The sequence below is a fragment of the Palaemon carinicauda genome, chromosome 39, assembly GCF_036898095.1.
Source record: "Palaemon carinicauda isolate YSFRI2023 chromosome 39, ASM3689809v2, whole genome shotgun sequence".
In the NCBI taxonomy this organism is placed as follows: domain Eukaryota; kingdom Metazoa; phylum Arthropoda; class Malacostraca; order Decapoda; family Palaemonidae; genus Palaemon; species Palaemon carinicauda.
This window is the reverse complement of record NC_090763.1, coordinates 52761352-52833440: the sequence shown is the minus strand read 5'-3', so window position 1 is coordinate 52833440 and position 72089 is coordinate 52761352. Positions and strand designations below refer to the sequence as shown.

General features: G+C 41.4%; 1 protein-coding gene across 1 annotated transcript; it reads left to right on the top strand.

Moving 5' to 3' along the window:
- The first annotated feature begins 13777 nt into the window (after positions 1-13777).
- LOC137631185 (uncharacterized) lies at positions 13778-55889 on the top strand. Its single transcript, XM_068362916.1, has 3 exons — positions 13778-13930; positions 31717-34492; positions 55034-55889. The coding sequence occupies exons 2-3, from the start codon at positions 31746-31748 to the stop codon at positions 55218-55220; spliced, it is 2934 nt and encodes a 977-aa protein (XP_068219017.1). The 5' UTR covers positions 13778-13930; positions 31717-31745; the 3' UTR covers positions 55221-55889.
- The last annotated feature ends 16200 nt before the right edge of the window (positions 55890-72089 follow it).

The window sequence follows — 72089 nt, the reverse complement described above, 5'->3', positions numbered from 1 at the left end:
ACGGAAGCGGACATGAGTCTTTTTATAGTTTATATATAACATATTTGTATTTAACGTTGTTAATAGTTTATATAGGACATATCTGTTTTGACGTTGTTGCCTTTTTTTTAGAATGATTTATTGTTAATTTGTTCTCTTCATTTATTTATTTCCTTTCCTCACTGGGCTATTTTTCCCTATTGGGGCCCTTGGGCTTATAGCATCTTGCTTTTCCAACTAGGGTTGTAGCTTTGATTGTAATAATAATAATAATAATAATAATAATAATAGCTGCGTTTATTTGGAATATTTTTTTTTCAACTGGGTGTTCCGCGTTTTACCGCAATTGATATAACCATGAAATGTAAATTTAAAAGACTTGATTGGTGTTATAATATTGTTTTGTCCTTTTTCTCTTTCATACCTCACTCTGAACCGTTTGTCTGGTGATCTTTTCATACTTTGTTTACTTACCTGATGGAGGGACAGTCAAAGCAACTTATCAAGTAATTCTCTGTTTCTTTTGTATTTTCTTTTGTTTATTCCATTTGTATCTATTTGGTTTAATTAGATTTACTTTGAGGATCTAACATAGTTTGTATTACATTTATTATGGGGTCTGCTAATTATGTTCATGGTTGTTTCAGGGAAAAATCTACTGAAGTTTAAGTTGAATAAAGCTTGGGTAGCAGCAGCCAAGTCTTTTAATGTCATAACATTTGGATTTAGTACTTTCGTCCCATTAAAGACATCGACGAACTTACAATGAAAATACATTCACAAAGAAAGGATATTTATACAGGAGAATGGCATCTGACAGCTGATGAATCCCATTTTCCTGTTTAAGAACGAACTCTGTATACTTAGTCTCATTGTGAATCCGTCGAGGTCACTAATAGGACGAAAGTACTAAATCCAATCAAATCTTTTCATTTTTTCCTTTCGCGGCTACAATACATATATTATGCTCATTGCGTGTCAGCTTTTATGATTTCTACGCACACACACGCACACACACACACACACACATATATATATATATATATATATATATATATATAAATATATATATATATATATATATATATATATATATATGTGTGTGTATATATATATATAAATATATATATATATATATATATATATATATATATATATATATATATATATATATATATATATATTTATATATAAATGTGTGTGTGTATTGAATCACGTTTAGTGAATCATGGGAGGAAGTGCAAAAGGTGATAGGTTTGAAGAGGGAAAGAAGAAATTTTGGACTGAAAATGAATATGAGTAAAACTAAGATACAGTTAGATGAAATTGCATAGAAAGAACAACTAAAGGTCATGAACGAAATTAAAAGAAGAATAAGCGTGAGATGGAGAATTTTTGGTAAATAAAATGAACCATGATATATAAAATGTAATGCAAGTGTGCGTGTTTATGAGAGAGAGAGAGAGAGAGAGAGAGAGAGAGAGAGAGAGAGAGAGAGAGAGAGAGAGATGGTATATCCCAAGGAGGTATATACTGGCATATAAAGACCATATAAACAAACGCGAGTGGGAGGACATGTCTAAGGAATTTGGCTGATGACGGTGAGGACAATGATGGATGATAATAATATATCTTTATATGTACACTGTGTATATCAATGTATGTATGTATATATACATGCATGTGTGTATGTATATATACCTTCCACCTTGAAGATAAAGAAGTGTAATTCATAATTGAGAGAGAGAGAGAGAGAGAGAGAGAGAGAGAGAGAGAGAGAGAGAGAGAGAGAAGTTTTTCCTAAATTGAAAAAGCAAATATAAGGAGTTTTTTTAGATAAGACGATGAGAGAGAGAGAGAGAGAGAGAGAGAGAGAGAGAGAGAGAGAGAGAGAGAGAGAGAGAGAGTTGTTGGGCGGTGGAAGAAGAATCGTCTGTTTCTTAATCCGACTGAGATTCAGAAGGCTCAGAAAGGGGGGGATTCTCCAAGAATCGATAATGATCCAATGGGCAATTACTATTCCTTGACTGGAGGGAAGGAGGAAAAAGGTCACAAAAGAACGAAGATGTCACCCCCACACTGCAACGACCAATCAAAATCATTCCCTGGACTCAACGACCAATCAAAATCATTCCCTGGACTCAACGACCAATCAAAATCATTCCCTGGACTCAACGACCAATCAAAATCATTCCCTGGACTCAACGACCAATCAAAATCATTCCCTGGACTCAACGACCAATCAAAATCATTCCCTGGACTCAACGACCAATCAAAATCATTCCTTAGACTCAACGACCAATCAAAATCATTCCCTGGACTCAACGACCAATCAAAATCATTCCCTGGACTCAACGACCAATCAAAATCATTCCCTGGACTCAACGACCAATCAAAATCATTCCTTGGACTCAACGACCAATCAAAATCATTCCCTGGACTCAACGACCAATCAAAATCATTCCCTGGACTCAACGACCAATCAAAATCATTCCCTGGACTCAACGACCAATCAAAATCATTCCCTGGACTCAACGACCAATCAAAATCATTCCCTGGACTCAACGACCAATCAAAATCATTCCCTGGACTCAACGACCAATCAAAATCATTCCCTGGACTCAACGACCAATCAAAATCATTCCCTGGACTCAACGACCAATCAAAATCATTCCTTGGACTCAACGACCAATCAAAATCATTCCCTGGACTCAACGACCAGTCAAAATCATTCCCTGGACTCAACGACCAATGGAAAGGAGTTGCTCTGGTGGCAATAGCGAGTTCTCTGACGTATCGAAAAACTTATCGACGATATATACAGTAGATTTGTGACTCGAGGGAAGGAGTATTAATTTAAACGAATTGAGTCATACAAAAAAAATACATACATATATATATATATATATATATATATATATATATATATACATATATATATATATATATATATATATATATATATATATATATTTATATATATATATATATATATATATATATATATATATATATATCTATATATACATATATATATATATATATATATATATATATATATAATGCTTCGTGATTTGATAAAAAAAAAAACATGGACATGTAAAGATGAAGTTCATGGAGATTGTTACTACTGGAGTAACGAAAATGCTATCTTATCAGTATAATTGTAATGATAATGGCGATAACTGTGGTGATTTAGCAAACTTAAAACAATGGAAGGAGGGTGATTGGCGGACAATCTAACATGGAAACAAAAAAGAGAGGAGCTTCGACACTCCTGAATTGACAGAGGAAAGGGACAGGGACAATGCCCTAGCTAGCAGGACAATGCAATATGGTCAGCGCCCAAGCCCCTCTCCACCCAAGCTAGGGCCGGGTAATACCTGCTGGCGACTCAGCAATAGGACCTAAAGTCTCCCCCAAACCCCCCAAAGCTAGCACCAAGAAGGGCCAGGCAATGCCTGCTGACGACTCAGCAATAGGACCTAAAGGCTCCCCCAAACCCCCCAAAGCTAGGACCAAGAAGGGCCATGCAATGCCTGCTGACGACTCAGCAATAGGACCTAAAGGCTCCCCCAAACCCCCCAAAGCTAGGACCAAGAAGGGCCGGGTAATACCTGCTGACGACTCAGCAGTAGGACCTAAAGTCTCCCCCAAACCCCCCAAAGCTAGCACCAAGAAGGGCCAGGCAATGCCTGCTGACGACTCAGCAATAGGACCTAAAGGCTCCCCAAAACCCCCCAAAGCTAGGACCAAGAAGGGCCAGGCAATGCCTGCTGACGACTCAGCAATAGGACCTAAAGGCTCCCCCAAACCCCCAAAAGCTAGGACCAAGAAGGGCCAGGCAATGCCTGCTGGCGACTCAGCAATAGGACCTAAAGGCTCCCCCCAAACCCCCAAAAGCTAGGACCAAGAAGGGCCAGGCAATGCCTGCTAACGACTCAGCAGTAGGACCTAAAGGCTCCCCCAAACCCCCCAAAGCTAGGACCAAGAAGGGCCAGGCAATGCCTGCTGACGACTCAGCAATAGGACCTACATGCTCCCCTCAAACCCCCCATCTAAAGCTCACAAGAATAGCAAGATTGCAGACACTACAAGAAACTATTGAGCTTGAGAGGGTCTCGAACCCCAGTCCAGCAAATTGCAAGGTAGGGACGTTTCCAATAGCCCACCACAACCATAAATGTCTATAGAATTCTGTAGACCTTGGATTCGACAATAAAATGGCTCGAACTTGAGCCACTTAATAAATTAAGACTTGGCGAACTTCCAGGGAAAATCTTTTCGAACTTCCAGGAAAAAAAGATGAAAATTTGATGCTGTAATAACTTACATATAACATTATTGTCGACACAATAGACAATTACTGTAGATTCTCGGTGAACAGCGTTTAACGATATGAAAATTTTTGATCATATAGAACCGTATTATAAAAGATTTAAAGATATTTCGGTATAGGAAAAACACTAATGGTAAGAGAATGAACATCCAATTTGAAATGCTGTAGTTCATTTGTATAAAAGTTTTTCTTATAAGGGAGAAACTAAAACTATTGGAAAAGAAATATGATACCAATAAAAAAGGAGCATAGAATAATAATAAGGGAGTATATAAGTAATAAAAAAGGAGCATAGAGGTAATAGAAAAAGAGCATAGAAGTAATAAAAAAGTGCATAGAAGTAATAGAAAATGAGCATAGAAGTAAGAAAAATGAGCATAAAGGTAATAGAAAAGGAGCATAGAAGTAATAAAAAAGTGCATAGAAGTAATAGAAAATGAGCATAGAAGTAAGAAAAATGAGCATAAAGGTAATAGAAAAGGAGCATAGAAGTAATAAAAAAGTGCATAGAAGTAATAGAAAACGAACATAGAAGTAATAGAAAGGGAGCATAGAAGTAATAAAAATGCAGCATAAAGGTAATAGAAAAAGACCATAGAAGTAATAAAAAGGTACATAGAAGTAATAGAAAAGGAGCATAGAGTTAATAGAAAAGGTGCATAGAAGTAATAGAAATGCAGCATAGAGGTAATAGAAAAGGAGCATAGAGGTAATAGAAAAGGAGTATAGAAGTAATAAAAAAGTGCATAGAGGTAATAGAAAAGGAGCATAGAAGTAATAGAAAAGGAGCATAAAAGTAATAGAAAGGGAGCATAGAAGTAATAAGAAAAGGAGCCTGGAGACTACAAAAAAAAGAAGCATAAAACTGATAAAAAAAGGAACACGAGATGATTAAAAAGGAATATAACATAAAACAAAAAAGAAAGATCCATTAAACCATTAAAAAGGAACATGAAACAAACAAAAAATAACATGAAACCAATAATAGAAATAAAAAAAATAATAAAACATGAATCAAATAAAAAAAGAACAATTGCAACAAAAAAGTAATAAAAACAATATGGATTCAATGAAAGATTAACATAAAACCAATAAAAGGGAACAAGAATTCAATGGAAATGAAACATCAGACGAATGAAAAAGAAACAATAAACAAATTAAAAGGAACATGAAACCAACAATAAAGAAACATGAAGCCAATATAGAAAGGAAATCTAAACTGATAAATAAGGAACACAAAACTAATAAAGAAAAAACACGAAACTTATAATAAACTGGGAGACCCCCATCTCCTAAATTATTCACAGCATGACTAGAAGAAGTTTTTTTTTCTATTTAGGTTGGTGAAACGTTGGAATTAACCCATCCATATACCAAGGCACTTCCCCCAATTTTGGGGGGTAGCCGACATCAACAAGAAACAAAACAAAAAAGGGGACCTCTACTCTCTACGTTCCTCCAGCCTAACCAGGGACTCAGCCGAGTTCAGCTGGTACTGCTAGGGTGCCACAGCCCAACCTCCCACATTTTCCACCACAGATGAAGCTTCATACTGCTGAGTCCCCTACTGCTGCTACCTCCGCGGTCATCTAAGGCACCGGAGGAAGCAGCAGGGCCTACTAGAACTGCGTCACAATCGCTCGCCATTCATTCCTATTTCTAGCACCCTCTCTTGCCTCTCTCACATCTATTAGATTGGGGAAACGTTGGAATTAACATTGATGGGAAATACCTTAGCAGCTTAAGATTTACAGATGGAATAGTTCTATTTAGAGAATCATGGGAGGAATTGAAAAAGCTAATAGAAGATTATAAAAGAGAAAGCAGAAATGTAGTACTTAAAATGAATATAAGTAAAACTAAAATGGTATTCATTGAAAATGCAGACAACAAAGTGAGGGTTATAAACGAACCTCTAGAAATTGTTAATGAATATGCGTATTTAGGAGTCACAGACAGGGTTTCCATAGAACACGAGACCGAAATGAAAAAGATAAGCATGGGATGGAGAACGTTTGGTAAACAAAATGATATTATGCAAAGTAAAATGCCACTTTCTCTAAAAAGAATAGTACTTAATCAGATAATTCTACCAGTATTAACTTATGCATCAGAAACTTGGAACCTTATTTAAGTCTTAAAAACTCAAGCTAGTGACAACTGAAATATGTGTGGAAAGAATAATAATGGGAATAACAATAAGAGACAGAAAAAGAGCAAAGTGGATACGAGAGCAAACTAAAGTAGAGGATATTCTAACAACATGTCAGAAAAAGAAATAGATATGGGCAGGGCATATAATGAGAATGACAGATAATAGATCATAGATGGATAAGAAGAATAACAGAATGGGTCCCTAGAGATTGAAAATGAAGAAGGGGAAGGAAGAGAAGACGATGAATTGACGAGCTAAGAAAATTTGCTGTTATAGACTGGCATAGAAAGACCATAAACAGATGGGAGTAGGAAGACATGTATAAGGCCTTTGTCCTGCAGTGGACTAGCAACGGCTGATGATGAATACTATATGTGCACACACACACACACGCATATATATATATATATATACACACACACACACACACACACATATATATATATATATATATATATATATATATATATATTGTAGGCTATATGTGCGCGTCGGTGCATAACAAGAGCACTCACCAAGGTCTATCTCTGTCAGGTAGCTTATCGTCAACAAAGATTACCGTATTTATGAAACTAGACCGAGGTAAGGTTTTTACTTTTAAATGAACTTTATGCAGTAGTTTCCATGGAAACAGATAATAAAGTTTTCATTACCATCCACCCAAATTTCTTCACATGACTCTAGTTGCCAGAAGAATGCATTATGAAACCTTTATAAAAATTCATATCATTTGTTGAATGCGGCAGACACACAATTATGGTCGAACACATCATATCCTCCTAATTTTTTTAATGATGGTGATTATTGTTGGTAATACATACATATACCAAAGGCACTTCCCCCAATTTTGGGGGGTAGCCGACATCAACAAAGAAACAAAACAAAAAAAGGGGACCTCTACTCTCTACGTTCCTTCAGCCTAACCAGGGACTCAACCGAGTTCAGCTGGTACTGCTAGGGTGCCACAGCCCAACCTCCCACATTATCCACCACAGATGAAGCTTCATAATGCTGAATCCCCTACTACTGCTACCTCCGCTGTCATCTAAGGCACCGGAGGAAGCAGCAGGGCCTACCGGAACTGCGTCACAATCGCTCGCCATTCATTCCTCTTTCTAGCACGCTCTCTTGCCTCTCTCACATCTATCCTCCTATCACCCAGAGCTTTCTTCACACCATCCATCCACCCAAACCTTGGCCTTCCTCTTGTACTTCTCCCATCAACTCTTGCATTCATCACCTTCTTTAGCAGACAACCATTGTTGATAATATCTGGTATAAAGATGATTGTATGCAAAGGTTTTTATTCGTTTCGTTTCCATTGTCCAGACACTCCTCAAAGAAAGAAAGAAAGAACGAGCTTCTTCTTCGCTAAAAAAAAGGAAGGCTTCTAAAAACCAAACAGAGATCACACCTTGTCTTTTCTCCCGCTCCTCATCAAGGTAAAGCTTCTTCTGATAGGAAAGGAATTCGAACATAGTAGTCGATAGTCATTCGGTACAGAGGGAAACTAGGTGAGCCGAGTTCATCAAAGGGTGTCTCAGCTTTAACCAAATGCACGGCGTCAGCCTTTCGCTTCCTCCCCTGCCATTGCTCCGGACTCAAAGTACTAAACTGGGTGAAAGGGTTGGCGAAAAAAAGCAGGAAGAGAGACGGGAGTTCCTCCTTATTCGTGGCGTTATTTTTTCGTTAATACGATTTAGAGCACAGTTAGCATATTAAGGGGATATAAAATAAATGGTATAGATTAACGTCATAAGCAATAAGTTGAATTTTAGGGAGACTTTCAACATCATAATCATACAATTCTCTCTCTCTCTCTCTCTCTCTCTCTCTCTCTCTCTCTCTCTCTCTCTCTCTCTCTCTCTCTAACGCACGCACACACACACACACACACTTTTAGGGAAGACGGGAAGGTAACTAATTTATTTTGCAAGTAGAACAAAAAGGACTGATGAATTAGAGGTTATATCATTAGGAACACCTCCCAACATCACTGTTCCAAATACAATCAAATAAAAAAAAAATCTATTCAAAATATTCCTCCAAGCAACAGTATCTCTACGTCGCTTCCGTGTTTGTTCACAATGGTTCCTTAGATAAATGGATTGACGAACAATTTGCTTGTATATACCAAGGTATATACCTTAGGCTGGAGGAACGTAGAGAGTAGAGGTCCCCTTTTCTGTTTTGTTTCATTTGTTGATGTCGGCTACCCCCCAAAATTGGGGGAAGTGCCATTGGTATATGTATGTATGTATATTCCAAGGAGGTATATACTGGCATAGAAAGACCATATAAACAAACGTGAGTGGGAGGACATGTCTGAGGAATTTGGCTGATGACGGTGAGGACAATGATGGATGATGATAATATATCTTTATATGTACACTGTGTATATCAATGTATGTATGTATATATACATGCATGTATGTATGTATATATACCTTACACCTTGAAAATAAAGAAATGATATTCATAATTGAGAGAGAGAGAGAGAGAGAGAGAGAGAGAGAGAGAGAGAGAGAGAGAGAGAGAGAGAGAGAGAGAGAGAGAGAGAACAACTTGTGTCATCACACATTTATCTAATAGAATAAATCCGTTGGATGATGATAATATATCTTTATATTTACACTGTGTATATCAATGTATGTATGTATATATACATGCATGTATGTATGTATATATACCTTACACCTTGAAGATAATGAAATGTAATTCATAATTGAGAGAGAGAGAGAGAGAGAGAGAGAGAGAGAGAGAGAGAGAGAGAGAGAGAGAGAGAGAGAGAGAACAATTTGTGTCATCACACATTTATCTAATAGAATAAATGTTTTGTTGAAGTATTTCATATTCATATTGTTCTTAATTTGTAACAATTCATAGGCCTATCCGGTGTCGCGTAAGATAGTAAAGCTAACATTAACTGTTAGGTTGTACGGAATACAGAATTAGACATTAATAAAAAAGATGAGACTGCATGCAATAGAGAGGCAAAGGATCAGCATGCAATAGAAAGACAAAGGATCAGCATGCAATAGAAAGACAAAGGATCAGCATGCAATAGAGAGGCAAAGGATCAGCATGCAATAGAAAGACAAAGGATCAGCATGCAATAGAAAGACAAAGGATCAGCATGCAATAGAGAGGCAAAGGATCAGCATGCAATAGAAAGACAAAGGATCAGCATGCAATAGAGAGGCAAAGGATCAGCATGCAATAGAAAGACAAAGGATCAGCATGCAATAGAGAGGCAAAGGATCAGCATGCAATAGAAAGACAAAGGATCAGCATGCAACTAGAAAGACAAAGGATCAGCATGCGATAGAAAGGCAAAGGATCAGCATGCAATAGAAAGACAAAGGATCAGCATGCAATAGAAAGGCATAGGATCAGTATGCAATAGAAAGACAAAGGATCAGCATGCAATAGAAAGACAAAGGATCGGCATGCAATAGAAAGACAAAAGATCAGCATGCAATAGAAAGACAAAGGATCAGCATGCAATAGAAAGGCATAGGATCAGTATGCAATAGAAAGACAAAGGATCAGCATGCAATAGAAAGACAAAGGATCAGCATGCAATAGAAAGGCATAGGATCAGTATGCAATAGAAAGACAAAGGATCAGCATGCAATAGAAAGACAAAGGATCGGCATGCAATAGAAAGACAAAAGATCAGCATGCAATAGAAAGACAAAGGATCAGCATGCAATAGAAAGGCATAGGATCAGTATGCAATAGAAAGACAAAGGATCAGCATGCAATAGAAAGACAAAGGATCAGCATGCAATAGAAAGGCATAGGATCAGTATGCAATAGAAAGACAAAGGATCAGCATGCAATAGAAAGACAAAGGATCAGCATGCAATAGAAAGGCATAGGATCAGTATGCAATAGAAAGACAAAGGATCAGCATGCAATAGAAAGACAAAGGATCAGCATGCAATAGAAAGGCATAGGATCAGTATGCAATAGAAAGACAAAGGATCAGCATGCAATAGAAAGACAAAGGATCAGCATGCAATAGAAAGGCATAGGATCAGTATGCAATAGAAAGACAAAGGATCAGCATGCAATAGAAAGACAAAGGATCAGCATGCAATAGAAAGGCATAGGATCAGTATGCAATAGAAAGACAAAAGATCAGCATGCAATAGAAAGACAAAGGATCAGCATGCAATAGAAAGGCATAGGATCAGTATGCAATAGAAAGACAAAGGATCAGCATGCAATAGAAAGACAAAGGATCAGCATGCAATAGAAAGGCATAGGATCAGTATGCAATAGAAAGACAAAGGATCAGCATGCAATAGAAAGACAAAGGATCGGCATGCAATAGAAAGACAAAAGATCAGCATGCAATAGAAAGACAAAGGATCAGCATGCAATAGAAAGACAAAGGATCAGCATGCAATAGAAAGGCAAAGGATCAGCATGCAACTAGAAATAATAATGGATTGAAGTTTTGTACACCTATAAGCTTCGATACAAGGTTATACATAGGATTCAGCCGTTGAAATTTGAAATTTGATCTATACTGATCAAATTTACTGTAATTTATCTTTTCCTTTGTCAATACCGTTGTCCTATTTGTCTATTACCGTAGACTTTTTTTAAGACACATGAAAAGAGTCCAAAATTGGATAATGTACTTTCTTCTTCAACCATATTAGAGTTCTCTTGCTTGAGGGTACACTCGGGCACGCTGTTCTGTCTTGTTTCTCTTCCTCTTTGTTTTCACGTTTTTATAGTTCGTATAGGAGATATTTATTTTAATGCTACTCTTCTTAAAAAAATTATTTTTCCTTGTTTCCTTTCCTCACTGGGCTATTTTCCCTGTTGGAGCCCTTGGGCTTATAGCCTTCTGCTTTTCCAACTAGGATTGTAGCTTAGCAAGCAATAATAATAATAATAATAATAATAATAATAATAATAAAGGTCCTAGAAGTTAGAAGTCAAAGTATGGAAGCTATGCTGCTGGTGTAGGAGGTAACTAATAATAAGGAATTTCCTGCAGATTGAAGCACTTTTCACCTACTACGCTTCTTCTTCTAGTAGTGCGCCCACAATCACAAGGGTTTTGGAGAGAACAACGAGGAACCTGAAACCTAGAAAAATTCAATCCTTGTAATTCAAAATAGACAAGGTTAAATATGACCGAGCTAAAAGCAAAATGCACGGGAAAATACTCAGATGATGTGTGTGACCCATGCAAAGAAAAAGTAAAATGATTTTCATGTCCAATATTAGGACACTTAATGGAACAAAATGTGAGAGTAGTTATATTGCAGAATCCTAGCAAGGATCTGGTTGTATACATACTGTATGTAGGGCAATGCAGCTGAAAGAAGAGTTTAAAAATACCAAAAATTACCACAAAGGTTGCCAAAACTAGGTTAAATATGACCAAGCTAAAAGAAAAATGCACGGGAAAATACTCAGATGATGTGTGTGACCCATGCAAAGGAAAATAAAAATAATTTTCATGTCTATTATTAGGACACTTAATGGAACAAAATGTAAGAGTAGTTATATTGCAGAATCCTAGCAAGGATTTGGTTGTATACATACTGTATGTAGGGCAATGCAGCTGAAAGAAGAATTTAAAAGTACCAAAAATTACCACAAAGGTTGCCAAAACTAGGTTAAATATGACCAAGCTAAAAGCAAAATGCACGGGAAAATACTCAGATGATGTGTGTGACCCATGCAAAGAAAAATAAAAATTATTTTCATGTCTATTATTAGGACACTTAATGGAACAAAATGTAAGAGTAGTTATATTGCAGAATCCTAGCAAGGATTTGGTTGTATACATACTGTATACAATGCAGCTGAAAGAAGAATTTAAAAGTACCAAATATTACCACAGTAGGTTGCCAAAACTAATATCAATGAATTATCCTAATTGGTTTCAAGGTAGAATGTGATAAGATTAAAAATTAAGATTTTCATAAATGGTACGGGAAAAGGTTCGATTACAGATAATGAATAAATCTAAGTCTAGCAAACTGCTGTTGTACTTAGGTCTGGCCATGGATTCTCTGAAAGAAGAGTTTAGACATACTAAATTTTAGGCAATAGTGTGCCAAGGTATTATCCCAACTGATTTCAATGTAGAATGGCTTAGACATACTAAATTTTAGGCAATAGTGTGCCAAGGTATTATCCCAACTGATTTCAATGTAGAATGGCATGGGAGAAAAGTGAAACCTAAGATTTTCATTATGAGTCAGCTCAATTATTAAGCATAAGCATAAAAACTGTGCATCCATCTAAGTCAATTTAAAAGCTAATTTCAGGGGAAAATAGTAAAATATGCTCAATTTATAAGCGAATTTCAGGGGAAATATGAAGATAATTTGTGTGACCTCTGCAAAGATGAAGAGGATACTACCGAAAAATTATTTTTATGCCCAAAATTAGGACAGATAATGAATGTAGACATAAGTCTAAGTCCAGCAGGGAACTGACTGCATTTATAGGTAGGGCAATGTGCATGAAAGAAGAATTCAAGAAAGAAGGAATAGAGAAAAGAAAAGAATATATCTATCAAATGTGGAAAAAAAAAGAGAGAAGAAAATAAAAGAATTAGAATAAAGAAAGGCGAATCCCTCCACCCAACAACAAGAACAAGAACAAGACAAGAAGTCCAAACTGACCAAAACTGGTGATAACAATGTGTTATCTTATCTAATTTCAAGTAGAATGGAATAAAATTAAAGATTAAGAATCTCATGACTGTATTCATTTATTTAAAGCACAGGTAATATAAGCTTAATGTTTTTGATGTTAATAGTTTATATATGACATGTCTGTTTTGACGTTGTTACTTATTTTAGAATGATTTATTGTTAATTTGTTCTCTTCATTCATTTATTTCCTTATTTCCTTTCCTCACTGGGCTATTTTTCCCTGTTGGAGCCCCTGGGCTTATAGCATCTTGCTTTTCCAACTAGGGTTGTAGCTTGGATAGTAATAATAATAATAATAATAATAACAATAATAACAATAATTTGTTCTCTTCATTTATTCATTTCCTTATTTCCTTTCCTCACTGGGCTATTTTTCCCTGTTGGAGCCCCTGGGCTTATAGCATCTTGCTTTTCCAACTAGGGTTGTAGCTTGGATAGTAATAATAATAATAATAATAATAATAATAATAATAATAATAATAGTAATAATAATAATAATAAGCTAAGAAGCTTTGCATCTATCTAATAATTCATAGAGTGCCCGCAAATTTAATTTGCGGAGTGAGCGATCCTTTGACGTTTGCTTCAACTTTTTTTAATCTTCAAGTCCAATAATCCACTTTTTAACATAAATGATAAAAACAAGATAAAAAAAATTCTTTTGGGATTATATATACACCTATAGTGCGATCGAAGAGCTTTACCAGCTATTGAAAAAACAAGGAACTGAAAAATTGTCAACAATCGTGTTAAGAAAAGGTATGTTTTTGGTAGATAATCGAGTAAGACAATGTTATGTTACTTTATTATATCATTATTTAAACGAACTGTAAAATTATTCAACCGTTTTGGTCTTTTTCATACTATGCTGACTATTATTTCTGGTGCAAATCACTTGTTTTATTGTATTCTCCACTGTATATAAAACACACCGGTATAAAAAATAGTTTTATTATAGTTTTGGTCTTGGAAACATTTTCTAATAAAAAAATGGTTTTATTATAGTTACGGACGGGGAAAACTATCCTACTAAAAAAACTTTCACCTATAGATAAAGGGGTGGTATTATTGTAGTGTATTACAGGGCAATGTAACCTAGGAAAACAACTACCTTTTCTTATTGAAAAAATTACGCTCTCTTCGAAAATGACACTCGTTCCCGTTGCAAATGAATAGTGTCAGATTTAACCGAATTTGACCTTCATTTCAATCGCAAACAAACAGAACAACCAGTTCGACTAACTTCATGTAGCCAAACTGGTTGTTGTTGTTGCGGTTGAAATGAAGGTGAAAACCGGTTAAATCACGTTATTTATTAGAGGAAAACATGTATTTTCTGTTAAAATGTTTAAATATAATGGCTCTTGTTTCGCTGTGGGCTCGCTTCGCTCGCCAGAAAACAAAAACATCAAGCTCGTATGTACTGGCAAGTGGTAATGTTGAGCTGCGCACGCTAACATTAGCAACGCTAAATATAATGATTCTTGTTCCGCAACTGGCTCGCTTCGCTAACATTAGCAATGTTACAATAATATAGTATATCTATTTCTGAAACTATTTATTTCCGACAGGAACTAGTGTCATTTTCGAAGAGATCAGACTTTTTTCTAGAGGAAAAAGGTTTTTTCTTTAGGTTACATTACCCTGTAATACAGTACAATAATACCAAAAAAAATTTTCCCATAGAAAAATGCCGATTTCCTTCGAAAATTACCTTTATTTCCCTTACAATAGTAAGATATACAGTATCCTATTATATTCCTATGGTAATAGGAATAGAGAGTTATGTGGTCCTTTGACTGGCCAGACAGTATTGCATTGGATCCTTCTCTCTAGTTACGGTTCACTTTCCCTTTACCTACACATACACTGAATAGTCTGGCCTATTCTTTACAGATTCTCCTCTGTCCTCATTCACCTGACAACACTGAGATTACCAAACAATTCTTCTTCACCCAAGGGGTTAACTACTGCCCTGTAATAGTCCAATGGCTACTCTCCTCTTGGTAAGGGTAGAAAGGACTCTTTAACTATGGTAAGCAGCTCTGCTAGGAGAAAAGTACACTCCAAAATCAAACCTTTGTTCTCTAGGCTTGGGTAGTGCCATATCCTCTGTACCATGGTCTTCCACTGTCTTGGGTTAGAGTGCTCTTGCTTGAGGGTACACTCGGGCACAGTATTCTATCTCGTTTCTCTTCCTCTTGTTTTGTGAAAGTTTTCATAGTTTAGCCTATATAGGAAATGTTTGTTTAAATGTCATTGTTCTTAAAATATATTATTTTTCCTTGTTTCCTTTCCTCACTGGGCTATTTTCCCTGTTGGGGCCCCTGGGCTTATAGCAACCTGCTTTTCCAACTAGGGTTATAGCTTAGCAAGTAATAATAATAATAATAATAATAATAATAATAATAATAATGGGCGCTACTCAGTGGGAACTAGCAAATCGATAAATAATGGTAAATCTAACCTTTTCTTCTCTATACATTATTCTCTGGAACACTTAATAATGGAACCCAATAAACAGTAATTCCATTTCTATGAATTTGTTATCTGAGAAGAGAACTGGTGTCAATGATACATTGGTATTTTAGGGAAGTTAAGGTGATCTGTACTAACCTAAGGTACCCTCCACCTAGCCTTACTTCAATTACTGTATCCTTAAGTACTGTTGAGTGGAAAAAGCAAGATTGTGTAAACAAAAGAAACAGGTAATATATACTTTAACCCTTTTACCCCCAAAGGACATAGGCCTACTGGTACGTTTCACAAAAGCCATCCCTTTACCCCCATGGATGTACGGGTACGTCCTTGCAGAAAAAGGCTAAAAAATTTTTTTTTTTTCATATTTTTGATAATTTTTTTTAGAAAATTCAGGCATTTTCCAAGAGAATGAGACCAACCTGACCTCTCTATGACAAAAATTAAGCCTGTTAGAGCAATTTAAAAAAAATATACTGCAAAATGTGCTGGGAAAAAAATAACCCCCGGGGGGTTAAGGGGTGGAAATTTCCAAATAGCCTGGGGGTAAAAGGGTTAATTTTTAGCGAAACTGGAATGCTCTATACGGATTGGACGAGTGTTGGCTATTTTGGTATTTTACTCTGTGACACTTATGGTGATGGGGCATAATAACTTGTATATCAATCGACAAAATGTGAACACCATTTCATGTTCAAGTTTATTGTTTACTTTTGGATACTCGGCACGCATAGTTTGCATTCGCTTTTGCCAGATGTTCTACTTATTGTATGGCTTAATCAATAGCTGGGTTTTTTAATCAATTAAGAGCTTTAAAGCATTTATGTGATAGTTCTTTGGTGTTGTTTTTTCTGTGCCTCCGCTCAAGTTCCAGTCGTAGGTTGGCCAAGGCACCAGCCACCCGTTGAGAAACTACCGTAAGGGAGTTATGGGGTCTTTTGACTGGCCAGACAGTATTATATTGGATCCTTCTCTCTGGTTAAGTTCATTTTCCCTTTGCTACACACAAAAACCGAATAGTCTGGCTTATTTACATATTCTCCTCAGTCTTCATACACCTGACAACACTGTGATTACCAAACAATTCTCCTTCACCAAATGGGTTACTGCACCGTAATTGTTCAGTGGTCACTTTCCTCTTGGTAGCTATAGGTAGTAGGCTGGCCAGGTCACCAGCCACCCGTTGAGATACTACCGCTTGAGAGTTAAAAGATCCTTTGAGTGGCCAGACAGTACCGTACTGCATTGTATCCTTCTCTCTGGTTACGGTTCATTAATCCTTTGCCTACACACACACACACACCGAATATTCTGGTCTATTCTTTACATATTCTCCTCTGTCATACACCTGACAACACTGAGATTACCAAACAATTCTTCTTCACTCAAGGGGTTACTGCAATGTAATTGTTCAGTGGCACTTTCCTCTTGGTAAGGGTAGAAGAGACTCTTTAGCTATGGTAAGCAGCTCTTCTAGGAGAAGGACTTTCCAAAATCAAACCATTGTACTCTAGTCTTGGGTAGGGCCATAGCCTCTGTACCATGGTCTTAAACTGTCTGGGGTTAGAGTTCTCTTGCTTGAGGGTAGAGGTACACTCGGGCACACTATTCTATCTCATTTCTCTTCCTCTTATTTTGTTAAAATTTTTATAGTTTATATTTTCCTTGTTGGAGCCCCTAGGCTTATAGCATCCTGCCTTTGCAACTAGGGTTGTAGTTTAGCAATTAATAATAATAGTAATAATGCCTAGTCAACTCACAAGAGGTTACTGTACCCCATATTTGAAAATTTCATGTAATTTCATCTATTTAGGTAATTAATCTATATGAAACACACACTTTTCATTATGTGACTACTGTTGCTCACATGAACGTACAACATATCACCAAAATGGTAACCCACGTAGTTAGGTTGCGCAACACATCCATGTACCACTTAGCAGCGGGTTGTTAGCTGCTACTCTACTCACTTACAGACCTGGGCTGTGAACCCACTTTGCTTTTGGCTCGGGAAGAGAGAGGTTGTCTCTCTCTCTACTCCCTTTTTTGTTACTTACCGGCCATTTGACTTGTTTTCTTAAACTTAGGTTTTTTTCTTTTTATATATATATGAAAAAAATCTTGTAATGTTTTTATGTATATTTAGGCTTTTCTTTACAGTGAATGTTTGTGTTTGTGTGACAGCTTAGTGCGACAGGTTTTCAAGGAAGGGAATCTTCCCCCCCCCCCCTTAGACAACATACAACCCGTAGGGTGGTGGCCTTCCATTGTCTTGTCTCTGCCGCAGGAGAGTCGTTATTGTGTGGATACTCCTCAGTTTTGACGTTAACGTCGCTCCTCCCCTGTGAGTTTTTGGAGGAAGACTGCTTGCAACCTTCCCAGAGCTTAACTTCGGTCTTGCTCTTCCTCGTTCACAACATCGCTCTCCCTTGTTACCTGTGCGGCCAGCAGATCCTCTATGGATTGATTAATTGATTCATTTGAAGTTCTCTGGCATCCAGACATTTCCTCTGCAGAGGAGCACCTTTCCCGTTACGCAGGCTAGGTTGCACTCCCGAATGGTTTTCTTCAGTAATTAAGTTGGAATAATAACCGTTCGTAATTTAACTTTTATAAATTATAAATCTCTTGTCAGCTCCCCCTCGGTTTTTTATTCATTTAATAGGTGGCTGGCATAGGTGGCTGGCATAAGATTTTTCATAATTCTGACCATCCTTTGCATTTACACCTTCCTGGACAATTCCATCCTGTTCGTAATACTAGGCAGGCAGTTAATTCTAATAGCCAGGCCTTCTCCATCATGAGGCTCAATATTACACAGTATTCTAGAAGTTATATTCCAGCTGTGACCAAGTTGTGCAATGATCTTCGTAATCAGGTAGTTAAATCATTAGAACTTTAAAAGTTCAAAGTTGCAGCAAATGTTTTTATGTTAAACAGGCTGATATAAGTCTTTTTATAGTTAATATATAACATATCTGTTTTGACGTTGTTACTGTTTTTAGAATGATTTATTGTTAATTTGTTCTCATCATTTATTTATATCCTTATTTCCTTTCCTCACTGGGCTATTTTTCCCTATTGGAGCCCTTGGGCTTATAGCATCTTGCTTTCCCAACTAGGGTTGTAGCTTAGCTAATAATAATAATACCCCAATCTTGCTGACTCTAGCACCAGAAGCCATAGCAAGCAAAAAGATTGACTTTTGAGTAAGATCCCTCAGAGAAGTATAGGTGTTATCTATCGAGGAGGCAAAGTGCAGGACTTTATCCAAATACCAAGAAATAGCCATAGCCTTGGGAGGAGCATTAAATTTCAGTTTAGCAGAAGCCTTCGGGATGTTATTTAACAGCTCGCTATTAAGTTTAATATAAAAAACAAGCAATGGGTCTAGTTAGGGGCAACATATAAGGAAATAGTTGTAGAAGCCAGACCTTGATCATTCAGTGAGATAAATAAAGAAATACAGCAGTCCATAGAAATGGAAGAGGGCTGATGACTTTTCATGAATGCAACCAATTTTTTTAGAAAGACAAATGTTGTTGTTTCGTGGTGTTGGACTTGTGCTCTTCTATGAAGTCAATTCTCTCCTTTGCAACTCTAAACTTTCTTTGGGCCGTGAAGGCGAGAAAATCATGAGCTGAAGGATTTTCATTTTCCAAGAGGAAGTGTCGACAGTCTTCTGTTGAACAGCCTGGGAGAGCAGTGGAGATGGTAGAGGGACCTGGAGAGGTTTGAGTTCCAGAACAAGATGATACCAATTGCTCTTGGGCCACTTGGGAGACACTAGAGCTGCTGTCCCTTTGAAAGTCTGCAGTTTGTACAGGACTTTTATTAGGAGGTTGAATGGTGGAAATACATAGATGTGAGGCTACTGGTTCCAATCCAGAGACAAGCGCATCCGCCCCTATTGCTTCTGAGTCTAAGTTTGGTGGTACATACTGGGGAAGCTTCGTGTTGAAGTTTGTCGCAAAGAGATCGATTTGCAGTTCTGGGACTGACTCTAGTATGAAACAGAATGATATTGCATCCAGAGACCATTCTGTTTCCAGGAGCTTGGATGTTAACAGGGCGTCCGCCGTCACATTGCGAACCCCTTCGAGGTGAACTGCCGAGAGAAGCCAGTTCCTCCACTTTGCTAAAGTGAGGATGGCTAGGATCACATTGTTGATCTGGGGAGACCTGGAGCCCTGTCTGTTGATACGGTGGGTTCATTCTCTTCAGAGTCAGAAACACTGCCATAGCTTCCATAATATTGATGTAAAATTTCTGAAATGCGATTGACCATTGGCAGGATGTTTCTGATTTCGTTGAAAAGAGACACTCTGATAAATTGTCAAGTGTTCATGCTTCAGCTCTTTTCAACGATACTTGCCTGACTCATTTCTGCAACATTTTGAAAGGGATACAGAAACAAAGCTCCTTGGATAGGTATTTTTTAACCCTTTTACCCCCAGGCTCTCTGGAAATTTCCAACCCTTAACCCCCAAGGGGTTATTTTTTTCCCAGCACATTTTGCAGTATATTTTTTTTAAATTGCTCTAACAGCCTTAATTTTTGTCATAGAGAGGTCAGGTTGGTCTCATTCTCTTGGAAAATGAATGAATTTTTTCAAAAAATTATAAAAAATATGGAAAAAAAAAAATTTATAGCATTTTTTTGCAAGGACGTACCGGTACGTCCATGGGGGTAAAGGGATGGGTTTTGTGAAACGTACCAGTACGTCCTTTGGGGGTAAAAGGGTTAAAAGGCCTTTAGCAAGTGAAAGTGAAAGCGAGGCAAAACGACAAGTGAAGAATAGGGAAAAAAATAATAAATATAAACGACTGATGCAGCCTTTGAGAGTTCCCAAGTGCTCGGCCACCTAGTGTCAGCATCTGTAAGCGGGGTCATATCTCAAGTTTGTACTCGTTCCTCAATGCAAAAATTTACTCGGCAGCTTGTTTGTATCTCAAAATGCTCGTATGTTGGAGCGCTTGTATGTCAAGGTGTTACTATACTGTACAGTCCTGTTTATAAAAACATTACAAGAATGTTTTCATTTAGAAAAAACATGACAAATTTGGGAGTAATTTGTATTTTTCCTAACGATACAAACATGTAGCTATTTACAGCATAGGGGATACTGCTCTCCGCAAACCTGAAAGACGAGAAAATAGATTTGTTCCGTAACCGAAATACAAACCATGCTATTTACATTGGGTTTACCTTTCGGTGTAGCTGAAATGACGAGCCAATAGTTTTTAACGAGGGATAACTACCCCCGCGCTAGTTAGCGGGGGTAGGGGAAGGGATAGCTTGCTACCCCTCCCGTGATTTGCTTCACTTCACTTTTGGCTCCGGCGATGAACAGACGTGTCTGTCCATCGTCCTCGTTGACAGCCTTAATCTTTTTTTGCTTTTTCTTCCAATTTGTGTGTGTGTTTTGAAGTTGGCCTCACCCTTATTGTTCACTATGCGCAAGTGCCCTGGAATTTCCGGCCGCCCTTGTGGTACTTTTATGTCGGCGATGGACACAGATCCTCACACCCTTTGCCCGCAGTGTCGAGGCCGACGGTGTGATAAAGAGAATATGTGTAGTGAGTGCAGGGAGTGGTCTGCCTCCCAGTGGGAGAGGTTTGGCCGCCGGCGTAAGAAGAAGTTCAAGAGAGACCGTTCTCCTTCCGGGGTTGCCTTGAAGGAGGAAGGCTCTCGGGACTCTCCTTTCGCCGCCCAAACCTCCTCCGAAGCTCACCCTCGTTCGGCTCCTAAGGAGAGTCTGCCGAGTGGGAGCGCAGGCCCTAGTTCTGTTTCCCGACCTTGGATTGGGGGAGAGGGCGTCGCCTCCCATAGCGGGGCGGTTCCCCCTCCTCCTCCGGGGGAGGTTGTTGCTAATGAATCTTTGTCTAATGATGATCTTTTTCAGATTTGGGCTTCCCTGGGGCTTAAGGGCCTGCCCTCCAGGGTAGCCCTGATTGACCTGGTCCAGTTAGGGGCCGCTGTTAAGCAGTCGCCGGTGATAGCAGAGGTAGATCCTCTGTCTATCGTCGACGTCGTGGTGACAGAGGCTTCCGACGGGTCGGGTCAATCCTCTGCAGGTACTGTTGTGGATGATGGTGCTGAAGGCTCTCCTCCCCCTTCCGTACATCCTTCGAAGGGGGAAGGGAGTCCCGCGGGCTCTTCTGCTGCCAAGCCTCCCTCTAAGGGGAGTGCTTTGACTGAGACTCCCCTTCGGAGGACTGATGGTCCTGACGATCTTCCTCGTGGCCGCCTTCGCCGTAAGGCTCACCGTCCGCTGCGCCGCAAGGGCCTCCCGTCTCCCTATAAGGGTGCTAAGAGGCGCCTTTTTGAATCTTCGCTTCCTTCTTCCGAGGGGGACTCTCCTCGCCGTAAGCAGCCTGCAGCTCCAGCTTCCTTAGACCCCTCTGGGGATCGGCCTCCTACGCCTTCCAGACCTTCAGCTTCTGGTGCAGATGTCCAGCAGCCTGACCTCGTCACCCGACGGGCAACGGTCCCTTCGGGGCAAAGGGATTCTTCCCTTGCGCGTCAGGGTTCCCCTGCGCGGCCTTCTGCAGTGTTAGCGCACAGGCGCTCTCCTGCTCGTCAGCGCTCTCCTGTTCGTCAGCGATCTCCTGTTCGCCAGCGCTCTCCTGATAATCGCCCCTCTTCTCGCCAGCGCTCTCCTGAGGGCATCCTTCAGCCTGTTGTTCCTGTTGAGCGCCCAGCGCGCCAGCGTTCCCCTGCACGCCCTTCTGCAGTGTTAGCGCACAGGCGCTCTCCTGCTTGTCAGCGCTCTTCTAACCGTCAGCGCTCTCCTGTTCGTCAGCGCGCTTCTGATGACCATCGCCCCACTGCTCGCCAGCGCTCTCCTGTGGACTCCGAATGTCCTGCGGTTTCTGTTGTGCGCCCTGCGCGCCATCAGTCTCTTGAGCGCTCTAGTTTGGTCAAGGACTCTTCTCCTCGCCCTCGCGATCCTGTTCGTCAGCCTGTTCCTGCGCAACATCGCTCGCGTTCTCCAGCGCGTACTTCCAAAATGCCTGTACGCCCACGGGCCCACGCGCCTCCTGTTCCTGAGCCCGTTTGTGAGCGTTCGTCTCTGCGCCCCGCGCCGGCAGTTCCCTCACAGGATTCCACGCGTCGCCCTCTTGCTCGCCAGCGATCACCAGCTCGCCAGCGATCACAGACGCATCAACATTCGCCTGCTCGTCAGCGATCTCCTGCGCGTCAATGGTCCCCAGCGCGTCAGCGATCACCTGAACATCGGCGATCTCCAGACCTCCCGCGTGACCTATTGCCTGCGCGCAAGCGTTCTCCAACGCGCCGTCGCCCAGAGGTTCTGGAGGGACATGGGTCGCCTTCTGTTAGCTCGCCCTCGCGCGGTCGTTCGCCTACCCGGTCCACGAGCTATCGCTCGCCAACGCGCCACCATGTGCCAGCGCGCCATCGCTCGCCTACGCGCCAGCGTTCACCAGCGCGCCGCCGATCGCCTGCTCGCAATCGCTCTCCCACGCCCTACAGGTCTCCTGAATAACATCGTCAGTGGTCATCGTAGCGTTCTCGTTCGCCCGCGCGTCAACATGCACCCTCGTCGACGCGCCAACGCGTTCGTTCACCAGCTCGCCCACGCGCTCGTTCGCCTGTGCGCCCGCGCGCCCACTCGCCTGCGTGCCCGCGCGACCACTCGCCTGCGCGCGATCGCCGTTCGCGTCGGATTTCGCAGCCCGCGACAGCAGCAGGGACGCGTGTCGCCAGACCGCACTCAGGATCGCCTCCACCAAAGCGCAGGACTCTTGTGCAGGATAGGGAAGACACTTCAGAGAGGTCAGTACAACTTTCTTCCCCTTTTCCTTTTCAGGCAGGTCCAGTGGTGTCCACTCCGAAGGATCGCCCGATCCCCTTCCCTCCAGCGGGGATTTCGGACTCTGTGTCCGTGGAGCGGCAGACTTGGTTTGGTCCTCTGATGCGGGCGTTAGTGAAGGCTATGAAGCCGGCAATCGCCGATCAAGGACACAAGCCAACAGCTGCCTCGCCACCGCTGAAGAGAAGGAGAGGAGTGGACTTCGTTGAGACTTCCCCCAGGGAGAAGTTGGTTCCTAAGAGTTCTGTCAGGAAGGCCCCATCCCCTTCGAAGGCGTTTTCTCCTTCTCCCGAGGACGAGGCTTTTCCGTCCTTGGGTGAATCCAGTGAGGTGATAGTCTCCCCCTTGGCACCAAGGGGGGAGTCTTCTCCTCATGGAGGAGAATCGTCTCACGCGGAGGGTGCTTTCCGAACCTCTTTGTTGGGGTCGTGTATCCCTCCCAGGAGGGAACCCAAGGACTCCAAGACAATCCCGAAGTCGTCTTCTAGGATTTGCCAGGAACCCGCCGCTCCTCGGGAGAACGTCCACGCTTCGCCCCAGGAAGAGATTCCGGGGACGGGAGACTTAGCTGCCAGTCCGCAAGGAGGAGACCAGCAGGAGTCTGAGCATGCCTTCTGGCAGGTCCTGAGCCTGATGAGGCAACTCAACGGGTTCATGGACCCCGTGATTGCCCCCCGAGAAGGCAAGGACATGGTCCTGGACCAGGTGTTCGATGTTCAGAAGCCCCCTAAGACCAGTGCGGCTCTGCCCTGGTCTCGGGGGCTGAAGAGTGCCAGAGCCAGGGCCAATGCCCAACTCGGGACTCTTGCTTCCTCCAGTCGTTCCTATGCCGGGAACAAACTCATCCCTCCTCCTCGTCTCCAGCAGAGGAGGTATTTTGAGATCTTGGGGGAGTCTAGTCTCGCTCTTCCTCTCCATCATTCCGTAGAAGAGCTTACTAAGGGAGTTCCTCTCGAGAAGCTCTCCGCCTGGCAGGTGACGTTCTCGGCGTCGGAGATCCTGAGCCATGAGAAGGTCGCGAAGTGCGCCATGCAGGCCACTTCGTGGCTGGATATATGGCTAGGGACTCTGGGCATCCTATTGCGCTCCGAGGACTTGTCTAAGGAGACCAATAGGAAGGCCCTGGAGACCTTCTTACTCTCGGGCACCCGCTCCATCGAGTTCCTGGCACACCAGGTCACCACCCTGTGGGCCAACTCGGTATTGAAGCAGCGCGATGCGGTGACTGAGAAGTTCCACCCGAAGGTCCCCGCCGTGGATGTCTGTAGGCTCCGACATGCTTCCCTCCTTGGGGAGAATCTGTTGGAGCCCCAGGATATGGAACGAACGGCTGAGAGATGGAGGAAATCTAGCCAGGACTCCCTCCTCCATAGGGCCCTTACAGCTCGGCCCTATAAGCCTCCAGCTCCGCAGCAACAGCAGCAGCAGCCTCGCAAGGCACCAAAGCAGGCACCGGCAGCTAAGAAAGTGGTGTCTAAGCCCCAGCCCTTTCCAGCCAAGGTCAAGAGGGGCGGTAAGTCCTCCAGGGGAGGCAAGACTCCTAGAGGGAGCGGCCGCGGCCGCAAACACTAGGAGTGGCAATCCCCCCGCGTGTCCACCTGTGGGGGGATGCCTTCGACGTTGCGTGCACAGGTGGCGGCAACACGGGGCCGATGCTTGGACGATTTCTGTGATCGGCCAAGGCTATCGCGTCCCGTTCATAACATCTCAACCTCCCCTGAGAGCGAATCCAGTGTCGTTGAGCTCCTATGCCATGGGATCGGTAAAGGGGCCAGCCCTTCGGGCAGAAGTCGAGACCATGCTCAAGAAGGATGCTCTCCAGGAGGTCGTCGACGGCTCCCCAGGCTTCTTCAGTCGACTCTTTCTTGTAAAGAAGGCGTCTGGAGGCTGGAGACCTGTCATCGACCTCTCGGCTCTGAACGGGTTTATCAAGCAAACTCGGTTCAGCATGGAGACAGCGGACACGGTCAGACTTGCGGTGAGACCTCTAGACTTCATGTGCACACTGGATCTAAAGGACGCGTACTTCCAGATCCCAATCCATCCATCTTCCAGGAAGTACTTGAGATTCTGCCTAGACGACAAGACCTACCAGTTCAAGGTGCTGTGTTTCGGTCTCTCCACAGCACCTCAGGTGTTCACCAGAGTGTTCACCCTGATTTCATCTTGGGCGCACAGGAACGGCATCCGTCTCCTTCGTTATCTGGACGACTGGCTGGTCCTAGCAGACTCGGAGTCGACCCTTCTTCGGCACCGAGACAGGCTTCTGGGTCTTTGCCAGGATCTGGGGATCGTGGTAAACCTCGAGAAGTCCTCTCTGCAGCCGTCCCAACGACTGGTTTATCTAGGTATGTTGATAGACACCAATCTCCACAAAGCCTTTCCATCAGACGACAGGATAGCAAGGCTGAGGAGGGTGGCGGAACCCTTCCTCAGGCGAGAAGAGCTTCCCGCCCAATCGTGGTTGCGTCTCTTAGGTCACCTATCCTCCCTGGCTCGTCTGGTTCCAAACGGCTGCCTCAGGATGAGATCCCTGCAGGGGCGGCTCAAGTCCCGGTGGAATCAAGGATCCGATTCCCCGGACGTACAGGTCCCGATAGGATCTTTGGAACGGACGGACCTGCGGTGGTGGATGGTCGACGAGAACCTGCGAAAGGGAGTGAGTCTTCTCGTCCTCCCCCCGGAATTGACATTGTTTTCGGACGCGTCAAAAGAAGGGTTGGGGGCGCACGTTCTGAACCAGAGGACCTCAGGCCTTTGGTCAGAATCAGAAAAGTGCCTGCACATCAACCTGCTAGAGTTGAAGGCCGTCTTTCTGGCTCTTCAACAGTTCCAACAGACCCTGGCGGGTCACTCCGTGGTGGTGATGAGCGACAACACCACAGTAGTGGCTTATATCAACAAGCAGGGAGGTACTTTTTCGCAGCAGCTATCCCATCTTGCAGTAGAGATTCTGAGGTGGACCGAAGTCCACTCGATAACACTATCAGCTCGCTTCATTCCTGGCAAGAGGAATGTGCTCGCCGACAGTCTGAGCAGGGCTTCGCAGATAGTGAGTACCGAGTGGTCTTTGGATCCTCAGATAGCCAACAAAGTCTTGACTTTGTGGGGTTCCCCGACCGTGGACCTGTTCGCGACAGCGTTGAATTTCAAGCTGCCTCTGTACTGCTCCCCAGTCCCGGACCCCAAGGCTCTCTGGCAAGATGCTTTCCAGCAACGGTGGGACAACATCGACGTGTACGCCTTCCCACCGTTCTGTCTGATGAGAAGGGTGCTCAACAGGACCAGACTATCGGTCAACTGTTCGATGACTCTGATAGCTCCGCTATGGCATCACGCGGAATGGTTCCCGGACCTTCTGCAGCTCCTGACGGAGCTCCCGAGAGAACTTCCTCCACGACGCGAGCTTCTCAGACAACCCCACTCCAACATCCCTCACAAGGCCGTGGCCTCACTTCGGTTTCACGCCTGGAGACTGTCCAGCATCTCCTCACGGAGAGAGGCTTTTCGCAACAGGTTGCGGAGAGAATGTCTCGGCACCTGCGAAAGTCCTCTGAGGGAGTCTACCAGGCGAAGTGGAGAGTCTTTTGTGGTTGGTGTCGTGGGAGGGGTATCTCTCCACTCGATGCCACTATTCCAGCAATAGTGGAGTTCCTCGTATATCTGCTGGAGGAAATGCGCCTTTCTGTCTCAGCAGTGAAAGGCTATCGCTCAGCCTTAAGCTTGGCTTTCAGGCTGAAGGGCGTGGACATTTCTTCCTCGCTAGAACTCTCTCTACTCATACGTAGCTATGAGCTTACCTGCCCCCAATCGGAAGTGAGACCTCCTCCTTGGAACGTGGTTCGGGTTCTCAGGGCTCTTAAGAGACCTCCCTTCGAACCATTATGCCAGGCCTCTGATCGCCACCTGTCTTGGAAGACGGCTTTCCTGCTCGCTTTGGCTTCGGCCAAGCGAGTTAGTGAACTTCATGGTCTCTCATACGACATCGCCCATTCAAGGGGATGGGGGGAGGTAACGTTCAGGTTCGTCCCTGAGTTTGTTGCCAAGACTCAGAATCCTGGAGTGCCGGATCCACGGTTCGACTCTTTCAGGATCGCGAGTCTCCGTTCTGTAACAAGCGACCCAGACCAGCTGCTACTATGTCCATTGAGGTGTCTGAGGTACTACTTTAAGAGAACAGCTGCAGTCCGTCCTCAAGTGCGGGCATTGTTTGTAAGCACAGGCAGGACGAAGAGGAGGGTCACCAGGAACACCATCTCGGCTTGGATTCGAAGGGTTATCCACCACGCCTTGAATCCAGACCCTCCCCCGTCACGTCGCCTTAGGGCACACGACGTCAGGGGCGCTGCTACGTCCCTGGCCTTCAAGAGAAACTTCTCTGTGACGTAGGTGCTTCAAGCTGGGGTCTGGAAGCGTCAGACGACCTTCACAGCCCACTACCTGCAGGACGTGACCTACAGGAGCCTCAATACGTTTTCTATCGGCCCTGTGGTGGCTGCACAACAGCTAGTCTAACCTCAGGCTCCTTTATGGACAAGTAGCAGTAGGTTGAGGGCGTTGTTACCCGGTTTTAGTCTGGGTGAATGAAAGAGTATGTCTGACCCTTACTTCTTTCTTCATTCTCCCCTCTCTTGGGGAAGCAGCATCCTGGTCTTCGCATAGCTGACCTCGACCTCTGCAGGTAACCCATGCTTCCTTGTGCTCCTAGTATTAAGTTTAATACTGTCGCGTCCCCCATACCCTGACGAGGTGGTATTGGGAACGTCTTATCCTAGATTCCTATTTAAAGGTCTCAAGGTCAACTTCATAGGACGAGTCACGCTTTCCTCCACACACAACTTATGTAGGCCACTCGTTCCTAGCGAAGCAAGGAACTTGTGAGGTGCAGGGGCTCCTTCTCTCAAGTGCTACTCACTGGGAGGCGGAGCCCCCGGGCAAAGCCAAAGTCAGTAAGGCTGGGGACTTTCCACCCTTCCTAAGGGGCAAGTCACCCAATGTAAATAGCGTGGTTTGTATTTCGGTTACGGAACAAATGACAAATTCGGAGATAATTTGTATTTTTCCTAACCATACAAACCTTAGCTATTTACACATATTTGCCCGCCAGCCCTGGCCCCCAAGTCAAGTCCTACCTCTAAATGAAGTGAAGCAAATCACCGGTGTGTGGGGGGGAGGGGTAGCAAGCTATCCCTTCCCCTACCCCCGCTAACTAGCGCGGGGGTAGTTAACCCTCGTTAAAAACTATTGGCTCGTCATTTCAGCTACGCCGAAAGGTAAACCCAATGTAAATAGCTAAGGTTTGTATGGTTAGGAAAAATACAAATTATCTCCGAATTTGTCATTTTTAGCGAGGGTTTTTCACTATTCTTCGCTTGTCTTTTTGCCTCGCTTTCGCCTTCACTTGCTGCAGGGCTTTTAAGAAATATCTATCCAAGGAGCTTTGTTTTGGTATCCCTTTCAAAATGTTGCTGAAATGAGTCAGGCAAGTGTCATTGAAAAGAGCTGAAGCACGACCACTTAATAATTTATCAGGGTGTCTCTTTTCACCGAAATCAGAAACATCCTGCCACTTAGCCAACACTTCCTTGATCTCCCTTAAAGAAAGAAGTGCCTCTGGTTCTACCTCCTCTTCACTACTGAGCTCTTGCAACACCCCTGTTTGTTGCATCGTCTGGAGCTCGATCAACTTCTCAGTTGTGAGCTCTTCTTGGTGCTCCTCGACAATGTTGTAGAAATCTACCTTATCCACCTCCAGTCTTATGAACTTTCTGAGAGATACAATCTCCCCCAACACGATGGGTTTGCGGTCAGGCGGCCTAAAGAACCCTTCAAAATCCCTTTCAGCTAAAGAATCTGGCCATAATTTGTTCCAAGCTGAATTTAAAGTTCTTCACATTACACCCTGCCGTGCTTCATCAATAATTTTTAAACTATGCATAATGTCAAAATGGTCCTTCCAAAATTCACGAAGGGTGAGGTTGGTGTTATCGGTGATATCAAAGCTTAAAGATGCTTTATGTACAGCTTTGTGATATTTGAATGACCTGTTGATTCATGGGCTGGAGGAGTGGTGTGTTGGGCGGGAGATAGAGGACCTTGATGAACTTTAATTCATCGAGAATGTCATCTTTAAGACCTGGAGGTTGGCCAGGGGCATTGTCTAAAATGAGAAGAGATTTCAATGGCAGGTTTTTCTTGACTGCTGGACCAAAGCACAGATTTACCCATTCTGTGAAGAAATGCCTCGTAACCCATTCCTTTAAATTTGCTCGCCACATCGCTTGAAGCTTTTCTTTCAAGATCTTGTGACTCTTGAAAGCACATGGGTTTTCGAATCTTGCAGTCACTGCTGGCATTAGCACACAAGTCTCAAGTCAATCTTATCTTTTATGGGTTTATGGCTCGGCAATTTCTTCTCTTCTGCCGTATTGAATGTCCTCCGTGGCATCTTTTTCCAAAAATAGGCCACTTTCATTGCAGTTGAAGACTTGTTCCTCACAACCAAGTGGATCCAAGTTCACTTTTAAAGTTATCAATCCAGCCACGACTAGTTTTGGACGTCTCCACTGGCATTGATGTCTTCGCACTCTCAGCTGCTTCCCTATGTTTTAAATCTTTGTAGATTGCACGCCTTCTCACAGGTGATAGTCTCAGTCATGCTATCCCCGCCAGTTGCTTTTCTTTACTCCGCAAGAACAGAAGTATTTCCATCTCGTTATTTATATTAGTCCATAACTTAGACAGGATGTTTATGCCTTTGGAAGGGTTTGTGCTCTTAATAGCATCCTTCTGTTTGAGGATGGTACATATCGTCGATGTACTCCTTTTGTAATGGTGGCCCAACTCACTCACACGGTCACCATGCTCATGTTTTTCGATAGTTTCATGCTTCACCTCTATCGTTATCATGCGCTTTTTCTTCTCAATAATAATGTTTCCACTCACTTTATCTGGACTCATTACTTATTAGGATAATTGTCTTCAAATATATGTTAAAATCACGTCAATAATGTAAACAACATGGGCAATGCTCAGAGACACAGCGGTCGGAGATCACGTGAAATGAAGGAGTGATGTGGGCTTCGAGAGCCCCCAAGTGCTCAGCTACTGAGCGCCAGCATCTGTAAGCGTGCTCGTATCTCAAGTTTGTGCTCGTATCTCGATGCAAAAATTTGCTTGGCGGCTTGCTCGTATCTCAAAATGTTTGTTTGTTGGGTCACTCGTATGTCAAGGTATTACTGTATAGATATATATTTTTGTTACTTCCCCATACCCCCAGGCAAGATGTGATTGGATAACATCTATGGTTGGTTGAAAGATGCCCATGTTTCTGAGAATTCTTACTTAGACTAGTCATACTGCTAGTGTCACACAATCACACAGATTGCTCTGGCTGCTTTGTATGGAATTTAGTGGGTGTCAGGGTGTCTCCTTGTTACTTGCGAAGCATGTACGGGAAAACCTCTGGTAAAAATCAGCCAGTTGGTTCGGACTTTCACCCACCTACAGGGTTAGTCTTCCCTAATAAAGAGCGAAAGTTTTGTATTCTAGTGTCTGAACAAGTGACGAATTTGGAAGTAATTTGTATTTCTCTGAACGTACAAACCTGTAGGTCTTTATATTGATTGGCATGCCATCACCTATCCCCTGGTAAGTCCTGCCTGCAAGCAAAAGTGACGATAGAACACAGGTGTGTGTGTGTGAGCGGGGTAGCCAGCTACCCTTGTTACCCTCCCGCTAACTAGCAGTGGGGTAGTTACACCTCGCTAAAAGTGTTATGGCTAGTTTCAGCTTTGCCGAAAGTGTATTCCAAAATAAAGAGCTACAGGTTTGTATGGTTAGGAAAAATACAAATTACTGTACTTCAAAATTTGTAAATTTTTGTAAAAATATAAACCTGGAGTTCTTTACACGTGTTACTCGCTATCACCTGTTGGCAATCAAACTGAAGAAGGTATGATTGAGCAGGGGTTTCTTCTCTCTGCTACCTCTAGTAGCAGTTGTTTACATCTTGTTAAAATTTTTTTAGCCATATGCCACCTTGCACTGATTTCTTCTCCTGTGTTTTCATGTTTGTATTGTTAGAAAAATTACACATTACTTCCAAAGTTGTCATTTTGAAAAAAAAAAATAAATTTTTTAAGGAGGCATTCCGGACCACAGTTGTTGACATGTATATAATTGATAGGCTCCGATGAAACAAATTTTAAAAGGATTTTGATATTTGCAGGTACTCGTAGAAAACCACAATATGTGAACATGGCTTCATTTATGGAATTACCAGAACGTCGTATGCCAAAAGAATACAGTGAGGCAGATTTTTGTTACAGCAAATTATTCAGATGCGTGAATAAAGTTGGAGCAAGTGTCTTGTGTGATGTTGCAAGAGCGATGTATTCACATACATCCATGAATTCCAATGGAGGGAGTAAGACTTTGCGCCAGTACATGGCCGATGAGAAATGGGGTAGAAGGAAAATTAAGGCTGTTTTTGATAAAGACCATTTTTATCTTTTTGATTTAGACCTGAATAAGGAAGATTTTGATATAACTTTTGCAAATGGCGTTATTGAAGACGTATGTAAAGATCTGTATGATAAGCTGAGCGACAAAGGAAAGATGGCTATTGAAGAATTCAGAGAATTGCGAAACAAAGTATGCCACAAATATGGAGTAACCTCTAGTGAATTGAGTCCTTTGGTTGAGTATATGAAAGGTCTTCTTAAAGACATATATTTGAATGTTGGAAATGTTGTTAGTCAAGATTTCTCAGATAATATAAGTGCTATGGAAGATTCCTTAGAGTGTATTCTTTCTATTCAAATTTACCAGGTTGATTCAGAAACATATTTAGAAGATGTGAAAGAATTTAAAGATAATTTGAGGTTTAAAATGATAGAGGAAGGAAAAAGAGAACTTCACTCGGCATACAGCAGACTGCAAATTCGGAATCCATGCTTTTGGATGGCAGGGGAAGATGTAAAGAAAACTACTTCGAGTAGATATCAAGTTGACACGATCTTTACTCCATTAGATATAGAGTTCAATGGTAAAACCATTGGAATAGCTGAGATTTTCACTGTTACAGGAAAAATGAAAGGACCAAAACGAAAACCTCTTGTATTTTGTGGATTAGCTGGAAGTGGAAAGACGTTTTTGTGCCATTATGTAATCCATGAATGGTGCAAAAAAGAGAGTGATCAAAAGGTGATTGGTCTAAATAAGTTTGATTTGATAATATATGTTGAAGTTGGCAAAGTTAAATCCCAAACACTATTAGAGTTTCTCACAGAAGAATGTCTGTTGGAAACATGTATGCAATTTCAAACTGATGACATTATATCAACCTTGAAAGAACTAGAAATACTTATAATGGTTGATGGTTTTGAAGAAGCCGAGATAGGCAAGTCTCTAGACCTGGTAAGAGACATTTTTTATAAATTAAGCGATCAATGTATCCTTTTTACAACTCTTCCTGAATACAAAGAGGATATACTTTGCATATATGGGAACTGCAAGGTTTCTTCCCTTCCGGGAGAAATGTACATACATGGCTTTGATGAAAATGTTTTAAAAACATTTTCTGAAAAGGTATTTGCAGCAGTGGAAAAAGACGAAGTAAAACGTGAGGAAGAACTTTGTTCGTTTCTGGAGTATATGGAAACTACGAGAAAAGTTATAGGTAGACATTTGAAGCTTCCACTGACCCTTTCTCTCCTTATATGTCTATGGAGGGTGGATTCCAAATCTACTTTAAAAATTGTCTCTTCCACCTTGCTGTATCAAGAAATCTTCAAGCTTTCTCAAAGAAGATTTTGTGAGTTGTTAGAGAAAAAGAACAGAAGTGACACTTTAGAGAAGGATAACAGAAAAAAGCTTAATTTTGAGCTTGAAAAGATCCTTTTCTGTTTGGGTCAACAAGCTTGGTTAAAGCTGCTTGGAGGAGATATCAAAACTTTGACAAACATGGAAATAGAAAGCTTAAAGGAAGAGTGTTGTAGATCAGTTGATGAAGATGTATTAGACTTTTTATCATCCTTTTTGTATTGGGAAACAGAAGGGAATATCTCCATGCAAAACAGGTTTGCTTTTCTTCATAAAACACAAATGGAATATCTAGCTGGAGCATATTTGGCTGATAGTGTGACTCTTGGAAGCTATAAAAAGCTCTCTTTTAAAGATATAGATGCTGAATTGAAACAGAACCACCATTTTTGGGAAAATCTTTTAGAAATTATTAAGTATATAACAGGATGTTTAGCAATTACAGATAATTTTGTGAAGTATGAAAAGGAAATATTTGAGATTTTAGACAAAGCAAATATTCCCTCAACTGATTACAATTTTTGGTGGAGTTTCTACACAGAAACCCTGAAAAATGAAAGTGCAGGTCGCAAGATAATTGACAAATTGCCTCGGTCACATTGGACTTTGAATGATAAACATGTTGTTTCTGCGCTCAAGTTTTATCGGGATTTTGATGTGAATTTAGAGACTCTAAAGATTGAAATTCCAGCTGCGGTTAATCCTTATGATATCAAAGACCTGTTACCTACATTGAGAGAAGTCAAATGCTGTAAGTCAGAATATACCCAGGCAAATAGGAAAACTGATCCAGTTATGATTGAATTAAGCCTCTTGAATCATGAAAGGATCTTCCATAGTAGACTATCAGATGACTTGGTATTGTCTTTGAATCCCTGGGGTTGCCTCACCAGTTTCACTGGTGGTTTAGGAGAACAGGAGGTTTTAAGCTCCTGTCATGATCTTGAGACTATTTATGTTAGGTTGAACACTGTTAATGCAGTCAAAGCATTCAAAAGAAGTTTGAGTAAGATTCATAAAACTGTCAAAAAGCTACATATGACACTGGGTGTATCTTTTAGCTGCTCTCCATCAGAATTATGTGATTTGAAGTATACAGAAAATTTTGAGCTGAAACTGTTGGGAACTAAGGATGAACATAAGGAATGGATAAAAAGAGTGGCGATGCAAATAAATGGAAGGTATTTATTTTGATGTTTACTTTGATGAAAATTTCTAAATGCAATAATTATGTTATTTTTATTAATAAAATAAATTTTTGAATATACTTACCCGATAATCATGTAGCTGTCAACTCCGTTGCCCGACAGAATTCTATGGAGGGATACGCCAGCTATCACAATACTAGAAGGGGGTGTATTTACCAGCGCCACCTGTGGCCAGGTACTCAAGTACTTCTTGTTGACACCTCCTCAATTATTCCTCGGTCCACTGGTTCTCTATGGGGAGGAAGGGAGGGTCGATTAAATCATGATTATCGGGTAAGTATATTCAAAAATTTATTTTATTAATAAAAATAACATTTTTCAATATTAAACTTACCCGATAATCATGTAGCTGATTCACACCCAGGGGGGTGGGTGAAAAACCAGTGTACAAGACTAAAGGATAGCTAAGTATCCCGTATTTCATATAATCAGTTATCCACAATAACAATGAAATAATAAGTACCTGGTAAGGAAGTCGACTTGAACCGTTACTCTGCCTTTAATAAGATCGTCTTCCTTACTGAGCGCAGCGTTCCTCTTGGGAGGCTGAATCAACTCAAAGGTGCTAAAGTATACAGGGCTGCAACCCATACTAAAGGACCTCATCACAACCTTTAACCTCGGCGCTTCTCAAGAAAGAATTGACCACCCGCCAAATCAACAAGGATGTGGAAGGCTTCTTAGCCGACCGTACAACCCATAAAAAGTATTCAAGAGAAAGGTTAAAAAGTTATGGGATTATGGGAATGTAGTGGCTGAGCCCTCGCCTACTACTGCATTCGTTGCTACGAATGGTCCCAGGGTGTAGCAGTACTCGTAAAGAGACTGGACATCTTTGAGATAGAATGATGCGAACACTGACTTGCTTCTCCAATAGGTTGCATCCATAACACTCTGCAGAGAACGGTTCTGTTTGAAGGCCACTGAAGTAGCCACAGCTCTCACTTCATGTGTCCTTACCTTCAGCAAAGCAAAGTCTTCTTCCTTCAGATGAGAATTTGCTTCTCTAATCAGAAGCCTGATGTAGTAAGAAACTGCGTTCTTAGACATTGGTAGAGAAGGCTTCTTGATAGCACACCATAAGGCTTCTGATTGTCCTCGTAATGGTTTTGACCTTCTTAGATAGTACTTAAGAGCTCTAACTGGGCAAAGTACTCTCTCCAGTTCGTTCCCCACCATGTTGGACAGGCTTGGGATCTCGAACGACTTAGGCCAAGGACGGGAAGGAAGCTCGTTTTTAGCCAAAAAACCGAGCTGCAAGGAACATGTAGCCGTTTCAGATGTGAAACCTATGTTCCTGCTGAAGGCGTGGATCTCACTTACTCTTTTACCTGTTGCTAAGCACACGAGGAAAAGAGTTTTTAATGTGAGGTCCTTAAAAGAGGCTGATTGGAGCGGTTCAAATCCTGATGACATTAGGAACCTTAGGACCACGTCTAGATTCCAGCCTGGAGTGGACAACCGACGTTCCTTTGAGGTCTCAAAAGACCTAAGGAGGTCCTGTAGATCTTTGTTGGAGGAAAGATCCAAGCCTCTGTGGCGGAAAACCGCTGCCAACATACTTCTGTAACCCTTGATCGTAGGAGCTGATAGGGATCTTACGTTCCTTAGATGTAACAGGAAGTCAGCAATCTGGGTTACAGTGGTACTGGTTGAGGAAACTGCATTGGCCTTGCACCAGCTTCGGAAGACTTCCCATTTAGACTGATAGACTCTGAGAGTGGATGTCGTCCTTGCTCTGGCAATCGCTCTGGCTGCCTCCTTCGAAAAGCCTCTAGCTCTTGAGAGTCTTTCGATAGTCTGAAGGCAGTCAGACGAAGAGCGTGGAGGTTTGGGTGTACCTTCTTTACGTGAGGTTGACGCAGAAGGTCCACTCTTAGAGGAAGAGTCCTGGGAACGTCGACCAGCCATTGCAGTACCTCGGTGAACCATTCTCTCGCGGGCCAGAGGGGAGCAACCAACGTCAGCCGTGTCCCTTTGTGAGAGGCGAACTTCTGAAGTACCCTGTTGACAATCTTGAACGGCGGGAATGCATACAGGTTGAGATGGGACCAATCCAGCAGAAAGGCATCCACGCGAACTGCTGCTGGGTCTGGAATCGGAGAACAATACAAGAGGAGCCTCTTGGTCATCGAGGTAGCGAATAGATCTATGGTTGGCTGACCCCACAGGGCCCAAAGTCTGCTGCAAACATTCTTGTGAAGGGTCCACTCTGTGGGGAAGACCTGACCCTTCCGGCTGAGGCGATCTGCCATGACATTCATATCGCCCTGAATGAGCCTCGTTACCAGCGTGAGCTTTCGATCTTTTGACCAAATGAGGAGGTCCCTTGCGATCTCGAACAACTTCCTCGAATGAGTCCCTCCCTGCTTGGAGATGTAAGCCAAGGCTGTGGTGTTGTCGGAGTTCACCTCCACCACCTTGTTTAGCTGGAGGGACTTGAAGTTTATCAAGGCCAGATGAACTGCCAACAACTCCTTGCAATAGATGTGAAGTGTCCTTTGCTCCTGATTCCATGTTCCCGAGCATTCCTGTCCGTCCAGTGTCGCACCCCAGCCCGTGTCCGATGCGTCCGAGAAGAGACGGTGGTCGGGGGTCTGAACAGCCAATGGTAGACCTTCCTTGAGAAGAATGCTGTTCTTCCACCACGTTAGAGTAGACCTCATCTCTTCGGAAACAGGAACTGAGACCGTCTCTAGCGTCATGTCCTTTATCCAGTGAGCAGCTAGATGATACTGAAGGGGGCGGAGGTGGAGTCTCCCTAACTCGATGAACAGGGCCAGCGATGAAAGTGTCCCTGTTAGACTCATCCACTGCCTGACTAAGCATCGGTTCCCTCTCAGCATGCTCTGGATGCATTCTAGGGCTTGGAAGATCCTTGGGGCCGACGGACAAGTCCGAAAAGCTCGACTCTGAAGATCCATACCCAAGGAGACAATGGTCTGGGATGGAACGAGCTGAGACTCCTCAAAATTGACCAGGAGGCCCAGTTCCTTGGTCAGATCCATAGTCCATTTGAAAATCTCCAGACAGCGACGACTTGTGGGAGCTCTTAAAAGCCAGTCGTCTGACGGAGCCGGACACAAGATCATGATACTGCTGCACAGTCTGTAAACTGTCAATCATGGGCAAGCGAGGAAGTACAGTGACAACCCGAATCTGTCTAGACTGTCTGGGTCGTACAGACAACTCCTTAACGGGTTGCTGAGGTTGCCGCACTGCGTCACAACAAGTCACTTCTGTTGGTTGTTGAACGTCTTCCCCGTGACACATTGACTCCGTAAACAAAAAATCCTCTAACAAGGACTAAGCTTGGACTGCATGACATGCAACACAGCTCAAGGTCTATGGGAGCAGGTGTGGTAACAGACGGGATTAGCGACTGAAGTGGAACCATTACCTTCCCTGTAAGCATGTTATGCTTAAATAAAAGTCCATAAGAGGTTATGCAGCTAAAGGCTCCCTCCAAATGACAGAGTCCTCAAGGGAATATCAGAAGGAGGGAGAAAAGAACTTTCTCATCTACAGGGACCTTATCCTAGAAAAGCTAAGTTCTCTGAGTGAGGGTTCACTGGTGCAAAAGCAGCAGACTAGAAGGCAACGTTATGAAACTGCTTGACAGTCTAGTGAGTTGGCAACAACCCAAGATGTGTTGAGAAGCATGCGGTAAGGTATGCAGAGCATGATGTATGCAGAGTATGCTGTATGCAGAGCATGCTGTATGTAGAGCATGTTGTATGCAGAGCATGCTGAATGCAGAGCATGCTGTATGCAGAGCATGTTGTATGCAGAGCATGCTGAATGCAGAGCATGCTGTATGCTGAGCATGTAGTAAGCAGAGCCTGCTGTAAGCAGAGCCTGCTGTAAGGAAAGCAGAGCGTGTGCATGGCGTTTAACATTTCTCAGAAATTCCATGACCAGTGCTAGAGTGCTTTATGCATGCTTGCATGGGGTTTAAACCATGGTATGAAAATGGAGGTAAGGTATGCTGAACAGCAGAGTCAGAACGAGCTGGAACAACAATAGTTGTGGTTTCCTCTTCAAGACTCCGTTGAGGGAACACCTGAGGCTCAGTCTGCAAAGGCTGAATAAAAGACAAGCAGAAGGAAGGCGCATGGGTGGAGGAGGCTGACTCCTAGCATGAGTGGTTGAACCCAAGGGTTGCGCTTGCTGAGCGGTTGGCGGAAGCGGAGTAGCAAGTTCCAGTTCCTGTGGTGTGAGCGGAGCGCGATGAGGAAGAGGCTGCGCAGAACAAGGTAAATGTCTCGCAAGCTGAGGCTCCTGAGGCGCAAGGCTAAGGTGTTGTGGTGCTTGCCTTGTGGAGGGTTGAGCTCGCTGCAGCGAGAGCTGAGGAGACTGACTCATGGACGGGAGAGGTTGTTGTACCTCAACCGAGTGTTGCATCACTGGTGGAGCAGCAAGTGGAGTCGGAGGAAGAGAGGTATAATCCTCCTGATCCCATTGTAAAGGTTGCCTTAAGGAAGGCGGAGGCTGAACACCACAGGGAACAGCAAACTCAGCACGTGGCTCAACATCGTACGCCTGGCAGGTGGTACTGCGATCAGGCGGAGCGAGCGTAGGCGGAGGGAGTGTAGGCGGAGGCGGAGGAGTAACACTCTCAGCCCGACACTCACGCATTAAGTCCGAAAGCTGTGCTTGCATGGACTGTAGTAGAGTCCACAACATCGTACGCCTGGCAGGTGGTACTGCGATCAGGCGGAGCGAGAGTAGGTGGAGGGAGTGTAGGCGGAGGCGGAGGAGCAACACTCTCAGCCCGACACTCACGCATCAAGTCCGAAAGCTGTGCTTGCATGGACTGTAGTAGAGTCCACAACATCGTACGCCTGGCAGATGGTACTGCGATCAGGCGGAGCGAGTGTAGGTGGAGGGAGTGTAGGCGGAGGCGGAGGAGCAACACTCTCAGCCCAACACTCACGCATCAAGTCCGAAAGCTGTGCTTGCATGGACTGTAGTAGAGTTCACAACATCGTACGCCTGGCAGGTGGTACTGCGATCAGGCGGAGCGATCATAGGCGGGGGGGAGTGTAGGCGGAGGCGGAGGCGCAACACTCTCAGCCCGACACTCACGCATCAAGACCAAAAGTTGTGACTGTATGGACTGCAGTAGAGTCAACTTGGGGTCGGCAGACACTAAGGTCTGCTGAGGTAAAGCCTTAACAGCAGAGATCTGTTGCGGCAGAACCTTACTCCTCTTAGGCGGAGTGTAATCAACTGATGACTGAGGAGAGTCAGAGCTAACCCAATGACTGCATTTGGGTTGTGAACTTTAACTTCGTACGTCTGGCATAGGTCTGGACTTAACGTTTAAGAGGTCTTGAGACCTGAGACCAGCGTTACTCTGCCTTTATTTTCTCCCCTAATCTCTTCTGCAGACGAGCAAAATAAGGGCTCAATCGTCTGCGGGTGGGAGTGACGGTCTCGGTAAGACACGCCCACAACCACCGAGGATACTTCTGTGCGCCGATCAAGGCCTGCTGAACCCTTATGCCCTTCGACATTGCTTCTCCCCTGGGCTTGGGAGCTTGCAAGAGGTCCCGGACTGGGAGGACGACTGGCGCGCACAAAAGTACCCTCACGCACTAATCACTTATCACTTTGATTTCTGTTTGCACTTATTTCACTGAACTCGAAACTTTAAGTGGTTTGTACCTGAAATACGCAATTCTATCCTTTCTCAAAGTTAGTAATTGCGAAAACAGAATTACAATGTAACAGAAAAATCTAATGAAAGATAATTCAGTGGCTGGAAAGAGACTAAACACTAGATCACTCTAGAAACGTTTAGTTTCTTCCCCTAAAGAGACTAGGGAGAAGAGCAAAAACGATAACGACGTTACTCGTACGCCTGGCAGGCTTGAATGAAACGTTTATCCTCTTTCTCCCTCCGTCTCTATCTCTCTCTCTCTCTCTCTCTTGACTTAGAACCTGAGAGAAGAGCCCAATCATATATATCGTTAAAACATATTATTGTTAAAGGAAAAAACTGAAAAGTTCCTTTATTAGGATCAAAACCATTAAGTTAAGAAAGAATGAACAAAACGCTAGACACGGTTACTCTTACTGCAACGTGAAACCGTGAACATTCTTTCTCTATCGTAACGATAGAGTGCAAGTTGAACGTTCTGAACGTCAACAACTGCAGAGACAAAACAAAACGTTAGTTCAACTTAGAAAACAGTACGAGACTATCAAAGAAATTCTTTCAAACTCTGTGGCGGAAATAGCATAATATGTTAACAGGTAAAACCGAAATGACGGGCTCAAAGTTTATTAACTTCGGTAAAAGACCGCCTACTATTAGGAAGGTCGAATATAAACAAATATAAAAATTAATTTTAATGAGTTTATAATAAAAGGAAGTTAATCGAAGAGGCCTATAAGAGGCGGAGAGATATAAAATAAATCTATAACTTTTGTTAAGCAAAATTAAGAAAGAGAGTCTATACTCTCTTAGACACCAACACTTCCGTCTAAGGGAAGGGTCGGCCATTGAAAGGTGAACGAGAGTTCATACTCTCTCGTCACCATAATTAATCAAATTAATTCCAAAAGCTAACTAAGCTAATATAGAAGTTTCCAGTAAAGCGACAGCCGAAATCAAAGAGAAATACTTCACCAAAGTCGTGAAAATACTCCAAGAACATAAGCGTATCCCAGAACGTCTTGCCGGAAGCACGACAGAGGAATAATTGAGGAGGTGTCAACAAAAAGTACTTGAGTACCTGGCCACAGGTGGCGCTGGTAAATACACCCCCTTCTAGTATTGTGATAGCTGGCGTATCCCTCCATAGAATTCTGTCGGGCAACGGAGTTGACAGCTACATGATTATCGGGTAAGTTTAATATTGAAAAATATATTTTTGTGAGAAACTTACATTTTTTCCAACACAAATATAAACCTTTGTTCTTTACTATGATATATGTTTCAGTGCGAGCTGGATTTAGCTATAAAAACTTTCATGTAAGATATCAGCAACCCTCCGTTAGTTAGTGGGGATAGCAGGGTGTAGACCAACCTCCCTGCTCACACACTCACCCAGTGACCTTCTTCACTTTTGTTTTGGCTACAATCGAGTGCTGACATATTGCCTCTCTTGCGGATTGGCTGTAAAGACTAAAAATTTTTCTTTTTCTTTTCAGGAGTCCAAATTAACTTTTTGTTTCATGTATGTTTGGTACGAAGTCTTACGTAGTCTATTTGAAAGTGTTGTAGGATTTGTGCGAGATAGGAACAAGCACTTAGGTGATGTTCTTTTATATTTTATAATGTATTGCATCTTGTTTGAGAGAGAATTTAAGAACATACGGTTTGTAAGATTCTCTGCCATGTGCTTTGGAAACTTGACGAAAGCCCAGCGAAAGGATGTTATCTTTTTTTGGCCCAAAATAGGTGGGCGGAGCTAGCTGGAAGTCGTCTTGCGGGTGCATTGGCGTGCATCTGAGAGATGCCTGAAACCCCCTCTTGGCATTTTTATCTTGTTGGAAACTGACGCCCTTAGGCAGAGGCTACGCTTCCCGAATTTGGAGCCTTCTGGAATTAAGGGATTTTGACGAAGGAAAAATCTATTTCTGGGAAGAGGCCTGTGATGCCCGGTGAAAAGGGTCCTTCTTTACACTTTTCTAATATAAATCTTCCAAATATACTAGAGAAAGATAAAAGCATGGAATGCAGAGGTTACTACCCTCGCGCGATCACCTTGTGGGTGTCGTGAGACGGATAGAGACAGAGATCGAGATAGAACAGCAGCCTGGAAATAGCCTCCTTCCCCTTTCCCTCTCTCTCCCGCACGTAATGCAGTGTATTTGTCGAAAGTGTTATGTGCATTTTAGTGTGTCCTCTCTTAAGTGACTCACAGTGTACCCCAAAGCATATCGTGTGTTGAAAAAATACAAAGGACTAAGAGGTGATTTTGAATTCATTGTATTAGGGTGAGTATTGACATTGTTTAACGTTTTTGATAAACGGCCCTGTAGGCAGGATAAGTTATGTAAAGTGATCTTGTTAACTATTATTCATTAAGAGTCAAACTTAATCATTGTATTAGTTAAGAATTATTTCAAGCATTTGTATTATTTTCATTGCATTATAATCTTTTCTTAGGTTAAGGTTTATTCAGATATAATAGTTCAAGTCAAGTTAGTATGTATATAATTTCTGATCGTAAAATTTTTTGTCTTAAACTAACTTTTGTTCAGATTTAATTTTTCCAGTGAATTATTTTATTATTGTGTAAAATCTTTTCAAAGTGTTCTAATTTATATAGAATATATTAGTGGAATTTTGACAAAATGTGTTGTATTCACATTCTCCATTGACATACGAAGTCAAGTGAATTTTTTCAAGATTTTGCGTCTTTTGTCGTATACCCCCATACAGTATATTGGCATACCGGCCAGGCCCCCTAAGCCTGGAGGTTATCCAGCATCATCTCTTGCAGAGACACTTTTTGCAAGCAGCGTCCGGATACCTCTGTAAGTCATCTATCACCGTCTATCAGGTGTAGTGGGCTATCCTCTGTGGTTGGTATTGCGGAAGAAATCTTTGTCCTCTTGATGCCACTATTCCAGTAATAGTGGAGTTCTTATTGTAGCTCAGGGAGGAAAAACTCTGCTCGGTCTTGGCGGTGAAAGGCTACCACTTGGTCTTGAGCCTTATCACAAGACTGAACGGAGTTATTATTATCTCATCGACAGCATTGTCTCTTCTCATACAAAGTTAGACCACCTCCTTGGAATGTAGTGTCAGTACTACAATCCCTAAAAGGAGATCCTTATGAACCGCTACGTCAGTCCTCAGATCGTGACTTGACCTGTAAGATGGTTTCTCTCCTCTCCCTGGCATCGGCCAAATGGGTCAGTGAGTTGCATGGTCTTTCCTACAATATAGCCCATTCAAGGGGATGGGTGTAGGTATCTCTCAACTTCATCCCTGAGTTTGTTGCTAAGACTCAGAATACGGCTGTAGTAGACCCTGGGTTTGAGACCTACCGGATTTCGAGTCTCCGTCTTGTAACCGATGGTCATGATCAGTTGTTACTATGTCCTGCGAGAGCTGTCTGGCACTATCTTAAATGAATTTCTGGAGCTCCCCCCCCTACGTCAAACAACTTTTTATTAGCACGGTCAAAAGGAGAGTCATGAAAAACAAGCTCTCAGCGTGGATTCGCCAGGTGATTGAACGATCGCTGAATCTTGACTCTCCCCTAAGAGATTGCAGCTCCAGAGCCCATGATGTTAGGGGCATTAGTTCATCTCTAGCATTTAAAAAAAACTTCTCTGTGGTGCAAGTCCTACAAGTGTGTGTCTGGAAGCATCAAAACACCTTCATGGCCCACTACCTGCAACACCTAACCCACAGGATTCTGGATACTTTATTCATAGATTCTGTGGTGGCAGCACAAGTGGTGTAAGTTATCTTAGCTCCCTTAGAGGATAAGTAGCAGTCGGTCAAGGGCAGACTTTACCCAGTGTTAGTCTTGGATGAATGGGCAGAATGACTGGGCTTTTCTTCCAACGTTTTCAACTCTTTTGGGGCATAGCATCTGGATGACTCTACAAGCTGGCCTACCTCCGACTACAGATATTACCCATTTCCCTTGTGTAGTCTGAAATATGTTACATACGTGTATTTATGTCTCCGTCCTCCCTGCGAGGGTGAGTCTGGCAATGTCTAGGTTAAGTAAGAGGAGTGCTACACACTCCAATAACCTTACCTGATCAAGTCAGAGTGCTTAAGTTTCCACACATTTGCTACTATTGCCCAGGCCCACAACTCTCGTGCTTTACATACTGAGAGTTCGCAAGGTGATATTCCTATACTTAATACGAGGTCAACTACAAATAGAAATGTTGTTGTGAACTTTGCAAACAAAATGATCAGAGAAGAGGCGGCAAGCAAAATTCAGACATTGGTGGCTGACGCTGAAACGAGAAAAATTGGAAAACTAAAACCAAAAATAATGATATGCAATGTGTACAATGATGAAGATGATGTAGTAAATGCTTTGATTAAAAAAAATCGCTGCCTGGACCAAATCCAAGATATAGAAGAGAAGATAAGTGTAGTCTTGAAGAAAAATGCCTCGGGGGGGACCACCCACTATGTGCAGAAATGTGATCCTGAAGTTCGGAGGGCTATTCATGATAAAGGGGACAAAATTTCGTTACGATGGGGTACTTATAACATACGTGATAGGTACCACGTGATCACTTGCTACCACTGTCAGAGGTATGGACATTTTGAAAAAGATTGCAAGTCTAAGAATGATGATAAAGTCTGCGGGAAATGTTCAGGAAAACATACCACCAAGGAGTGTAATTCGCAAATGACAAAGTGTATAAATTGCACAAAGTTAATCAAACCAAGTGATCACATAGTATTCTAGAGACTGCAAAGCTCATGACTTGGAATTGAAAAGACTAGCAGAAAATACTGATCATGGTTACTAAGGATGTCATAAACTGTGGCTATGTAAATATACATTCTGTAGGTAATAAGACTATTCAAATTCGAGACTTGATAAATTAGAAATATTTGGATATGTTAGCATTATCTGAAACATGGTTAAATAACTTAGACAAGGCAAAGATCGCTGAAATGACGCCCCCCACTCACACCTTTCACATACCGAGAGAAGGTAGGTCTGGTGGGGGTGTCGGACTCTTTATTCATAAAAGTTACTCAAATCTCAAAATGTTGAAAAGAATTAGTGTAACAAGCTTTGAATATATAGAAATAAACTTTACACAAAAAAAAAAATATATAATTTGTAACAATCTACAAACATTCTAGAACAAACACTAGTATCTTTTTTGAAGAATTCAGTGCTCTCATTGAGATGATTATCATGGAAAAAAACGAATTAGTTATCTGTGGAGACTTCAATTTTTGGATGGATGACACATCAAATCCTGACACTTTGGCATTTAGTGAGTTATTAGAATCATATTGACTAGTGAATAATGTCGACTGTACAACTACTTTAACTGGACATACGTTGGACTTAGTTTTAAGTAATGACATGAATGATATTGTATCTGATATAAAAGTTGAAGAGAAATGTACTATCTCCCAAGTACTCAAACTTATTACGTTTAGTCTACCTCAAAAGAAACTTGCATTAGCAAGGAAAATAAACTTTAGACATAAATCAAATTTTTCTCCTACCGTATTTATTGAAGAAGTTACAAAGAAAATAAATGATGTTATCAACATTCCCTGTGATCATGATGACCAATATCCGTTGGGAGCTAGGTGTGTTAACTGTCTTACGACCACTTATAATAAAGTGAGTAAAAGTGAATATGATACCATGTGCCCACCGATGGAAAAGACTATAAATGTAAAAGACCAATCTCCGTGGTTTGATGGAGGGACTTTGGTGAAAAAGAGGGAAAACAGATGCAAAGAAAGAAATTGGAATGGGTTAAAAACTGAAAGTACTTGGGTAGAATACAGAACTGCTGCGTGTCAATATAACTACCTACTAAGAAGGAAAAAAAGTGAATACTGTACTCTAAGAGAAAGATCCTCGAAGCAGCAATAAACATAAATAAGTTATATCGTCTCCTAAATGGTATAATGGGAAATCTAAAAGAAAAGAAGCTACCTGATGGATATAGTGACCAAGAACTAGTAAATAATTTTCTAGTATTCTTTAAAAACAAAATTGAAAATATAACCAAATCATTTGTAAATACTCAACATCAGATTAATGATACACCAGGCACACAGACAAAATTAATATGATTTAACAACATAACACAAGAGGACATCACCAGAATTATCAAGAGAGCAAAGAAAACAAACTGCAGATCAATCCTATGCCAATATCTAAAGTAATTGGAGAGAGAAACTTTTCTAGTCTAGCTAAAATAATAATGAGAATAGCAAAGGCAAGCATTGATGAATGTAAGTTTTCCAAATCTGAGAAAATGGCTATAGTCACACCAGTTCTGAAAAATGCACTGGACTACCAGGAATTAAGCTCATATTGACCTATTTCGAATCTGTCCTTTGTTTCAAAAGTGCTTGAATATGTAATTCTTGAACAACTAGTCAGTCACTTGGAAGTAATAGAAGCTTTGCCTGACAATCAATCTGCTTACAGAAAACTATACACTACGGAGACAGCCATCTGCTCTGTTGTAAATGAGATGCAAAAAATGATGGATGAAAATAAATGTGGTATTTTAATATTGCTCGATCTCAGTGCTGCTTTTGATATAGTTGTGCATGAACTGCTACTAAATGATCTACGGTCCATCGGTGATGAAGATCAAGCCTTCGAATACCTATAAGACTACTTAGTTGGTAGATATTATTGTGTACAAATTGGAAACTCTTATTCATCATATGAACCCTTAAACAGAGGGGTACCCCAGGGAAGTTTACTTGGCCCAATCTTATTCTGCATCTATACTATAGGTCTATCGAAAATACTACAAAGGCATGGCGTGAAGTTCAAACTTTTTGCGGATGACACACAATTTTAAATATTTAACTTAGCCGGTGAATATATAATAGCTGCAACTCTGCGGCTCGACAGAAAACACACTCAAAAAACTCGCGAGCGATCGCTATGAAGGTTGCGGGTGTGCCCACCAGCGCCAACTGTCGGCCAGATACCACTCTTGTATGTAAACAAACCCTTCAATTCTTCTCTGTCGACGTTGACGACAAGACGTATTCATACTCGCTGTAGAACCTGGAGTTTTCTCATCATATTTGGTGAAGTACTTTATTTTGGTTTGAGCTTTCGCAGTGCAGGTGTTTTTCCTCAACATAAACTCTTGAACTCTTTATTGAATCGGATTATTTGTTGATGACTTGGATTGTTTTTGGAATTTTCTTTGACTAATTCAAAATGGCTGACCCTTCTCAAGTACCTAGATTTCGAAAGTGTAATGCTAGGGACTGTAATAGGCGTCTTCCAAAGGCTTCTCTCGACCCACATACTGTTTGTTCCAATTGTCGGGGTAAAACCTGTCAATTGGGAGATCGGTGTGAGGAATGCGTGGGCCTTTCGGAATTCGATTGGCTCGAATACGATAAATATGCACGTAGACTAGAGAGAGATAGGGTAAGGAGAAGTTCATCTAGGTCTGTAGATTTTTCCTCTCCACATGCCCCTGAACCTAATCCTTCCCCTGTAGTGGTTGTTCCTAACCCCCCTTCTAGCACTCAGGAACCGTCTATGCAAGACATGTTACGTGCTATTCATGCCTTGGGGGAGAAAGTTGAAGCGTTAGCAAGTGACCGTAATCAACTCATGGCTGACGTGAAGGAACTTAAGTGCCATAGTGCCACGGCGGAAAGTGGGAAAGTGATTAGTGCGCAAAGTGTTGTGAACAGTGTTGCGACCGAGGGTTCGTCTGTTCGTGCCTGTCGTTCACCTAGTCCGGGACCTCTTGCAAGCTCCCAAGCCCAGGGGAGAAGTAATATCGTACGACTTATGGGTTCGAGAGGCCTTGATCAGCGAACAGACGTTCCCTCTATGGTTTCAGGCGTATCTCACCAAGATCGCCCCTACCATAAGACGAGAGAGCCCATTTTTACCTCGTCTTCCGAAGGCTTTTCACGCAAGAAACCGTGGAGCAAGGTTTCTAGGCCTCTTAAACGGAAGTCGGTCCCTTCAGGACAGGTTCAACGTCCTGGATGTAGTCATTGGGACAGTTCGGACCCGTTGCTGTCATCGGATGACTGCTCGCCGCCTAAGCAAGGCAAAGTTGTGCCGTCTCAGACGCTAACCCCGTCGGTTACCGCACCCATTCCCGTGGACCCTAAATGGGTTATACTGCAGGACATGCAGTCTAAACTTGCGTCCCTTATGGAAGACTACAATGCCGATAAGGTTTCCGTTGAGCCTAGCCGTTTATCTCATCGAGATCCTGGCCTTCAGCCACCCAAGCGTTCTGTTGTGCGTCCTGTTGACGCTGGTGTAGCCAACTCACGTCAAGCGGTTGGGGTTGTACCACATTCGATGCGATCTCGTGTGGATTTTCAGCCGCATGTGGACGTTAGGCAACTCGCTGATGCGCCTGGTGACGTTCAGGACGTTCGCCAACCATCGGAGTTGACTTGTTTTGACGCTGAGCGTCAACTTCCGCAACCTAGGGTTGTTTTGACTGCGCAGCCTAGGCGGTCTAAGCAGTCTCGGGTGGACGCTGTGCGTCCTCACGCACCTGTTGTTGTTGACAGTTCTCAGACTGTCAAGCAGTTTCAGGACGCTGTGTCCTGGTCTGCCACTTATGCACCAGTGCGGGTGGACGCTGCGTGTCAAGCATTGCCAACCCCTTTGCTTGTTTCTCATCAGTTGTCAGATGAGGAACTTTCGGATGAGGACGTTGCTGACCCTCAGCCTGAGGATCATCCTTCAGATATTGATGAACCTAGAGCAGTTCCGCCATCTTTGGACTTTAAAAAAGTCATGCTCATTTTTAAAGAGTTGTTTCCCGAACACTTTGTCTCTGTGGCTCCTCGTTCGCCGCCGTCTGAGTTTGTTTTAGGCGTACCTGCTGACATGCCAGCCTTTACAAAACTTGTACTCTCTCGCTCGTCCAAGAGAGCTTTACGGCTGTTAGGCGATTGGTTGGAAACCAAGAGGAGTTTAGGGAAGACGGCCTTTGCCTTCCCCCCTTCTAAACTCTCGTCTAGATCGAGCGTCTGGTATGCCACGGGAGAAGTTCTCGGCTTGGGAGTCCCTGCCTCTGCCCAGGGCGACTTCTCAAGCCTTGTAGACTCTCCCCGCCGCCTAGCCATGAGACGCTCGAAGATTAGTTGGTCATCCTCAGACCTTGACCATCTACTTAAAGGCATTTTTAGAGCTTTTGAAGTTTTCAACTTCCTTGACTGGTGTTTGGGAGCCTTGAGTAGGAAAATCTCATCGGCCGATAGAGATGTCTCCTTACTCATTATGTCTTGCATGGATAAAGCCATCCGCGATGGATCCAATGAGCTCTCCTCCTCGTTTACTTCAGGAGTCCTTAAGAAGCGAGAGTCTCTTTGCTCTTTTCTGTCAGCAGGAGTGACGACCTGTCAACGATCTGAGCTACTCTTTGCCCCTTTATCAAAGTTTTTGTTTCCTGAACTTTTGGTTAAGGACATAGCTTTGTCTCTAGTGCAGAAGGACACCCATGACTTGGTTGCGTCCTCTGCTCGCAAAGGGACTCCTTCGACTGCCTTTTCCGCTAGACCTAGGATAGACACTCCAGCGTCCAGGTTTATTCCGCCCTTTCGTGGCAGAGCCCCCAGCAGGGGAAGTACTCGTGCCGAAGGAAAGAGAGGAAAGAGGAAAGGAGCCAAGTCCTCACGTGGCAGAGTCTGACTGCCCGCAGCTTCAGACAGCAGTAGGTGCCAGACTCAAGAACTTCTGGCGAGCCTGGGAGAAGAGAGGCGCAGATCAACAGTCTGTGAGGTTGCTCAGAGAGGGGTGCAAAATTCCATTTGTACACAAACCTCCTCTAGCGACTTCCCCCATCGATCTCTCTCCCAAGTACCGAGAGGAAGCAAAGAGACAAGCCCTGAAACTAGAAGTGTCTCTTTTGCTAGAGAAGGGAGCGGTGGTCAAAGTCTCGGACCTTCAATCACCGGGGTTTTACAACCGTCTCTTCCTAGTACCGAAGAAGACAGGAGGTTGGAGACCGGTGCTAGACGTCAGTGCTCTGAACGTCTTTGTCACGAAGACAAAGTTCTCCATGGAGACCACGAAATCTGTCTTAGCAGCGGTCAGAAAGGGAGACTGGATGGTCTCTCTCGACCTAAGAGACGCATACTTCCACATCCCCATTCACTCAGATTCCCAACCTTTTCTGAGATTTGTGTTCGACAATGTGGTGTACCAGTTTCGGGCCCTGTGCTTTGGCCTAAGTCCTGCTCCTCTCGTGTTTACGAGGCTTATGAGGAATGTGGCAAAATTCCTCCATTTATCGGGTATCCGAGCCTCCCTTTACTTGGACGACTGGCTTCTCAGAGCCTCGTCCAGTCATCGCTGTCTGAAGGATCTCAATTGGACATTGGATCTGACCAAGGAATTGGGACTTTTGGTCAACATGGAAAAGTCACAGCTGATCCCATCCCAAACTATACTGTATTTAGGGATGGAGATTCGCAGTCCAGTTTTTCGGGCTTTTCCGTCTGCCCCCCGAATAGATCAAGCCCTGCTCGTAATCCAAAGGATGTTGAAGAGAGAACGATGCTCAGTCAGGATTTGGATGAGTCTAGTAGGAACTCTATCATCCCTGGAGCAGTTTGTCTCGCTAGGAAGGCTACACCTCCGACCTCTACAATTCCATCTAGCCTTTCACTGGAAAAAGGACAAGACGCTAGAGGCGGTCTCAATCCCGATTTCCGAAACAGTAAAGGCTTGCCTGAATTGGTGGAAAGACAATATCAGTCTAAGAGAGGGACTTCCTCTAGCAGTTCAGAAACCAAACCATCGGATTTGGGTTGGGGTGCGACACTGGACGGTCGGGAATGCTCAGGTCTGTGGACCTCAAGTCAGAGGAGCATGCACATCAACGGCAAGGAGCTTTTGGCAGTCCACCTGGCCTTGATGAGCTTCGAGAGTCTCCTTCGAGACAAAGTGGTGGAGATCAACTCGGACAACACCACAGCCTTGGCGTACATTTCCAAGCAAGGAGGCACCCACTCCCTGACACTGTACGAGATCGCAAGGGACCTGCTCATTTGGTCAAGAGATCGAGGCATCTCCCTGGTAACGAGGTTTATCCAGGGCAACTTGAACGTTCTAGCAGATTGCCTCAGTCGGAGGGGTCAGGTAATTCCTACAGAATGGACCCTCCACAAGGACGTGTGCAAGAGGCTTTGGGCGACTTGGGGTCAACCCACCATAGACCTCTTTGCAACCTCGATGACCAAGAGGCTTCCAATCTATTGCTCTCCAGTCCCAGACCCAGCAGCAATACATATAGACGCTTTTCTCCTAGATTGGTCTCACCTAGACCTATATGCATTCCCACCATTCAAGATTGTCAACAAGGTACTGCAGAAATTCGCCTCTCACGAAGGGACAAGGTTGACGTTAGTTGCTCCCCTCTGGCCCGCGAGAGAATGGTTCACCGAGGTACTTCGATGGCTGGTAGACTTTCCAAGAAGTCTTCCTCTAAGAGTAGACCTGTTACGTCAGCCCCACGTAAAGAAGGTACACCAAGTCCTCCACGCTCTTCGTCTGACTGCCTTCAGACTATCGAAAGACTCTCTAGAGCTAGAGGCTTTTCGAAGGAGGCAGCCAGTGCGATTGCAAGAGCGAGGAGAGCTTCTACCATTAGAGTTTACCAATCGAAGTGGGAAATCTTCCGAGACTGGTGCAAGTCAGTATCTGTATCCTCGTCCAGTACCTCTGTAGCCCAAATAGCTGATTTTCTCTTATACCTGAGAAGAGTTCGCTCCCTTTCAGCTCCCACGATCAAGGGCTACAGGAGCATGTTGGCTTCGGTCTTCCGGCATAGAGGCTTAGATCTTTCCAACAATAAAGATCTACAAGATCTCCTTAGGTCTTTTGAGACCTCTAAGGAACGTCGTTTAGCTACTCCTGGATGGAACTTAGACGTGGTCCTAAGGTTCCTCATGTCAGACAGGTTTGAGCCTTTACATTCAGCCTCCCTGAAGGATCTCACTCTTAAGACTCTTTTCCTGGTGTGCTTGGCCTCGGCTAAAAGAGTCAGTGAGATTCATGCCTTCAGCAAGAACATCGGTTTTTCGTCAGAAAAAGCCTCTTGTTCTCTTCAACTTGGTTTCCTGGCCAAGAATGAACTGCCTTCTCGTTCTTGGCCTAAATCTTTTGATATTCCTAGCTTATCAGAGATCGTAGGCAACGAACTAGAGAGAGCTTTATGCCCCGTTAGAGCTCTTAAGTTCTATTTAGCTCGTACTAAGCCTTTACGAGGTAAATCTGAAGCGTTATGGTGTTCGGTTAAGAAACCATCCTTACCTATGTCAAAGAATGCTTTGTCATATTTTATCAGATTTTTAATACGAGAAGCTCATTCCCACTTGAGTGAGGAAGACCGATCTTTGCTTAAGGTTAAGACGCACGAGATTAGAGCTATAGCAACTTCCGTGGCCTTCAAGCAAAATAGATCTCTGCAAAGTATCATGGACGCGACCTTTTGGAGAAGCAAGTCAGTGTTCGCGTCATTTTACTTGAAAGATGTCCAGACTCTTTACGAGGACTGCTACACACTGGGTCCATTCGTAGCAGCGAGTGCAGTAGTGGGTGAGGGTTCAACCACTACACTTCCCTAATTCCAATATCCTTTTAATCTGTCTCTTGAAATGTTTTTAATATTGTTTTTATGGGTTGTTCGGAAGGCTAAGAAGCCTTTCGCATCCTGGTTGATTTGGCGGGTGGTCAAAGTCATTTCTTGAGAGCGCCCAGATTAGGGGTTTGATGAGGTCCTGTTGTATGGGTTGCAGCCCTTGATACTTCAGCTCCTGGGAGTCTGTCAGCATCCTAAGAGGATCGCTGGGCTCCGTGAGGAAGACAGACTTACAAGGCAGAGTAATCGTCTAAGTCAACTTCCTTACCAGGTACCTATATATTTTGGTTTTGTTATATTGATAACTGTCAAAATGAAAAAACTCTTAGCTTATACGCTGTAAACTTTATTAACTCTGGTCTCTACCCACCGCCTTGGGTGTGAATCAGCTATTATATATTCACCGGCTAAGTTAAATATTTAAAAATTATATTTTAATTATAAAATAAATTTTTGAATATACTTACCCGGTGAATATATAAATTAAATGACCCTCCCTTCCTCCCCAATAGAGACGCAGCGGGACGAGAAGAATTGAAGGGTTTGTTTACATACAAGAGTGGTATCTGGCCGACAGTTGGCGCTGGTGGGCACACCCGCAACCTTCATAGCGATCGCTCGCGAGTTTTTTGAGTGTGTTTTCTGTCGAGCCGCAGAGTTGCAGCTACAGTATTATATATTCACCGGGTAAGTATATTCAAAAATTTATTTTATAATTAAAATATCATTTTTACTTCTCCATAAATGATATAGAGGACACTGCAGAAACTCTAAACAGAATCCTTGATAGTGTTAGAGAATGGATGACATTTAAACAATTAAAATTAAATAAGAACAAAACTGAATTCATAGTGGTGGGTAAGAGAAACAGCGTGAGAAACTTGGGTGATATTCAAATGAACATAAATAATGACTCAGTGCCGATATCTAGTAAAGTTCGAGATCTAGGTTTATTTCTTGGCTGTAACCTGTCTCTAAATGCCCAAATAAATAATGTAATAAAAACTGCTGGTTATCATCTAAGAAATACTGCGTTTATAAAAAAGTACCTGGACGAAAATTCTGTAAAGAAACTTGTGATAAACTGTTATTACCAGGATTAACTACTGCAACTCTATCTATTACAATTTACCAAAAGTGCAACTTAAGAAATTACAAAACATGATAAACAGAGGAGGAAGACTGATAAAAGGTGTCCCACCCAGAGAAAGGATCACCCCTATACTAATTGATTTACACTGGCTGCTGATTTAAGCGAGAATTGAATTTAAAATATGTACAATAACTTACCAAGTTATCAAAACTGGTCGTCCAAAATACTTAATTGCTACATATTGCGCAGCCAACAAATCGTGTCGGCACGAGAATAGTTACAGATGGCTTCAAACTGTTGGAAGCTTGATATATGTCTACTTTAGGCTCCAGAGCCTTTAAATATGCAGCCCCGAGACTATATAATAAGCTCCCACGAAACATCCTTATGATTGAAGACATTAAGGCTTTCAAGAGGAAAGTGAAGACTTTCTTATTTCAACAGTTATACAACAGTGATGATTTAACAGTAAATGAACAATATGCAACATGAAACATTAAACACACTGAACGAACAAGGTAAAACGGCAATGGAGGTCCTGTAGAGAGTGGGGTTCCCCTGCTGTATGGGACCGGAAAAGCAGCCATCAAAGTAAGTAAAGAAAAGGGTGTCCCTTTCATGTTTGCATGAGCTCAGTCATACCCCAGGTTTCCAGTCAGTTGGGTTTTTGAACTTCCACCCACTTAAGGGTGAGTCTCCCTAGTAAAAAGTGAATGGTTTGTACTTGTGAAGGAATAAATGACAGATTTGTAAGTAATTTTAATCTTCTCTAACCATATGAGCATTAGCTCTTTACTCATGCTTGCCCTGCCATCACATATCCTCCTAGAAAGTTCCGCTTGCAATCAAAAGTGGAGGCATAGACTAGCTGAGTGTGTGAGTGGGGTGGTGGTTGATCTATCCCCCCCCCCATAACTAGCAGCTGGTTGTTTACCTCGCGTAAAGAGTTTTATAGTTAGTTTTCAAGCTACACTCTAACAATATATCCATAGGAAAGAGTGAATGGTTTGCGTGGTTAGGAAAAATACAAATTACTTCCATATTTGTCATGTTTATTTGTTTAGATAATTGCCATGACTATTGTAAACTTAGATATCTTATTTATTTTCTTCTTTTTACAGAAATGGCTGTCACAAATTGACCTTGTGGAACACAGAAGTAACTTTTGAGACCATTTGTTATCTTATTGATGAGCTTAAGGACACTGTACATGAGAAGATTTCCCTCAACATAATTAATATGCCTACGGCTGAGGAATTAGAAGAGTTGGGAAAATTTCCCACAAAGGATTTTATAGAATTTGTGTGACTTAATCCCCAACAAGTGACTACAATGTCTTTATCATTCTCCATTTGAAGACTAAGAATTTGACCAAGTAAATTTCTTCATCATGGGAACAGACTTAAGGAAGAAAATGAAACCTGGCTGTTAAACCTAGATTTCTGGAATCTGGAAAGGTAGGTATGCTGAAAACATTTTGTAGCCTTGCTGTAAAGGAAAGAAAGGACAATGAATTTAGCACTCTTGAATAGCATTTTCGTATTGTTTGTAGAACTGGGTATATTTTGGATAGTTGGCTTAAGTTTCCTGCATGGTATTGTAGAATATGTCCTCAGGAGTGAATTTTGGTAGCAACTGCTGCTATGTAAATGATGTGGGTTTTATGTATCTAAGAGTATTTTCTAAAGAAAGCACCTATTACAGAAAGTGAGAAACGTGACAGGCTCATTGTTGTTACAGTCAGAAAATTGTAACTACAGTTCTTCGTCTTGTGCTTTTAAGAGAAAATTAAAGGCCATGTTGGTTTGATAAGCCATTCTATGGCAGAAGTGGAACTCTTGAAGAACAAGCCCAGAGTTTCTATGTTTCAAAGATGGCTGTGGTTGGTTGTGCTGTGTGTATGCAGATAATACATTACAAGACGTTTCTATTGTAAAAAATCTTTTTTTATGAAGCAAAAATTGATGGCAATACAAATTCTTGATTGTGAAAATCAAACATTGTCTTGTATTTTGATGTTTTTTTTTTTTTAATTAATAATGGTTTTAATCTAGTCAAGAATGTATTTTGAATCCAATTTGGGGAAGTGCAATATAATAAAAATGTAGAAGAAGCAAAGTAACTGTGAAAAACCCACACCTACTATGTATTTCTGGCAAAAAAATAGTGTTTTTTTTTTTACCCCTTTTACCCCCAAAGGACGTACTGTACTGGTACGTTTCACAAAACCCATCCCTTTACCCCCATGGACGTACCGGTACGTCCTTGCAAAAAATGCTATAAAAAATTTTTTTTTTCAGATTTTTTATAATTTTTTGAGAGGCTGTTAGAGCAATTTAAAAAAATATACTGCAAAATGTTTGCAGTATATTTTTTTAAATTGCTCTAACAGCCTTAATTTTTGTCATAGAGAGGTCAGGTTGGTCTCAATCTCTTGGAAAATGCCTGAATTTTCTAAAACAAAATTATCAAAAATCTGAAAAAAAAAAAAAATTTTATAGCATTTTTTTTGGGAAAAAATAACCCTCTGGGGGTTAAGGGTTGGAAATTTCCAAAGACCCTGGGGGTAAAAGGGTTAATATCTTTCATACTAATTACTTGATCAGGATGGTACTTTGACACAGCACTCTATAGACCTTCCCTAATTTTTGATAATATAATGCATTGGCAAATCCTTTTAATTAAGATGTTTACTCTTTGTCAGAATAAAGGTTAAGCCAGGTGAATTGGTTAAGTAAGTCAAACAATATGAATACCTACACACACACACACACACACACATATATATATATATATATATATATATATATATATATATATATAATGTATGTGTGAGTGTGTGTGTGTGTGTGTAATTGTGCATATCAATCCGACAAATTTTTATCATAGATTTAAATACTACATTTATTTGTGACACAGTATAATTCTGTTTGTATTCTACAGCTATTTCGTTAACTACACAGGCCTTTCGAGGAGTTAAAGCCAATCAATCCTGCCTTTGGAAAACGTGTGTTTCATTATTTTTACACAATTAAAAGAAGCCCTCAGGGCAGGTCCATCAAGTTGGATAAATAGGTTAAAGGTTATAAACTCCTTATACACCCTGACGAAATACAACAATATCATGAAAAGTTAATAAGTATAATAACAAGAATCCAACATATCAATTCTATCTGTTATTAACAAATATAACAGGTTTCAGAAAAGGTAGAGTAAGCGACACCCGTGAAACTAGGAAAGGAGGTTACTGGAGAAATAGGAGGATCAAGACAGAGGGGGGAAGGAGAGGGGGCGGACGGGGGAGTGTAGATATTCAAATTGCTTGACTTAACCTATTCACTTGGCTTAACCTTTATTCTGAAAAAGAGTAAATATCTTAATTAATGGGATGTGCCAATGCATTATAGTATCAAAAATTAGGGGGAGGTCTATAGAGTGCTGTGTCAAAGTACCATTCTAATCAAGTAATTAGTATGGGAGATAATATAGAAAAACAAACTATTTTTAGCCAGAAAATATTTACTAGATGGGAGGCATTTTACAAGGAAAGATAAGAATTTTTTTTAGGGTATATGTCAACATTTAAAGAGCTTGGAGAGGGAAGCAATATGAATATTAGGGGGAGTTTCATAGAAATAATAATTTATTCCCACGCAGATACAAACTTGCGAGTCATTTATATGGTTAATCCTATTCTTGTTTTCTCTTTGATGAGACAATCAAAAGAAAAGTGTCATCTGCTGCTCATGATACAACGCTTTTTATAATGCTTCCCCACAACACTCCTGGTCGTGAAGTGGGTAAGGCATACCCCGCTTCTTCTCTGCGATCAGATATCCGCATCACCTCACTGTACCTTTATAGTGCTTAGTGCTTGTGTCTCTTGTGTCTTTGATATTCCCTATCACTTGCATTCTATCATTATAAGATTGCGAGTGTGTGCTTTACGACTATCATGTGGAGTTTGATGCGTTCCTGCCCTTGCCAAGGATGGGGTACTCAAATGTCGGGCCTCTGGTCAGAAGAGAACAAAACGTTTCGCATAAAATTTTTGGAAATGAAAGCGGCACAACTAGTGTTTCGCTGCTTTTCAAAGACTCCAAGAGGTCACCCCGTGGTGTTGATGAGCGACAACTCCACAGTTGTGACCTACATCTCTAAACAAGGAGGTGCAGCCTCTCTTCTGCTATGCAATCTAGCAATAGAGATAATCAAGTGGATGCAGTCCCAAGAAATTTCTCTCTCGGCGAGTTTCATCCCCTGGAAGAGGAACATGATTGCAGACCATATGAGCCATCGAGGGATGACACTTGGTTCAGAATGGTCTTTGCTTCCTCTAGGGGCAAAGAGATTTGTGACTTTGGAGGATACCCTGTCTCTGGACATGTTCGCCACCCACCTGATTCACAAACCCCCGGTGTATTGCTGTCCAGTCCCAGACCAAGCTGTAGTAATGGAAGGTGCATTCCATCGGCCGGACTAGACCTTTACACCTTTCCACCATTTGGTCCGATTCGTCAGACATTGAACAGAGTCCGAATCACAAAGGGAATCAGTGTAATGGTAGTACCTTAGCTCCAAAGGTTCCAGCAGCGGAGTGGTTTTCAGACCTGCTGGAACTTCTTAGAGAAGTTCCAATAGAACTTCCAGAATGGTTAAACTTGCAACACCAACCTCACATAAGAAAATTCCATGACGCTGTACATTGCCTATCCCTTCACTCTTGGAGACTATCCAGCATATCCTCCAAAAGAAAGGCTTTTCTAAACCAACGGCGTAGCAGCTTTCTGGATATCTCTGAAAGTCTTACACAGCAGTATGCCAAGCTAAGTGGGTGCTGGAGAGGTAGAAGGTGTCATTGGGAAGTATGGCGTACCAGGTGAAAATGAGAGTGGTGAGAGACTGGTAGATATGTGTGTTGATCAAGAGCTGGTAATAAGTTGCAGTTTTTTTCAAAAAGAAAGATAATACCAAGTATACATGGGTAAGAATGGCAAATGGAAGAGTGGTAGAAAGAGCATTAATGGATTATGTATTGATAACTAGAAGAATGTTTGGAAGATTGAAAGACGTTCATGTGTTTAGGGGTGTGGCTAACGGTATCTGATTATTTTTTGGTGGAAGGAACATTATTTGTAACAAAAGAGTGGGGGAATAGAATGGAGGGATGTAAAAGGGAGGTAGTGAAGGTTGAAGAGTTTATAAAACCAGAGGTAAAAAGTGAATATCAGGAAATTTTGGAAATGACATATGACAGTGTGAAAGTTAGAGAAACTGGTAATTTAGAAGAGGAGTGGAAGTTAGTAAAAGAAATTTTTTGGGGGATTGCAAGTGATGTGTGTGGCAAGAGGATTGTTGGAGGCAGCATGAGGAAGGGTAGTGAATGGTGGAATGAAGCAGTGAAGATAAAAGTGGAGGAGAAAAAGAGGGCATTTGAAGAATGGCTGCAGAGTACTAGTGTAGAGAAGTATGAAAGATATAGAGAGAAAAATGTGGAAGTAAAACGTAAGGTAGCTGAGGCAAAGAGGGCGGCTGACTGGAGGTGTGGTCAGGGTTTGGGTTGTTCATATGAAAAGAGTAAGAAGTTTTGGAAAGAAGTGAAGAGAGTAAGGAATGGTGGTTCGAGAATTGAAGAGATTGAAAGATGGAAATGGAAGGTTGTTGAAAGGAGAGGAGGCAAATAAAAGGTGGGCGGAATATTTTGAAAGTTTACTAAATGTTAAGGATAATCGGGAGCCAGATATAATTGTTGTTGTACAGTAGGTGTTGAGGCGCCAGTGATGGGAGAGGAGAATGAGGAAGATATTAAGAAAGAGGAAGTGAGGAGAGCACTAGATGAAGCGAGAGTAGGAAAAGCACCTGGTATGGATGGTGTGAGGACTGAGATGTTAAATTTAGGGGGGGGTGACTGTACTTGAATGGTTGGTGAGATTGTTTAATATGTGTTTTGTGTTGTCAATGGTACCAGTAGATTGGGTTTGTGCGTGTATTGTACCACTATATAAGGGTAAGGGAGATGTGCATGAGTGTTGTAATTCAAGGGGTATAAGGTTGTTGAGTGTGGTTGGAAAAGTGTATGGTAGAGTACTAATTATTAGGATTAAGGATAAAACAGAGAATGCAATCTTAGAAGTACAGGGGTAGTTTTAGAAGAGGCAGGCTCAATAGAAGGGCCATGGATGTCTGGTGGTTTATCAAGAGGTTATCTTTTCCTTACCTGTTTCTTTTTCTTTTCAAAACCATCCTTATTGTCCTTCCTTCAATTGAAGTGGCTATCATAGAGGGTATCTAGTCTTTCATGGTGTATTGACTCCTGCATGTTGACCAGTTTTTCCGACTTTTTTCGATGTAGTCTATGGTTTTGATCAATCAATTTATATATAATTCTGTACATATTGCTTTTGCTGTCATTCTTGTTAATTTAGTTTTTAAGTATGATGTATCTTTTTTATTACCATTAATTCTTATGCTGTCTGGAGACATTGAGTAAAATCCGGGACCAGTACATCCTAGATTTTGTCAATGCTGTCTTCTGTATTGCAATATTCGTGGTCTTCATGCAAATATTCAAGATCTTAAAGTTGCGTCCAAACAGTACGATATTCTTTTGTGCTCAGAAATTTTGGTTTCTAATATGAGGCACTCACTGAGCTCCTCATATGTGATTTTAAGAAGCCAATAATTTTGAAACGAGATGCCATTCCTAGGGCCAGGGGAATGGCGGTGTATATTAGGACTGAGTACCCTACTTCTCATGTCCTGTTATGAATGTGGATGTCATGAGACTCGGGTAATAAAAGTTTGTGGCAGGCATAACAACATCTATTTGTGTTTAATCTACCATAATCCAGACATGGACGATTCTATCTTCGATTGTCTTCTTACCATTATGGCTAAGTTACAAGATGATAGAAAGGACACTTGTCTTTGTTGGTGATTTCAATGCTCACCATAGGGGGTGGTTAAATTCTGTTTCTCCTACTGATCGCCATGGCTTATGAGTTCGAGACTTAGCTTCTGCAACAGTCTGTGAGAAAATCACAAGTGAAGCTACTCACAGGTCTGGTAACTGCTTGGACCTCGGATACACCACTCCCCGGGTGTTATAACAAGTAAGATTGGTTCTCCAATTGAGACATCTGTACATGCCTTGATTTCATTAGTAGTGAAGACTGAGCAGCCTGCCCCTTATGTATCTTACTCGTGTAAGAATTACCGTATGTATAATCTCAAGCAGACTGAAATGGGATTTTAATTGATCTTTTGACCTTGAATGGGTCACAATTGTATAGTAGTGTTGATCCTGTTGTCACTTTGAATGACATTCTAGACAACATAATTGATAGGCATATCCTTTCTCGTATGCTAAGGTACCGAGTGAAAGACAAACCATGGTTCAAAGATGATTGTAGACATGCGTATTTGGAGAAGCAGGTCGCCTATCATCTTTGGATGGGTAACAGATCAGATTTGATATTGAATAACTATACTCAGCTTAGAGCTTTTGCTCAGAGAGTTTATGCCTCAACTGAAAAGGAATATAATTTAACCATAAAAGAAATGCTTTCTGGTATAATCCAGGAACATAAGTGGTGGACTACCCTGAAATCTGCACTCTTTGGTGTTGGTGCAACAATTCCTCCTTTACTTAAACCAGATGGCTCTGTCACTAACTGTCCCAAGAAAAAGACATCCCTTTTTGCTGATGTGTTTGACAGTAAGCAGAGTAATGAGACACTTGATCTTCCTCATTCCTGTTTTCCCGAGGCTAAGCTAACTAGTTTAGCTTTTTGATCTCATGAAATTAAAGCTTTCTTGATGGATCTTGATGCCTATAGAGGTGTTGACCCAAATGGTATTTTTCCTATGTTTTTATTTATAAAGACTGCATATTTCTTAGCTCCAATGTTATCTGCTATTTTGCTTAAGTTAGCAAGAAGAGGAGCTTTTAGCACTTGTTGGAGAATTGGTAATGTTATTCCACTATGTAAATGTGTTTTAGGTACCTCAAGTCCAACTGATTACCGCCTAATTTCCATATCCCATGTTATATAAAGTTTTTTAACTTCTTTTGGTAAAACGTCTTATAGGTTTGCTGAAGGTAATCATGTGTTCCCAAGTTGCAATTTGGTTTTCGTAAAGGCCTTGGAGCATGTGATGCCCTTCTTACAATCTCCAATGCTGTCCCTTGATTGTGGTCAGGAAGTTTGTGTGATTGGCCTTGATTTTAGTGCTGCCTTTGACCATGTTAATCATGAGGCCCTTCTTTTCAAACTCAAACATTTGGGAGTGGTTGAATCGTTTCTTAGCATCATAATTGAATTTTTAAGTAATAGATAGCGAAGAGTTGTTGTTGATGGGCATCATAGTGAGTATAGGGATGTGATATCTGATGTTCCTCAGGGTAGTGTTCTTGCCCCATTACTTTTCATGCTATATATACATGGCATGTGGTTTGGCCTAGAAAACAAGCTTGTTATATATGCAAATGATGCTACACTCTGCATCAATTCCACCTCCTGAGTGTAGATCTGGGGTTGCTGAATTCCTTAATAGAGATCTAGCTAAATTTAGTGCATGGTGCAAGGTATGGGGCATGAAGTTGAATCCTAACAAAACTCAAAGCACGATTGTAAGTAGGTCAAGGACAGTGGCTCCTCAGCATTTTAGGAGTGATTCTTGACAGCAAATTTACTTCAGAGAAACACTTTAGGTTTGTGTCCTCTTCAATTGCACAAAAAATGAGAAAGTCTTTTAAGATTTTTGGTGATCAATCTATTCTGGAGTGTTTTAATTCTTTCATTCTACCTTGTTTCGAATATTGTTCTCCTGTCTGGTCTTCAGCTGCTGATTCTCATCTTAATTTGTTTAACAGGAACTTACAGTCTATTAAATTTCTTATTCCTGATCTAAATATTAATCTCTGACACCACCATTTAATTAGTTTGTTATGCATGTTGCATAAGATTTTTCATATTTCTGATCATCCTTTACATTCAGATCTTCCCGGATAGTTCCATCCTGTTCGTAATATCAGATATGCAGTTAATTCTAATAGCCAGGCCTTCCCCATCATGAGGCTCAATACAACACAGTATTCTAGAAGTTTTGTTCTAGCTCCAACCAAGTTGTGGAATGATCTTCCTAATCTGGTAGTCGAATCAATAGAACTAAAAAAGTTCAAACTTGCAGCAAATGTTTTATGTTGAACAGGCTGAATTAGTCTTTTTATTGGTTATATATGAAATATCTGTTTTGATGTTGTGTTTAAAATAATTCATTTTAATTGTTCATTATTTCTCATATCGTTTATTTCCTTCCTCATTGGGCTATTTTTCCCTGTTGGAGTCCTTCGGCTTAAAGCATCCTGCTTTTCCAACTAGGGTTGTAGCTTACCTAGTAATAATAATAATAATAATACCTAAAGGAAAGTAGCCATTGAACAATTACGAGGTGTCCAAGTTATGCGCGAAAACTCTTTTCCTAGACTCGGCCTTGCCATTGGCATGATCATAACTCCCTTCTTGGCTCTTGTGAAGTTGTTTCATGGTTAATTTAAAGGGAGAAGGGTACAGCGGCAGTGTGACGGATCTTCTTTATAGTTTTTATTTTGGGGTTGTCAAGTTGGCAGTTCCACTTAACCCTTTTACCCCCAAAGGACGTACTGGTACGTTTCACAAAACTCATCCCTTTACCCCCATGGACGTACCGGTACGTCCTTGCAAAAAAATACTATTTAAATTTTTTTCCATAATTTTGATAATTTTTTGAGAAACTTCAGGCATTTTCCAAGAGAATGAGACCAACCTGACCTCTCTATGATGAAAATTAAGTCTGTTAGAGCAATTTAAAAAAAATATACTGCAAAATGTGTTTGAAAAAAAATAACCCCTGGGGGTTAAGGGCTGGAAAGTTCCAAATAGCCTGGGGGTAAAAGGGTTAATACCTTGTTGTATTCATAAATAAGCTTCATGGAAATAATAATAATTCAGGAGGGCTTCTCTGCTTCCAAATGGGACCTACAAGGGGAGGAGCAATATCATTGCCTTCAACAGAGGCAGCTGACTGGATAGACCAATTTGAATGGGCTCCATATCCTCAGAATCTAGTGGTGTTAGTCTGTCAAGATTGAGCCCACGTCACCAGCCGCCCGTTGAGATACTACCACTAGAGAGTTATGGGGTCCTTTGACTGGCCAGACAGTACTACATTGGATCCTTCTCTCTGGTTACGGTTCTTTGCCTACACAGACACCGAATAGTCTGGCCTATTCTTTACAGATTCTCCTCTGTCCTCATACACCTGACAACACGGAGATTACCAAACAATTCTCATTCACCCTAGAGGTCAACTACTGCAATGTAATTGTTCAGTGGCTACTTTCCTCTTGGTAAGGGTAGAAGCAACTCTTTATTTCCTCTTGGTAAGGGTAGAAGAGACTATGGTAAGCAGCTCTTCTAGGAGAAGGACACTCCAAAATCAAACCATTGTTCTCTAGTCTTGGGTAGTGCCATAGCCTCTGTACCATGGTCTTCCACTATCTTTGGTTAGAGTTCTCTTGCTTGATTGTACACTCGGGCACACTTTTCTATCTATTTTCTTTTCCTCTTGTTTCGTTAAAGTTTTTATAGTTTAAATAGGAAATATTTATTTTAATATTGTTACTATTCCTAAAATATTTTATTTTTCCTTATTTCCTTTCCTCACTGGGCTATTTTCCCTGTTGGGGCCCCTGGGCTTATAGCATCCTGCTTTTTCAACTAGGGTTGTTGCTTAGCATTTAATAATAATAATAATAATAATGAGGGTAAGGTCTAACATTTAAGCATCCCCATGCACAACCACATAAGGGTCTCTGGTTCTATGAATGTAGATGCATGCTGTCCAGTGCCCTGTTACTTCTCTTTTCAAAGATCTGCTGTGATATTTAACATTATTCCGATGTTCTAATATCAAGTCCATCTTAATAGTACATACATACATACATATATACCAAGGCACTTCCCCCAATTTTGGGGGGTAGCCGACATCAACAAAGAAACAAAAACAAAAAAGGGGACCTCTACTCTCTACGTTCCTCCCAGCCTAACAAGGGACTCAACTGAGTTCAGCTGGTACTGCTAGGGTGTCACAGCCCACCCTTTCCATCTTAATAGTGATACAAAAAATTTAATTTACCGGAAATAAAGTTTTGATGAATATTAGTTGAGGTGTTGGCATTCATGTGGGACATCATTGAAGCACAAGTCCCCCGGGCCCATTAGGACTCCCTTGCCATTCTCAAAGTTCTCCCAAAAGGGCAATGGGTTAAGGATCTGGGAATAAAATGACATTAAGATTATTGTTTTTTCTGATGTGAAACATATCAATCCATGAGCTCTGGCCCATCCATTGTGAGACACCATCGTTCCCACTTAGCTCCTTCGTCAGATATTTGAGATATGGGTAAGATGGATTCAAAATGAAGCATACAATATTAATTAATAAAAGGAAATATTACAATGAAAGAAACTTTGACATTTCAGCTTTATTTTATGGTGTTGAATTCACATACAGTATAAACAAAGAAAAGCTAAGGTGAAATCTTTTGAAACTGTGAGTATTAATTTCTTGTATTACACAGGAGACTCAGTTTGCCTCTGTCAAGAGATTACAAGTTAACTAAAGTTATTGCATTTAACAGATATATAATTGTACCTAAAAAAAAATGTACTGCATACAAGAGTGAATACTTGGCACTTGCCTTCAAATGAGTTCTCTAAATAGAGCTCTAAATAGAGACTCCCAAGCCCATTCACCCGCTTGATCCAAAGGCAATAACAATCTAAGAACTTTCCACGTGCAGACGAAGCTAATGTTTCGATTTAAGGTGTTCTCGTAATGTAACCGAATCTTTAAAATGAACATGCACAACCAATTTCCCATCAGAGGTCTTTAGGCTCGTAAGGTGATCATTTTGTATAATGGTACATTTACACCTCATGCATCCAAGTATGGCTTTTAGTGTAAAGGTACTCGGCATGGTAAAGACTAAAACCTCTAAGCTTGCAAAATATTAACCCTTTTACCCCCAGGCTCTTTGGAAATTTCCAACCCTTAACCCCCAAGGGGCTATTTTTTTCCCAGCACATTTTGCTATGTTTTTTTTTAAATTGCTCTAACAGGCTTAATTTTTGTCCTAGAGAGGTCAGGTTGGTCTCATTCTTTTGGAAAATGCCTGAAGTTTCTCATAAAATTATAAAAAAATATGTAAAAACATGTAATTAACAGTGTTTTGCAAGAACGTACAGGTACGTCCTTTGGGGGTAAAAGGGTTAAAATTCTTCTTACACTCTAAAATTCTTCTCTTTTATATCAAGTTCATATTGAAAATTTAACCTAAAGGGAATAATGTCATTAACAATTATTATCCTATTTCCTTTATCTGCACATAAGCACTCCTTTATAATGATGCTAAACTTAAATTTTTGGAGAACTTGTATAACATTAACGGTGAATACTCGCTAAGTCAGAATGAATCTAAATAGTAAACAATCTTTTATTGTAACATTACTGCTAAATTTCATGACCATTATCCCAGGCTTCCGTTTCATAAACTGTAAGATGAACTTACTTCTGAGAGAACTATGACTTTTGAGGCTATTTTGTGTATTACCTTATATTATTTACCCACTAGAGATTTTGCATTTTAATCTACCCCTTAAATTTTACCTCCTCTTCATGATTTTATCTTATATTCCATATATTTTGTGCAATTCATTTCACTATATTGCATGAAAGGAACCTTTAAATACATATGGTATATATTAATGTTAACCCTTTTACCCCCAGGCTCTTTGGAAATTTCCAACCCTTAACCCCCAAGGGGTTATTTTTTCCCCAGCACATTTTGCAGTATATTTTTTTAAAATTGCTCTAACAGCCTTAATTTTTGTCATAGAGAGGTCAGGTTGGTCCCATTCTCTTGGAAAATGCCTGAATTTTCTCAAAAAATTATCAAAAATATGAAAAAAAAAATTTATACCATTTTTTTGCAAGGACGTACCGGTACGTCCATGGGGGTAAAGGGATGAGTTTTGTGAAACGTACCAGTATGTCCTTTGGGGGTAAAAGGGTTAATATAACCTTTCGCATAAGGACTAACGTTCAAGAAAATTGGAATATGAATAAATCCTTAATAAAATTTGTATTTGGTTGCAAGTGTTTTAGTGGAAAAGTACGAACAACATACTGTAATTACGCAAGGAAAGCAGTCACACGGTGCCCATACGCCACTCGCAGTGTTCACTCAGATAAGGCTTTGGTAGGGCAAGCAGCAAATCTATTTATCAACAATCCAGTGTCTCTTTTCTATGCCATTTTAAAGAAAAGACAAAAGCAGTGGTCTCTAGACAGATTCCATGTCAATAAGAGTAAAAAATGATGACCAAGTTGCCATAAAATGTAAATTAAGTTTCAATTAGTGAGTGAGCGTTGTTTAAGAGAGAGAACACACTCAATATTTTCCCAATCGTTCTCATGGAGGGAGATTCTCCTTCCAAGCAGTAATCGCGTTCCCCTCCTCTCTTCTCCCTTACGCCAACCACGACTCTCCTCAAAGGTAAAGTTCAAGTTAATTTGTCAGTTATATCTATCTTTTATTGTGAATTATTAATCTTGATTATTTTTTGATGTTAGGGGTTATAATTTGTACTATAGTTACCACTACAAAACGTTTAAAAGTTAGTGTATATGTGCATTTATGGAAGCGTGGAACGCATCGATGGAATTTCCTTTATTTCCTATGAGAAAAATGGGTTTAGCATACTATCATTTCAAGTTACAAGCTCGCTATCAGAACTAATTACACTCGTAACCCGAGGCACTACTATATTTAAAATGGATAAGCAATACAATAATACCATTCTTTACGTTGGTTGGACTTTCGTCAGTTCCAACTTTGGGTTATTCATCCTTAAATATTTAATACAAAATTAAAATTTTATGGTTTTGAGCGACCTAATGTCGGTCTCCTTCGCGCAGTAATGAATATTTAATACAAAATTAAAATCCACATTTTATGCTTTTGAGCGACCTAACGTCGGTCTCCTTCGCGCAGTAATGAAGAAAAATTGCTATAAAAACAAAACAAAACAAAATTCTATTTATAAAATTAGTAAATACAAAGCCTACATTCAACATGAAATTAGTGGTACTGTACACTGTAGCATACGATATCGTTCACAGAAAATATCATAAATACGTATAGGCTTATGTAAAGGAAAACAATGCTAAGTCTAAAAATTTGGTTTCTATCCTTCTAGAAAACATACAGTACATGTTCAGGCATGTACTCCATTTCGACTGAATGACTGTTGGCTTCACCACTTCGTTAAGTTGAACAATTTATTTGTGTGAATGGTTGTTAACAGTATGATTTGCTTAATCTGTGACTGTTTAAGATAAAATAAAAATAAGCTAAAATACCTCATTGATAACTCAAAAACAAGAATTATAATTGTTCTAGTCTAGCACTTGAGTTTGTTAGTTGTTTATGAGTTTTCTCTTTCGTTGTGCGTACGCATTGAATTTATCCTTTAGAATCTTAACAATCCTTCTGAATTTTAGCAAGGGATACCAAGAAAAGTATAGGTAGGGAATCCAAGCATCATGTTATAATGATGGAAGATATTTTGGACAGGATCAAGAGATATGAAAAAGGGACGTCCATTGCATGCACCTCAGGCCTGGATAGACAACAATATCCATTACAAAAACTATACTGTTCAATATGTTATTGAAAAGGCTCTGTCATTTAAAATTCGCACCATCAACGTTAAGAGAGGCATAATTTATAGTGAAATGGAACACTAATTATCTCTTTGGGTCAATGGGCAAACACATGAATAGATTCCAAGGAGCCAAATGTGATCCAAAGAAAAATCCAAGTCTTTGTTTGAGGACCTACATAAAAACACTCCAGATGAAAAGGACACTTCATTTGCTGCAAGCATGGGTGTTTAATAAATTTAGAAGAGAATCCTGAATTGCTCACTTATTGCAAAGGAAGAAAAAACAATGCTGCCACAGTACAAAGTACCCAAAGGTAGGCTAACACTAATGTTAGAAGGTGACATCACTGGCAATTTCAAACTGAAGCTGTTGTTAGTCTACCATGCCCTCAATCACTTGTCACATCACATAGTCAATGCATCCTGTCATTTGGGTGGCTAATCCAAAGGCACACGTAACCATCCCCATTCTTGAAGAATGGTTCATTGGCTATTTTATACCAGCAGTCAAGGAATACTGCAAGGCAAAAAAAGGGATTTTGACGAAAGAAAAATCTATTTCTAGGGAGAGACCTGTGACGCCCGGTGAAAAGAGTCCTTCTATACACTTTTCTGATATAAATCTTCCTAATATACCAGAGAAAGATAAAAGCATGGAATGCAGAGGTTACTACCCTCGCGCGAGCACCTCGTGGGTGTCGTGTATACATCAGGGGCGTGTGAAAACCACTATTCACAGGCTGTCTTCCATTTAAATAATTACTTCATCAAAGGGAAGGGCCGTAACAAAGGCCCCAGAAACCACACTTGGACCACGCCCCGTCACCCAACACGAGCGCCCTCTAGGTCATCCTTCTGTTTTGGACTTGCCTGCAGTGTCGTATTATTTGTGCTTTCGGTGTTTTTCCCGTGTTGGGCGTTAATTCATCATGTCTGATGCTGCTACTTCACCTTTACCAATGTTAAGTACCATAGTTTGTTTTGACAGCTTTTTTTCAGTACCGGGCATTTGTGCTTTTCCAGTAATGTGGATTTTAATTTTGGGAGGGGATTGGCCTTCCTCGGTGTCGGCAGTCCTAGATAATGCACCTGGACATCCCAAAAATCCCATGGACCCATCTGTGAATGTTGTTCCTTGTTACAAAACATTACATCTCTCATTCAATCCATGGACCAAGCGGTACTACCTATGATGTACCTTGCATCAGGCAGTTAATGTTACTTCGGCAGGTAGCGGCGTGAACATTTGTGAGTTTTGGAAGGCCTACCATAATATCAGTTCTTCTTAGATCAAAGTGAATTAAGCAACAATGAATAGTGAAAGGAAGAAACTGTGCCCTCAATTCGTTCATGATTTTAAAGGTTTTGTGATAAGATAGTAAAAGTCATATTGAAGAAATTATTATCCCTTTGTAAGAAACACGAGATCCAGTTGAAAAAAGAAGTTTTGGGAGAGTCGACTGCCTCAAGCTCACAAGCAACTAACAACAAATTTTGGAGTTGAGGAAACAACTAAAATTTTAAGAATACAAAACCAGGGAACTTCAAGATTAACCAAATACAGCATTGTTTTTATCAATTATCAGTGTGCCAATCTTTTAGGATCCTATATCCGAGCATTTTGCAAAACTGTCTAAAAGTTTACTGTTCTGTCGAAGATGCATTCCTTCCATATAGGACAAATTTTAATGACAAGAGGAGGAATAATACCCCCAAAAATATAGATCAATTCCTTATAAATCAAGAAAACAAAAGGCTACAGAGTCATTACCTATTCCTCCCTCTTACCTACCACACCTCAGAAACATTTTACTGTATTTACTGTATAGCTACTAGGAAAACAAATATTTTGAATCACAATTCAGTAACTTGGCTCTTTCATTTTCAGAGGTTATTATTTGTTAGTTTCTGTACTAAGTGCACTGAAAATTTATTCAATTCAGAATCCTGCAATAAAATGCATATTTTCTCATTCAATGTTAACCCTTTTACCCCCAGGCTCTTTGGAAATTTCCAACCCTTAACCCCCAAGGGGTTATTTTTTCCCCAGCACATTTTGCAGTATATTTTTTTTTAATTGCTCTAACAGCCTTAATTTTTGTCATAGAGAGGTCAGGTTGGTCTCATTCTCTTGGAAAATGCCTGAATTTCTCAAAAAATTATCAAAAATATGAAAAAAAAATTTGCTATAGCAATTTTTTGCAAGGACGTACCAGTACGTCCATGGGGGTAAAGGGATGGCTTTTGTGAAACGTACCAGTACGTCCTTTGGGGGTAAAAGGGTTAATATTTCAGGATTACGTTTATATTTATCTTTCGTTAATGATTTTGTGTGATCTTTAAGAACCAACAATTAGTGATGACACTTTCATATCCAATAGGTTTTGTAAGCTGATCTCACTCTACTGCTATTGAGATAACACATCTATTTGTACAGAACGAAATCTTGAAAACCTGGTATAGCACAGTATTGCAAATCTCAGACTATAGAAAAATATTCAAACAAAAACTATTAGGAATACAGATACTGTATATGATAAAAATTGTTACTAGAAATGTTTACTACAGTAGCTAGCAATGTCTGTCGATTCTAGTTGTTAACTTCCCATGAATGCTGCTTAAATAATTAAAATGCAGTCAACTCAAGTGTTTACTTTTCTCCTCACTATTTTATATTTTGCATGAGTATGTGATTGTGACGCAGTTCCGGTAGGCCCTGCTGCTGCCTCCGATGCCTTAGATGACCGCGGATGTAGCAGCAGTAGGGGATTCAGCATTATGAAGCTTCATCTGTGGTGGATAATGTGGGAGGTTGAGCTGTGGCACCCTAGCAGTACCAGCTGAACTCGGTTGAGTCCCTTGTTAGGCTGGGAGGAACGTAGAGAGTAGAGGTCCCCTTTTTGTTTTTGTTTCTTTGTTGATGTCGGCTACCCCCCAAAATTGGGGGAAGTGCCTTGGTATATGTATGTATGTTTTCTAGCCTACCATAGTTTTTATGTACAAGTTGAAAACTTATATAAATTATTAATCGCGCATGTGAATTGTAGCTTATTCTTTTGGCTCTTTTTGAAATGTATAAATTATTAATTGCGATTGTGAATTGTAGCTTATTCTTCTGGCTCTTTTTGAAATGAATATAAATTATTAATTGCGATTGTGAATTGTAGCTTAATCTTTTGGCTCTTTTTAAAATGAACTCAAATTTTTTTTAGAGTACAGTACAGTATGCCCAGCTGAAATGTTGGTGCTTCTAATATCGCTCGTTTGCGACGTCGTCGTCATAACTCAAAAACAGCTATTTTTCAGGAGAGCCATTTTAATCAATTAAAACACACTCATATTAATGTATGTCGTTAGGACATTTAGCGTCTCTAGCGATCAATTTTTTTGCTACAATTATGACACT

What these genes read in the sequence shown, in the direction of transcription:
- LOC137631185 (XM_068362916.1), top strand. Translation starts at nt 31,746, where the DNA reads ATGGCTTCATTTATGGAATTACCAGAACGTCGTATGCCAAAAGAATAC. An exon ending in GCGATGCAAATAAATGGAAG is followed by an intron (nt 34,493 to 55,033) that starts GTATTTATTTTG and finishes TTCTTTTTACAG; the next exon opens with AAATGGCTGTCACAAATTGA.